A 60,948-nucleotide genomic window follows, 5' to 3' on the forward strand; every position below is an offset into this window, starting at 1 on the left:
TCAGGTTACAGACTCCGCTAACCCAGAAATAGTGCTTCAGGTTAAGAACTTTGCTTCAGGATGAGAATAGAAATCGTGCTCAGGTGGCGCGGCGGCAGCAGGAGGCCCCATTAGCTAAAGTGGTGCTTCAGGTTAAGAACAGTTTCAGGTTAAGAACGGACCTCCAGAACGAATTAAGTACTTAACCCGAGGTACCACTGTATTCTAGTCATATTTCATTTAATTTTACTATTTTATTAGATTAGATTAGATTTGAATACCGCCCTTCACCCAAAGATCTCAGGGCGGTTGACAACATAAAAATGCAAAAACCATGTTTTATCATACTCCAAAAAAAGCAGCCTTCAGTGCCTTAAAACGCAGAAAACATTTTTTTCAAAAAAATCCCTAACCTGAGGGTCACAATTTCTGCAAAAATCTGACGTTATCCAATTCACTCAAAAATGGTGCCAAACGGTTGCAAACGCTCCCCTGAAAGGTTTGTCGGTGGAAACAGAAGGCTTTTTATCACAGAAAAAGAAACCAGCCCTCGACTTCTTAACCTGTGGAAAAACATTTTTTTAAAAAAATCCTAAGCCGCGGGGTCACAAAAATCTGATGTTATCCAATTCACTCAAAAATGGTGCCAAAGGGATGCAAAAGCTCCCCTGAAAGGTTTGGCGGTGGACAGAAGGCTTATTACCATAGGAAAAGAAATCTGCCCTCGATGCCTTAAGCTGCGGAAAAAGATTTTTTTGAAAAAATCCCTAAGCCTCGGGGTCACAATTTCTGCAAAAATCTGACTTTATCCAATTCACTCAAAAATGATGCCAAAGGGTTGCAAACGCTCCCCTGAAAGGTTTGGTGGAAACAGAAGGCTTTTTGTCATAGGAAAAGAAATCAGCTCTCAGCGCTTTAACCTGTGCAATCACAATTTCACAAAAAATCTGACGTTATCCAATTCAGTCAAAAATGGTGCCAAAGAATTGCATTTTTGGACGTGTAGCATTATTGCTTCTGTAGTAGCATACATAAGTAGGATACAAAATAAATTTCTATACAATTTATGTAGTTCTCTCCCTATAATTCCCAAAAGATAAGCTTCTGGGCTTTTTTCTTACAAAGATTATTTTAAACATCCTTTTCAATTCATTATGTATCATTTCCCAGAAATGATAAAGCTGATCATTCTTGCTCCTCAAAAAATATTACCCCTCTCCACCGCGAGATCTGACTTTTTGCAATCAGGAAAAGGATGAGGAAATGCTCTCTACTCTCTGTGCAAACCAATTGGGAGAAAGTCTCAATTAAGAGGTTCAGAAGCACCTTGAGTTGTCTGCTGAGAGATAATTTGGAGCGCTTGCCATCCAGTAACACGGGGAAATATGCACATTTTCTGGAAGCCCCTGGAAAACACGCTACTCCTTGTTAGGACCATAGCTGTCAACCGTCCCTTATTTGGCGGGAAACTCCCTTATCCCAGCGCCGTTTCCCGCTGCTGTCCCTTATTGATTATGTCCCTTAAATTTCCCGGGTTTCAAAGGAAGCAGCTCCTCTCCCTCCCTCCCTGCCGGCTCCAACTGTGTTGCTTGGCTGCCCAGCCCGGCCCCCTCCGGCCTCCTCTCACCAGCCTCGGCCCCCGGAAGCCCCTCCCCGCCGGGACTGAGGAGTGAGGGCAACCATAGAGAAAGCAGTTCAGAGAGAGGAGGAGGAGGCAGAGGTGGAGGCATGGGCAGGTGTTCCGAGGGCTAACCATAGAGGAGGAAAGCGGAGGAAGGACTGCAAGGGCTTCTCCCATAGATTTGTAGTGGTAGACTAGCATAGATGGTCTGATCTGCAGGTTTACTTCGGGCGCTATTTCCCGCCCCCCCCCCCATGGAACTGAGAGCTGCAGATGGAGCATGAAAGAAAAGATACAGAACTGCAGCACCATCTTCGTAGCTTGGACTTCGTTTTGCGCGAAAAGTGGTTGCTGCTTGTAGTTATTTAATTGCAGTGTTTCACCAGCTGGGGTCTTGAGCAGCAACTTCTGGAAAAGAAGGTCTAAATTATCTGGTCCCTTTTAACTTCGCATTACAGCTGGTTGACTAAAATCCCTTATTTTGGCTGCTGATCCCTTATTTTCAAATCTGTAAGTTGACAGCTATGGTTAGGACTGATTCAGCCGAAGGCACAGTTTGGGCCATTTCATTCACAGAATGAAAAGTTCCCATTTATCGACCATGTATCTTATCGGCAAGCACCACAGCATATGTCTAGGAGCCAAGTATTTGAGCACATAGTAAAAATGCGCCTGGACATTTCAACTGGCAGATCTGACTGTTATCACAGCAAGGAACATAATGCATGGTCCAGAGTCTTCTGGGATGCATTCCCGGGCAAATCATGTGACCCATGCTTCACTCTTGCCCCCCCCCCCGAGTTTTTTTTTGGGGGGGAGAGAGCACAGCACCCCAAATGGTCACCATGATCTCACATGGGGAAAAAAGGGATGTCCCATTTTTTTCCAGGGCACTTGGCAGGTATGCATCTGTGGCTTCAGACACCTGCATGAGCACCTGAAATTAGGCCCGGAAACAAATTGGGCCACTGGAAAATGGAGGTGGAGCCACGCACAAATAGGAATGAGGAAGTTCTTCTGCAAGTGTAGATCAGGATGAAAATGATGCTCTGAGTCACAGTGGATTCAGTGGAGTCAAGGCAGTTTAAGAAGACGGTGTCAGTTACGTGATAAAGCATAGCATTATGTCACATTTTTTAAAAAAGATAGTTAAATTGCTGCTCTGTTTAAACTTTTATTTTAAGGGGAAAGCAATGCGCCTGCCAAAACGTTTCCTCAGTCTGCGATATTTTAAGAACTTGGTTGACGAGCGTAACTCAGTTTCAGAAAGGTCGTGAGAACCTTAGTTGGTATCAATTCCTTCTCCCCGAGGAAGCAATTCTGTTGGAACGCTGCCTTGTCTGGACTTAGGATGCATTAGAGTGCCTAAATGAATCAGGCAGAAATTCAGATCTAAGATAATGCTGAAATGGTGTACACATCGATTCTCTTTTTTAGCTTTTCTCTGAGATGCAGAATTGTCAATTCTATTATGATTGAGCCATCGCCGAGAGAGGGAGGGAGGGACGATATGGTGTCCTGGCTATTTTTATCGTAACGGTAAACAAAAATTAAGACGTGGCCTGCCAAACAGAGTGAAGTTTAATCCAAACAGAAGTCAATACTAAAATTTCCATTAACTGCAGAGCAGCCAAAATTTGGCTCAAAGCAGTTCAGTGCTTTAATGGTTTTTAATGTATATACTGCTATCTGCTGTCAATGACCACACTCTCATTTACCGCCAGTGTTACTTGCAACTTAGAAACCTGTTCCTGAGCCTCTTAGGAGTGGGGATCTGCAGTTCAGAGCTGTGGGTATGCCACAGCCATATCCTCCAAGTGTCCCAATTTTCCAAGGACAGTACCGGAATTATGAAGGCCATCCTGGCTTCTGATTTGATCCAGGAAAGTCCCTGTTCTGTACTGAAGTTCTCACCCTGGGCCAGCAGGGGGATACTGTAGATAGTTTTCCCTCGGGATCCCCCTGCTGGCCCAGGGTGAGAACTTCAGTACATAACAGTAGCCCTCCTGAAAATTATGAAATTCGCCGGCCTCTAAAAGCCACCAAATACCCCCACCTTTCAACAGGGGTAAATGCAGGGCATTTTTTTCAGCCGGAATTCACCAGAACTCAGTTTCAGCACCTCTCAGGTGGGTGCCATTGCCATTAAAAGAAAACAAGGGAGGTGTTCGTGGTGAGTTTTGGCACCTGTTTTCCTAGAAAAATAAAGGTAAAGGTAAAGGGACCCCTGACCATTAGGTCCAGTCGTGGCCGACTCTGGGGTTGCAGCGCTCATCTCGCTTTATTGGCCGAGGGAGCCGGCGTACAGCTTCTGGGTCATGTGGCCAGCATGACAAAGCCGCTTCTGGCGAACCAGAGCAGCGCACGGAAACGCCGTTTACCTTCCCGCTGGAGCGGTACCTATTTATCTACTTGCACTTTGACATGCTTTCGAACTGCTAGGTTGGCAGGAGCAGGGACCGAGCAACGGGAGCTCACCCCATCACGGGGATTCAAACCGCTGACCTTCTGATCAGCAAGTCCTAGGCTCTGTGGTTTAACCCACAGCGCCACCCGCGTCCCTTCCTAGAAGAATAGCACTGGGCAAATGGTCCTTTGTCTGGAGGGGTAGATACTCAGCCCACCTTTAATATCAACACATGGATATTTATTTTGCCCCCCTCCCACCCCAGCTTTTCCCCCTTTCTTTGTGTGTCTGTTGCTTCTAAGCATCCAACTTTTACAGCTGGCATGGAGACTCGCAGAGGCCCCTGGGAGCTTGCGAGGATATTTCTTAAGACGATTCCCTTCCTAAATATGGTATTATGTGAACAAGAGGTCGCGGTGCAGAGATGATCACAAAAACCTGCAGCGCATAGAACAAGATGTGAAAAAGAACAAACACAGACCGCCAGACTGCCTCTTTCTCTGGAATTGGGCCTCTCTAGAGAGATGGTTTGTTTCCATTGCAAAGCTTTAGAAAAAGGGAAACGTGGACATTTAGCAGACCCCATGCAATGAACACCACGATAAGGAAGGAAAAGGATTGCTTATTTATTTTCTCAGTTTACACTTTCCCCTTCCCCAATGTTTCGTTTCTCTGTGTGTGTTAAATTGTTATGCCATATCTCCAAGGTAGAGCCAGACCCTGGAAGCTAAAAACAATAATCATCCAGCAATCGTGTCTTCTCAGAACGCTGAGTAAAATAAACCAAACCAGCCAAACTTTTTTTTAAAGTGAAGGGCAATTTGGATGCGATGGCATCATTTTTGCTAGCAGTTTTTGAGATTACAGAGTGGCTTAGCAATTATGCATTTCACAACTACGCAGTATGGTAATTGGGGCTAAGTGAAAACGACTCAACCAAGGACATTCAATAAACTTCAGGAGGGAATATGGATTTAACCCAAAACCAGCACATTATTTATGTCAGCACACTGCCCTCAATAATGTTTACGGTAGAAATCCACCACGTGCAACTTCGCACAGACACTGTTTGGATGGGGTGGGGAGTAAGTAGGAAGATGAAATCTCCCTTCTTTACATGTTCATCTCAACAAAATTATGGAAATTGCCTTCCAAGAAACATTAGACCTCTCGAAATGGAGAGATGGTGTGATTTATAATAGATCAAGAAGAAAACATCAGCCTAGGTAGGACTTAAATTGGAAATTATGGTGTGTGGCTTAAATTGTCCAAAGCATGTGCAACTACTGTTCTTCGTAGCTATAATTTTGTGGATGGGTTGGGACTCTTCCAGACAGAATGCCAGAAAAATGGATATACTTTTTCCTGGAACAGGAGTAACTCGATCCACCAGCTAATTACAAATCATTCCTCTTTGGCTCTTAGATCTTCGTAATGTTAGGTGACTGAGTGTATGCTACACCAGCATTCTTGGCAAGTGTACCAAGGATCACATTCATATTTTTTATATCTCTCTCTCTCTCTCTCTTTCTCCCTCTTTGTCTTTCTTTCTTTCTCTCCTCTTCTTCGGTGTACAGGGCCCAGGCAGGCATTCTTTCCTACAAAGCCCATGCACAGTCCATCTCCCACTTAATTTGATTCTTCAGCTAGCGTATTTATTGTGTCAGCCTGGGAGAATAGCCGTTGGATCTCTTGTGATTTTGTTTCCTAAACTGTTATGAACTGAGTTGAATAGGATCCAAACTGCAGCAGTCTGATTGGTCCTAGAACAATAGGATCCAAAAGGCAGCAGTCTGATTGGTCCTAGAACAATAGGATTCAGAATGCAGCAGTCTGATTGGTCCTAGAACAATGCAGCAGTATGATTGGTTGGCAGGAACCACCCAATCATGCTCCAGATAGAAGTGAATCCACAACCTGATTGGCTTATAGTAGAATTCTGGAATTAGCCAATCATGTGCAGCCCATTGTGTAAATAATGTATATAAAGCAGATACCTTGAGGGGACTTTCATTCATTCCTCCTCACCACTATGAGCTGAATAAAGAGCATGAAATCACTTTGCGGCTCTGAGTATATTTCATAAACCATGCTCATTTATAGCCTTTTAAACGTTGCATATTTCAGATTTGGTGTGCTAGGGTGTTCTCCCAGCACCGACCATAAATACGGAAAGGAATAGACGCCGCTTGCGAACAAGCGACATAAAGCTTTCCGGCTGAGCCTGGTTTCCTTAGCATCCCCTCTAATTATACTTCTAATGCCTTGTGATTTAGAGGAACCACTATGTCTCAGCAGAGGTGACAGCCAAGACCCACCTGCTGAATCTGGAAAGTCAGCATCCTCTCCTTTAGAAGTGTGTCAGTGGCAATATTACCACAGGGACTGGCTACACAGATTAATCAGCGTCAGGCTTCCTGGAAATTCACCAGCAGGACATCCTTTTGCTGGCAGATGGTGGCAATTATATGGGATTAGTGGATGGCCCAATTTCTTTGCCCGTGCGGAAATGATGAAGTAGTCAATCGGCAAAGGAACAGCTACCTTGAAAGGCTTTTTTTTTTTAAGGTGTACGGAACATGCTACTCACAAGTATATTTTATACAATCCTCCTATTTCCTATGTTCTGGTCGAGAGTGCTATTACTGCTTTTGAGCACTGGCAAGACAATATGTTTGGCAGGCAGGAGAGGCAGGTCCTTTTCAGGGATGGCCCCAACTGCCACTTGTGGAATTCTCTTCAGACCGATTTACCCCAACACTACAGATGAGGCTTAAAAACACATCAGTTTCCAGTTGTGTTTTCTTACTGGTCTTTTGGTGTTGCCGATCTACATGGCCTTTAAGGCTTTTAATGTGGATGTCTCTGTAAAAGGATTCTGGCCTTTGTATGGGCTTTATGCTGCTGTTTTTAAAATGGTCTTGGATTGCTTTTCATACCATTGTCATATATTTTATGACTGTCTTACAAAAGCGGCCTTGTGAGGATTATAAACATACCTAAATATACATAAAAAGAAAGAAAGAAGAGAAATCAGGGAGAGGAGCTGAGGGAGGTCCTGGGGGGGGGGGAAATAATGTGTGTGATTATATGGTATGATTTGTTATATGGAAATTGAGTTATAAAAATATTTACAGAAAGGAAGGAAGGAAGGAAGGAAGGAAGGAAGGAAGGAAGGAAGGAAAGAAGAGTTTGGATTTGGTATCCCGCTTTATCACTACCCTAAGGATTCTCAAAGCAGCTAACAATCTCCTTTTCCCTTCCTCCCCCACAACAAACGGTCTTTGAGGTGAGTGAGGCTGAGAGACTTCAGAGAAGGGTGACTAGCCCAAGGTCACCCAGCAGCTGCATGTGGAGGAGCGGGGAAGCAAACCCGGTTCACCAGATTACGAGACTACCGCTCTTAACCACTACACAACACCGGCTAGATAGATAGATCAGTAGGCAATTAGGGGAATCTTAAGGTTTGCAGAGGTGGAAAAAATATTTAGGGGAGATTATAAGAGAGGGGTGTACCCCAAACGACCCATTGGAGACTGTGCACACTGGCTACAGAACTCTAAACTACAAGGTGTGACAGGAAAGTTCAGTGAAGAAGAAGAAGAAGAAGAAGAAGAAGAAGAAGAAGAAGAAGAAGAAGAAGAAGAAGAAGAAGAGTTTGGATTTGACATGGTCACAGAAATCGGACCGCGAATAGAATAGAATAGATTTATTGCGGCCATTGGCCCATATCGAAAACAATACATCAAAATTTATCCATAAACAATACAATTTAAACAGTTCCAAGTTAAAACACCCATATAAAACCAATTTTACTTCAGTTAAGTAAACACTATACACAATAAGCTCCCTCTATGTAAACCGCAATTCAAATCCATCAGATTTTGGGGGGTATGCGTCTTAGTTCTGGCACTTATTGGTGGTTCTTAAGTTTAGCTAAGCTGTCAGAGTCATACAGTGATCCATTTCTCCTCTTTTGAAATAAAACATTAATCAGGTATCTAGCGACTGCAAGGGATCTACTTGCATCTTCGTCGTTTAATAAGTATATTATTTGGGCTTCCTGAGGTCTGTCAGCAATTCTCGATAAATATGGGGCCAGAAACTTGGACCGTGAAGCCGAATATAATGGACAACAGAAGATTATATGATATAACGATTCTATAGATCCACTTTTACAGTCACAGAGGAGTGAGATCTGTCCGTTGGAGCGAGAAATACTCGAACATACATATCTTACAGGCCTTCAGAGTATGCCCCCTCTGATACAATGCACCATTGACAACGTTCATAGAACTGTTGGAAACTTCTGGAAAAGTCCTCTTTTTGTACTGCTTTCAGTTCCCTCATCACAGCAGCGTCGACGTGTGGAAAGTTGGAAAATCTGTGCCCTTTCAGTGCAGATTTCAGTTTGGGAAAAAGAAAGAAATCCAATGGGGCCTGATTGGGAGAATATGGAGGGTGGGACAACTCGGTAACCTCAGTAATGATTTCACGTGGAATACGCAATTCTTCCGCCATCATTCAGATGGACAAACGCCAATCCCGTATCAATAACTCATGATCTCTTGTCGACATTTGCTGCCGTTCTGCTTGTCGACGGTCTGCCAGACTGAGGGTGATTTTTGATGGTTTGCTGCCCTTCACGGAAACGCTTGAACTACTCATACACTGTCTTTTGAATTACAGCTTTATCTCCACACACAGTTGTGAGGATTTTGTGGGTTTCTGATGCCGATTGTACGTTCAAATATTTCTCACTGTCCGATTTCTGTGACCATTCACCGAACTTTCCAGTTACACCTTATACTATCTGTTAAGTTGTGGGTGAACGTATCAGATGACACAGCGTGTGATGGCCTGGGAATCTGATTCAGAATCTGAACCTGAGGAGTCCCAGCCTGCACAGGAGTCCCCGTCGCCAGGGCCGGCTGAGCCGGGGCAGGGGTTTGAATCTGAAGCGCCTGCACCTGTGCCGGATCCTCAGGAGCAGACACCAGATGTATCCACTCTGGCTCCGGAGGTGATTGAGGACCCATTGCCGGCAGGTGCGCTTCTCCCAGCCCTGTCAGGGGAAGCTGCCCCTGGGTCCAGTAACCCTCCAGCCTCTCCTGAGCTGCAGAGGCTCAGGGCAGAGAGGCGGAGGGAACTGGGTTCTCTCAGGAGGAGTGCTCGCCTTAAGGCCAGGAGAGGTGGGTCACTTGTGGGCCGGGACCGCCCCTGGCCTCAGAGGAGATAAAGGCCAGTCAGCCCAGTCCCAGGTTGCGGGAGCAATGACGTTGGAAACCTGTTTCAGCCAGCACCCAGACCTGTTTTTCCAGAGTTCCCGACCACGCCCGGCTTCTTGCTTTGGACCCTGCTTTGCCCTTGGTGGACAGTCTCCAGACCCTCGGCCCAGGACCGAACTCTGACCACGCCTCATGGTACCCCCCCCCCCGGGACCAGCACACAGCGATTCTTCAAACAGCTCTTGTTTATTCACAGGCCAGGACAGAACTGAACTGAAGGGCTCAGTCAGCCTGCTTATATAGAGCTCTAGTACAATGTAGCTGTAACAATTTTCTAAAACTATCCAATCACTGAACGTCACTTTCGATCCCTTATTTACATAACTATCTACAGTATCCCCCTGCTGGCCCAGGGTGAGAACTTCAGTACATAACACTATCTGAGGTGGGGTGGAGTTGGGTCAAAGAGTATGGCTGGCTGAAATCCTGAACAGCGGCAGTCCACACTGCAGGTCCTACTTGCTATATTATGTTATGGCTTTATTGAAACATTTCTTCCCTGTCTTTCAGTCCACAGAGAACATTCAGTGTGGCTCCCAGTACTCATAAATATAACTGTGCAAATGCATTAATAGGACCTGTGAGCCAAGAACCACATTAGCGTCACAATCAATAAAGCAGCAACCTCTTGAAAGAAAATCACACCAGCAGGGGAAAAATACCAACACCTGAAGCCAACAGCTTTCAGGCGCCACCAAAGTCAGCTCCTCGTAGAAACAAAAGCATATTCATCTGGTACCTAAAACCAAGTAGGTAAAAAAAGTTAAAGGACGCCTGGATGGTTAAGTCCAGTCAAAGGTGACTATGGGGTTACGGCGCTCAATTCGCTTTCAGGCTGAGGGAGCCGGCGTTTGTCCGCAAACAGCTTTCCGGGTCGTGTGGGCAGCATGACTAAACCGCTTCTGGCGCAACGGGACACCATGACGGAAGCCAGAGCAGCGCATGGAAACGCCATTTTCCTTCCCATCACAGTGGTACCTGTTTATCTACTTTGTCTGGTGTGCTTTCGAACTGCTAGGTTGGCAGGAGCTAGGACAGAGCTCACTCCGTCGCGGGGATTCAAACCGCCAACCTTCTGATCGGCAAGCCCAAGAGGTTCAGTGGTTTAGCCACCTGCATCCTGACTAAAATCAAGTAAGGGCATCCATGGATACAAAAACATATGGAATATGCAGAAATGGTGAAACTTGCCAGAAGAATAAGAAATCAAGATAATAAGCTTTTTATAAAAGAGTAGAAATGGTATATTGAATATTGTAAACATATAAAAACACTGGCAGTATTATGTGATAACCTGCAGTTACATAAGATTATATATTTAAAGAAGATAAATAAATGAGTAAATTAAGTGAATTTGGATATGCAGAAGATATTAAAAATAAATTTAAGGAACCGCAGAAAGAGGGGGAAGGAAGTCAAGTTTTAAAATGTCAAAGTGATTGATCAGAGACTGGGGCCACCACTGGAAAGGTTTGTTCACCTGAATTGATACCCACTGTACTTCAGACAGGAAGCCCTCACTTGGGACTTCAACAACATAAAAGTAGTTGGAGGAAGAGTCTGGCTTCAGATACCGCAGGTCTCCAATCAACCGACACTGGGCTGGACCCAGAAAAAAATCTGGGAGCCAGTGAAGATGGAGCAATGACAGGGTTATAGAAACAAGCTTCTGACAAGACTCTGGCTACTGCATTCTTGCACCAGCTGAAGTTTCTAGATGCATTTAAAGGCAGCCCCATGCAGAGGGTGTCGCAGTAATCTGATCTAATCCAAGATGGGCCTTTTTCTGGAGAAGGGTAAAGCTGAAATGTCAGTGGAAGTGGCTCGTTGGGTTGGGTGGAGCAGCTACACTATCCTCCAGGTACATGGGTTGTTGTTGCTTTCTGGGGAGGGTCAAGGGGTCAAGGGGGGGGTGATGGAGTGCAAATGCACTGGTGCCCCTTTGGCAATACAGTGGTACCTTGGTTCTCAAATTTAATCTGTTCCGGAAGCCCGTTCCAAAACCAAAGCGTTCCAAAACCAAGGCGCGCTTTCCCATAGAAAGTAATGCAAAACGAATTAATCCGTTCCAGGCTTTTAAAAACAACCCCTAAAACAGCAATTTAACATGAATTTTACTATCTAACGAGACCACTGATCCATAAAATGAAAGCAATAAGCAATGTACTGCAGGCACACAATCAATCAGTAGCTGAACTGGGTTCCACATAGGTGTCTGTCTAAATCGGCTAAAAGAGTGGATTGTATTAAAAGATGGTGATTTGTTAGATCTAGAAGGATTTAATAATTGTTAGGGTTGGCATGCGTATTTAGCTTATGAAAAAGGGAAAGTACACAGGGGATTTATGAATCATGTCATAAGGAAATAATTATATAAAACATGGACAAAATATAAGGATCTCCTAGAACCAAAAACACCATGGTGGGCATCACCTCTAGAAGCAATTACAATAAATTTTACTACCTAACATGAATTTTACTATCTAACGAGACCATTGATCCATAAAATGAAAGCAATAAACAACATACTCCAGTCACACAATCAATCAATCAATCAATCAATCAATCAGTAGCTGAACTGGGTTCCACACAGTCACAAAAACGAAAAAGAGCCGAAAAAACAAAAATGCAAAATAAAAAGCAATAGCAGACAAACCTCAGCGTAACACTCAAAATGGAAGTGTGGCACTCAAAACAGAAGTATAAGACTCAAAACGGAGAATGTTCGGCTTCCAAAAACAGTTCACAAATCGGAACTGGTTTGCAGTGTTTGGGTTCCAAGGCGTTTGAGAACCAAGTTACCACTGTAGATGACTCAAGGCTGAAACGCTGTCCCTTCTTTCTTTGGAGCTGTGTATACACTCCTGTTTGCTCTGTGATCCAGTGTGATCCGACTTCTAGACCGGGAAGTGGCATATGCACAATGTGGGCCATGTACTGGAAGAGAGGTCTCAGGAGACCCCCGTCCTTGGGCAGCTGAAGATGAGAGTTATATTTCCTGACAACTGGTAGCGGACGGGAGGAAAACCAGGGCTCCAACAAAATGACGTTTAAAGGGGCTCTTTGCCAAACTTTTCATCACTTGCTGGGAAAGGCAGCGTCCAGTTGTTTATCCCACTCCAGAGATCAAAGATTCTAGTCAAGATCCTTCATTGTTTACGGAGGGAGTAAAGGCAGCCTGGGCTCCCAGTCTCTCCCAGAGAAAAGAGGATGGCTTTGGTCTGATCCTAGATTTCCGGTAGCATGAAATCCAAGCTGTCTACACAGCTGGGAGATTTTGAAATTCCCGAGCCTGGGGGGCACATGCCCTCCAACATTTCTCTGATGAAAATTGGGATGTCCTATTCTATTATTATTATTGGGACATGGGTGGCGCTGTGATCTAAACCACTGAGCCTCTTGTTGTTTTCAAAAAAATTATTGATTTTCCAATATTATAACAAACACATCAACAAACAAGAAAAAACATTATAATATCAATTCCCAACACTATTTTCATATAAGATTTACTTGTTCAATTAACATCTTTCTTTCTTTTCATTTCATTTTAACTTCTACCATAATATTATACAATTTCACATAGTTAAATCCTAGGCCTATCTGTTACTCACAAATATTTCTATTTAAGTTATCTTAGCATATTTAGCTAAATAATCTTTAAATTTCTTCCATTCCTCTTGATACTCCTCTTCCTTCTGGTCGCGGACTCTTCCAGTCAGGTCGGCTAGCTCCCCAAAGTCCATCATCTTCATCTGCCATTCCTCCATCTTGTAATTTCCAATTTTTGGCCAACAAAATTCTAGCTGCAGTTGTGGCATACAAAAACAACCTGACATCTTTCTTGGGCAATTCCAAACCTATTATTCCAAGTAGAAAGGCTTCTGGTTTCTTAATAAATGTATATTTCAATATTTTTTTTAAGTGTTGGGCTTGCTGATCAGAAGGGCGGCAGTTCAAATCCCTGGGACGGGGATGCTCTGTCCCAGCTTCAGCCAACCTAGCAGTTTGAAAGCACACCAGTGCAATAGATAAATAGGTACCGCTGTGGCGGGAAGGTAAATGGCATTTCTGTGTGCTCTGGTTTCCGTCCCGTTGTGCCACATGACCCAGAAGCTGTCTGTGGAAAATGCCAGCTCCCTCGGCCTGAAAGCGAGATGAGCGCCATAACCCCATAGTCACCTTTGACTGGACTTAACCATCCAGGGGTCCTTTACCTTTACCTTTTACATTATTATTATTATTATTATTATTATTATTATTATTATACCTCATCCTGACTGGGTTGCCTCAGCCACTCTAGGCAGCTTCCAACATGTATAAAAACATAATAAAATATTAAACTTTTTTTTTAAAAATCCTACAATATACAGGGCTGTCTCCAGATGTCCTCTAAAGGTTGTATAGTTACTCCTTGGCTCGAGGGTCACATAACTCCATATGCTCCAACATTTCTCTAATGAAAATAAGGATGTCCTAGGGAAAAGCGGGACATTCCAGGAACAAATAAAACACCAGAATGGCTCCTGTAAATCCAGAACTGTCCCTGGAAATTAGGGACACTTGGAGGGTCTGACAGACCCCACTAAGCAAATTATGAAACTTGGTTAACAACATGTGAAAAGGGAAACCCGATGCTATGCTTCAGAGCTATGGGCCATCAATCCTATGAAGGCTGCCACTTATTTCTATCTAGAAAGGACCATAACAACCTCACAGCAGGCAAAAATTTAGCAGTTCCCCTTCTCCCCAGCTTGGAGATGGGATAAAATCAGAATGGCTTCACCTGTTGAATTTCTACTGGCCATGAATCAAGATCTAGCAAAAAAGAAGTGGCTGTCCAACTAGGCACACACATAGTGCCTTAGACCTTGGGTAGCAAACTAAGGCCCTGGGGCCAGATCCGGCCCAATTGCCTTCTAAACCAAGCCCGCAGATGGTCCAGGAATCAGTGTGTTTTTTCATGAGTAGAATGTGTCCTTTTACAGTGGTACCTTGGGTTTCATACGCTTCAGGTTACATACGCTTCAGGTTACAGACTCTGCTAACCCAGAAATATTACCTCAGGTTAAGAACTTTGCTTCAGGATGAGAACAGAAATCGTGCTCCGGCAGCGCGGCAGCAGCAGGAGGCTCCATTAGCTCAAGTGGTCTTCAGGTTAAGAACAGTTTCAGGTTAAGAACGGACCTCCGGAACTAATTAAGTACTTAACCCGAGGTATGACTGTATTTAAAATGCATCTCTGGGTTATTTGTGGGGCATAGGAAATTGTTCATCTTTCCCCCCCAAAAAAATATAGTCCGGCCCCCTACAAAGTCCGAGGGACAGTGCACCGGCCCCTTGCTGACCCCTGCCTTAGACACAACCTATAGAATCTAGTTGGGCAATATTGTTTGTAATCTGCGGGCACTAAAATTTGAGACACGTGAATCAGTACACTCCTTCTGTTCCTCTGTTTATTCCAAGTCCCACGCATCGCCATGCTATCTTAATCCGCTGGAGATTTCAACAGAGGGGGATGACAGGGCGAGGAAGTGAATGTGAACTTCTCTGTTGTTTTTTCCGGATGAACAGCTAGACAAATCGGAGACATTGTATGGGTTTCGATAGCAGCCTGTTTTCCCCTCTCCCACAAGCAAGAGGGCTTTGGGGGAATAAAGGCTGAAACCCTGGGATTGCCAACGAAAGAATGTCACAGTTTGACAGAAATCTATATAATTAGCTGGGAAGGCAGAGAGAGAGAGAGAGAGAGAGCGCTTTATAATGGGAGGCCCATCTGCTCACTAACCCTGCCAAAAACTCAATTGTGGTGATTTTATCAATTATCGTCATGAAATACATACAGGGTGTCATTATGTCTGAAATTCCCTCCTTCTGTCTTTCCCAAATAATCTCTTTCCCCTCACCACCACCATGGTTGCTTCCCCTTAACTTTTCCTTCCTTCCTTCCTTCCTTCCTTCCTTCCTTCCTTCCTTCCCTTTCTCTCTCTCTCTCTCTCTCTCTCTCTCTCTCTCCTTCCTTCCTTCGCTTTCTCTCTCTCCCCCTTTCTTTCTTTCTTTCTTTCTTTCTTCTCTTCTCTTCTCTTCTCTTCTCTTCTCTTCTCTTCTCTTCTCTTCTCTTCCATCCTTCCTTCCATCCCTCCCTTCTTTTATCATCGTCTTTTATCATCCCAGGTGAAATTCTCCCTGAACTGATCACAAGCTTCTGCAACGGAGGCACAAAGGAACTGATCACATGCTTCTCAGATGGAAGGTCACACATTTATTATTTCTTTTAATTTCTATTAATTTATTCTTTGCATCTTTTTGACTTCATCTCTATGCTCAGTTTGGGATTCCTGCTTATGCATAACTTACTCTAATATAAAACGTAAGGCAATGGGGATATAAATGATCACATAATAGGATGTTTCTGACCTTATTGAGTCTACGGCTACATCTGCAGGCTGGAGGAACTGTCATGAGTCCCACTATCCCTTACAAACAAGTGGACATCACAACCTCTTCTGATGGCTACGACTGGTTAGATTGGTTCCAGGCGGAATAGGAAGAGACCCTGAAAATGCCAGGGAAGGTCTCTCTGGGCACATGTGAGCTCCTGGGCACCACTTGGGCGACCCTTTACACTGCATGTAATAAGCAGGCATAGTTGTTTGGGCTGGGAGATCAGGTTATTTTATGCAGGTATGTTGCTGTTGTTTAAATTTGTTTACCACCACTAATAAACTGAAACTGACACGGGGACAAACAGAAGAAGACACCTTCACCCCGGTATGGCTCCCCTTTATCACATACACAGCCCAACAGGACAACGACAATAATCCCCCAACAGCATACAAATCAATATGGCTAACCTGATCCAAAACACCCACCCACCTCACTCACACACGAGAACAAAGATCACAAACAAACAATCACACCCTAGGCCAACCCCAACCTCTCTCACCACCAAAGGAACACAAGTGAACAACACAAGCACGCTGACACCAAACTCTACATACATTAAGCATAATAGAAACACCGCTACCCGACCCCACCCCCTTTCTTTTTTTCTTTCTTTTTTCTTCTCTCCCTAATGCCTCATCAAATGAAATGGATTTGTAAAAATGTTACATGGAAGAAAAAAAATACGAGGCATTACACTTACACTGTAAAACAAGAAAACCCTTAATAAAATATTTTTTAAAAAAATTGTTTACCACCCTATACCCGCAGGTCTCAGGGCGTATCACAACATAAAATCACAATATAAAATCACAATATAAAATCACAAAATGCTTATTTATTTATTTATTTATTTGTATTAATATTTTATTGGGGGGAAAAGTTGAATTATGAAGAAATAAAGCGATGAAAAGAAAAAAGAGAAGGAAAGAAAAATAAAAAGGCACAAAAATGTGTACAAAAAAAAAACACCTCAACAATATACAGTGGTACCTCAGTTTCCAAATGTAAGCCGTTCCGGAAGACTGTTCGATTTCTGAAACATTCGAAAACCAAAATCTCAGTATGGAAGCCTCAATACGGAAGGCTCAATATGGAAGCAGCGCTTCATGTTTGACTTCCGAGGCGCGTTTGAAAACCAAAGCATTTCTTTCCGGGTCTGCGGCGTTCGAAAACCGAAATGTTCATCAGTGGAAATGTTCGAAAAGTGAGGCACCACTGTATGAGTATATACAATATATGAAAAATACCCTAGCCCATACATTGTTTTATAAATTTGGTATTATTATCCTAACACACATGCAAATATTAATAACCTGCTACATTTTGTATAAACTCATTCCAAATATTGTCATATTTATCCAAAGGCTGGATAAGTGAGTAAGCAGTCTTCACAAGTTGCAAGTGTTGTTGTCGATCCATTTATTGAAGGGGGTAATTCCCCCCCCCCCCCTTCTAGTTAATCAATATCAATCCCTTGACTACCACAAGAGCATGTAGAATCCATTTTCGTTGTCCCACTGTTAATTTCCATACAATGGGTATATAGTTCAGAAGAATGTTCTCCGCTGAAATCTTTAGCTTTTTCTGGATGGTCACAACTTTTTTGTGTATATAGCTATGTGCAAAAGTACATAATTGGAATAGAAATAAAAACAAACAATAGAAGGTACATTTTTTCATATGTGGTGGGATTGCAAAATTGTTAATAATGAAATGAAGATGTTTAAAAGAACCTTTGCCAAAAACCCTGAAGCTTTCCTATTAGGTATTACAGGCATGGATTTACCAAGATCACAAAAGAACTTGTTTATGTACACAACCACGACTGCACGAACATTATTAGCACAACACTGGAAAGAAGAAAGTGTCCCAGCTAAAGAAGATTGGCAAGTTAAATTAACGGAATATGCTGAAATGGCAAAATTGACAATCAAATTAAGAGGAAGAGACGGCAATGAATTTAAGGAAGAATGGAAGGACTTTATTGCATATATACAGAAGCAATGTACACAGGTTAATACATCGGCAGGGTTTTAAGAATACTTGTAATTTTATTATGAACGGACAATAAGTAATTCATGTGGTTAAAACTTTATAATGGACATTGATATACAGTGGAACCAAGGAAGGGAATAGGGGGTTTTGTTGTTTTTGTTTTCATCGTTATCGTTATCTTTATTGTTGTTTGTTTTGTTGTTGTTATTGTTGGGAAATTAGTAAAATGTTATGAAAAAAAGAATAGAAATAAAAACAAGAATGACCCAATAACCGCCCCCCGAACCAAAAGCTCCAAAAGTCTGATAACACAAGTGGATCTGGCAACATTTTTAAAAATAATTTTTTAAATTTGATTTTCCAGATTAAAATTTGCTTTCACATAACAACATAATATATAAAAGCGAGATTCCAAAGAATCTCCTGGACTTCCTCCCACTCCTGTGTAGGTCTTATTGTTAATCCTTTCCTTCTGCATCTTTTATAATAATCCAAATTTCTATATCTCCGTTATGTCCAAAGTTCATTGTTAAACTACAAGTCTTATTCCAACCCCACTAACGATTTTCACTGTTTACAATGGTTTTTAAGATAAATTATAAATTTCCCCCATTCCTTATTAAAGTTTTGGTCTTCCTGATTTCTGAACCTTCCGGTCATTTTTGCCATTTTGGCACAATCCATCAACTTAATCTGCCATTCTTCTCTGGCAGGGACTTTATCTTCTTTCCATCTCTGGGCTAATAACATCCGTGCTGCTGTAGTCACATACATAAATAGTCCTTTCTGCTCCCTTGGGATTTTGGCACCTAAAATTCCTAAAAGAAAGGCTTCTGGGGTTTTTTTGAAAAAGTTATTTTAAACATTTTTTTCAGTTCATTATATATCATTTCCCAGAATGCTTTTACCACCTTGCATGTCCACCACATGTGATAAAAGGAGCCTCCTTTTTCGGGTCTGGCAACATTAAGACCCAATGGAGTTTTGCCGTCGCTGAGATTTCTTCCAAGGAAAAGCCATGTTTTCTCATGATAGGAAAGATTCTGCTTCAATATCAACCCTGTCCGAGGCCCTACCATGAGCAGCATGTGAGCCTCTGAAATTTGTAAGCTGGTACTGTAACCGTAAGGGACACGGGTGGCGCTGTGGGTTAAACCACAGAGCCTAGGACTTGCTGATCAGAAGGTCGGCGGTTCAAATCCCCACGACGGGGTGAGCTCCCGTTGCTCGGTCCCAGCTCCTGCCCACCTAGCAGTTCGAAAGCACGTCAAAGTGCAAGTAGATAAATAGGTACCGCTCCAGCGGGAAGGTAAACGGCGTTTCCGTGCGCTGCTCTGGTTCGCCAGAAGCGGCTTAGTCATGCTGGCCACATGACCCGGAAGCTGTACGCCGGCTCCCTCGGCCAATAAAGCGAGATGAGCACCGCAACCCCAGAGTCGGTCACGACTGGACCTAATGGTCAGGGGTCCCTTTACCTTTACTTTACTGTAACCGTAGTACCTAGGAAAGTGTATGTGTTTTGTGAAGCAGCACAAAAGCAGCTGCTAATTTTGTTTGGATTTCCATTCTGGATTTCTGTTTTCTACCAGACTTCTCCACTAATCATTTCCTTTCGGAGCACAGAGGAAATCAGAACGCACTGTCCGTTTGACAGTGCTTCCAGGCACGCTTTGTCTCCAGCACTCTGATAAAACAACAGCAACTCACCACTGTATATAATCCTGCTGACTCTAGTTCTTTTCGACACAAAGACCAGGCAAGTCCTTGTGAAAACTCACCAGCATTTTAGTGCGAGGCTCTTCTGATACACACAATTTTGTGTGCAACCTTGCTAACATACACACACTTGCACAGCAATCTCCTCTGATATGAAGTGTTTTGCATGCTGTTTTCACTGATGTAAACACACCCTTTATCCTAGTATTTTTTTGTACGCATTGTTTGAGCGGAGAACTATGCTGTAAAATCTGGAGAACTGCAGATTTCAAAAGAGGACGGCGTTTCAGTTCGTGTACTGCCCTGCACAACTTCTTAATCTCCCGCCGAAAAGCAGAATAAATTATTTGGTGCAAACAAAGACGTGCAAGGTCTGCTTAATTCTGATAATTTGTATAGGGGCCAGAAGTCAGCTTTGGCTACTGGAGTATATGATGTTGAATTCATTTTAAAATACAGAGCAAGTATAAACAGTGTTAAATATAAGAAGCCTACAATTTATAAGCAGTCCAGAAGTAATCTCTGTTGAATTTGACGGGTCTTGCTCTCAAGTAAGAGTGTATAGTAGTGAGGGTCATAAAAAACGTGTTTTTTTAAATGCCTTCTCCAAAAGTCTTATCTTACTATACTAGGGATTATATAGCTATATCTGAAATTTCATGCATATCAGTTAATATCTTGACCCTCCTCCATGAAAATAGCTGTTCACTTGGCCGTTTTCCTATGTCGTGAAGGCTGAAATTTCAATTCAGTGGAGCAACCATTATAACATGTAAAACAGAAAATTTAATGAAAATAATAGAAAAAAGAACAAGCATAAAAAAAGACAAGCATGGCTGAACACAGTGGGCCTAACTTCTGGGGGGGAAACCTGCTTAGACCTGCTCTGCAAGCACTCGGGGATTGCAGATCTTTGACTTTAATGGCAGAGGGCCTTCTCGGTAGTGGCGCCTGCCCTGTGGAACACCCTCCCACCAAAGGAAAAAACAACTACCAGACTTTTAGGAGACATCTGAAGACATCTGTTTAAGGAAGCTTTTAATATCTGAAGAACTATTGTATTTTAATACTTTGTTGGAAGCTGCCCAGAGTGGCTGGGGAAACCCAGCCAGATGGGCAGGGTATAGATGATATTATTATTATTATTATTATTATTATTATTATTATTATTATTATTATTATTATTTTAATGATCATCTTAATTATCCATCTCCCTATGCATTAGGACATTCCTCTTTTTTTATTGGAAATTTTATTTACAACATAACATAACCCCACCCCACCCCCCAATACAGAAATGCACCCTCATTAAACACGAACATAAACAATAAGCATAACATACAACATTACAAACAACCAAATAAAAGACTTCCTTTATCCTGTATCTGGCCTCATTATTTACTTCTTATAAGCTTAAATATCCACAAAGTCTCCTGCAGACATTAATCGAAACAAGTCCAAGTATGAATTTTAGGGCACTGTTTTGTGAAGTATTCTCTGCATTTTCCCCATGCTTTTTGAAATTCTTGTCTATTGTGATCTCTAATTGCCTCTGTTAATCTAGCCAGTTCAATATACTCTAACAGTTTGTCTTGCCATTCCTTTTTTGTTGGCACAATTTCTTTTTTCCTGTTTTTAGCAATTAGGATCCTTGCCTTTCCTGTGGCATAGAGGAATATTTTCTGATCTTCTCTTGCTATACCTGCATCCGTTATCCCTAGTAGAAAAGCTTCTGTATTTTTTATAAAGTTATACTTAAACATTTTTTTAAGCTTGTCATATACTATGTTCCATATACTATGGAACACAGTATTAGGACATTCCTGTCCAACGTAATGGTGGTGCACAAACCATAATGTTCCTTGTTTGTTTGTCTTACATTTAAAAATAATTTATTTGCCGCTGCATATATTCCAAACATCCTCATGATCTTAAAAACGATAAAACAACACATCATGCGCTCCAGTCTCAATAAAAGGAAGGGATACACTATATCTGCAACAATTTGAAATGTGTACGTTTTATACGCATGGGGGAGCAGGGTTTGGGGTGGGTAACATAGTTACTGCCTACTTTGCTTCGCTCTCTCGCTCGTGAAAAGAAAACGTCTTCAAAAGGGCCTTTCCTTCTCCCTTTTGGCAGCGAAAGTGAAGCTCATGGGGCAATTGACGTTGCCTGCAATTGCACCTGCAAGTTCAACATGGATCAAGTGAATCAAGTTGATGGACGGCTTCTTCCTCATGTCGACTGGAGAAGAATGGCCGGTGGAATAACTGGGGTGGCAAGTGTGCAGGAAGGAGCGGCTAATTGCAGGAAATTGCTAATTGAAGGCTTATTCATCTCAGGAAATTTACTGGCGGAAAATGAGTGCAGTGTTCCCTTCACATCCTGACGCCCCATGGCTTCTTTTTGCTATCACCCTATGCCTGCCTCCTCAGGGTTGACTCCAGGTTTGAGGGGGCCCCTGTCTTGGGGGCCCCAGTGGGTTTACCTGCAGTGGAGGATGGCCATGGGGAGACAGGGACAGTGCCCCACCAATCGCAGCCTGCCCTCCACCGCACCTCACCTGCCAGTCTTCTTCCTGACAAGGAACCAGTCCAGAGGGTGTAGGCCATGGGTAGGCAAACTAAGGCCCGGGGCCCGGATCTGGCCCAATCGCCTTCTAAATCCAGCCCGCGGACGGTCCAGGAATCAGCATGTTTTTACATGAGTAGAATGTGCCCTTTTAAAGCCCTAAACGGCCTCGATCCATTATATCTGAAGGAGCGCCTCCACCCCCATCGTTCTACCCGGACACTGAGGTCCAGCACCGAGGGCCTCACTGCGAGAAGCCAAGTTACAGGGAACCAGGCAGAGGGCCTTCTCGGTGGTGGCGCCCGCTCTGTGGAACGCCCTCCCACCATATGTCAAAGAGAACAACAACTACCAGACTTTTAGAAGACATCTGAAGGCAGCCCTGTTTAGGGAAGCTTTTAATGCTTGATGTATTACAGTATTTTAATATTTTTTGGGAAGCTGCCCAGAGTGGCTGGGGAAGCCCAGCCAGATGTGTGGGGTATAAATTATATTATTATTATTATTATTATTATTATTATTATTATTATTATTATATTATTATTATTATTATTATTATTATTATTATTATTATTATTATTATCATCATCATCATCATCATTATTATTTTATTTAAAATGCATCTGTGGGCTATTTGTGGGGCATAGGAATCCGTTCATCACCTCCCCCCAAAAAATATAGTCCGGCCCCCACAAAATCTGAGGGATCTGCTGAAAATGTTTGCTGACCCCTGGTGTAGGCCCTGTTTGACAGCTTGCCAGGCTTGGTTGCCCAGCGGTGAAGAGGGTGGGATTAAGATGCCCTTGCCCCATAGGTGCCCGCGTGAACACTTCAATCGGCGGAATCGGCACTTTTACAGCTGCCACAGGCTACCCGCCATACAGCTGTTAAAATAATAATAATTAAGAAATCAAATCATTTAGCATGGCGTCGCCGAGACTTTGGAACTCCCTGCCTCTTGATATTAAACAGGTGTCTTTGCTGTGTTCTTTCTGGCGTCTGCTGAAGGTGTTCCCACTTAGACAAGCCTACCTAGAAAGTTTGTAGAAAGAAAGTTTGTTTGTAGAAAGAGACAGTGCGGAGTGGTGGTTCGAGTATCTGGGAGGCTGGGGGGTTCAAATCCCCAATTATTGGGTGACTTTGGGCCAGTCTCTGCCTTTCAGCATAACCTACCTCACAAAGCTGTTATGGGGATTAAATGAGGAGGGGGCAAACCATGTATATCGCTATTATTATTATTATTATTATTATTATTATTATTATTATTATTATACCACCCTTCATCCAAAGATCACAGGGCAGTTTTCAGAATGAAAAAGGGCGGTTTAAGTTTATGTTCAGAAATGGCCGAATAACAGTGAAAAAATAATAGTATCAACAACTCACAAATGAGAAAACGTACTGGAATTAAGGCAAAACATCACACAGACTAGAGCTGTTAAACTGTTGCTTAAAGCATACTGGGCAGAAAGGTTCAAAAAATGAGAATAGCTTTCAGTTGCATGAGATTTAATTTGTTTTAGAATCATAGAATTGTAGAGTTGGGAGGGACCCACCAGGGTCATCTAGTCCAACCCCCTGCAATGCAGGAATCTCAATTGAAGCATCCATGGCAGATGGCTTTAGTCCTGTCTATTCTGGTTGTAAAAAAATTTTAGTGATCGTGTTATGGTTTTATCCTTTTCGTAAACAGCTTTGAGTTTCCCCACCGCAGTTAAGCGGTATATAAATTGTATGAAATGAATAAAATAAGACTAGGCTCAGTTGGCTCTGTCTGCCATTGGCTCTGGTTCCCCCGAGTGGTGGGCTCCCTGGATTCTCCCCTACCAGGCCCATACAGTGGTACCTCGGGTTACATACGCTTGAGGTTACATACACTTCAGGTTTCAGACTCCGCTAACCCAGAAATATTGCTTCAGGTTAAGAACTTTGCTTCAGGATGAGAACAGAAATCGTGCTCCGGCGGCGCGGCAGCAGCAGGAGGCCCCATTAGCTAAAGTGGTACTTCAGGTTAAGAACAGTTTCAGGTTAAGAATGGACCTCCGGAACGAATTAAGTACTTAACCTGAGGTACCACTGTACCAGCCGTTACTGGTAAACTGACAGTGTCAGCCATCGTCAGCGCTGCAATTCTTCTCCTTCTCACAAAACAACCCTTTTGCAGTGCCACAAATCCAACTCAGTGATGTAACAAAGGAAAATGTCAATCACTTCTCCTACCTGGGCAGTTATCTTTCCACAAGGGCTGACATCAATGCCGAAATCCAGCATCGCTTGAACTCCACGAGTGCAGCTTTCTCCCAGTTGAAGTGCAGAGTGTTTGAGAACTGGGACATTCGCAGGGAAACCAAAATGCTTGTTTACAAAACTATTGTACTACCAACTTTACTGTATGTGTTATGTACTAACTTTGGATCCTAGAACAATAGGCAAGTAGGATCCTAGAATGCAACAACTGATTGGCTTGCAGGAAAAGATCAATTAGGCTTCAGGAGGAAGCTAATCAGCCTATGAGGCTGGTAGGATCGTAGAATGCAACAACTGACTGGCCTACAGGAAAAGACCAGTCAGGCTCCAGGGAGGGAAGCAGAATCAGCCAATCAGACGGGACTCATTGTGTAAATAATGTATATAAAAGCCTGAGGTTGGGGGGCCAATTCCATCACTGTTTTAAAAGCTGCAATAAAGAGCATGAAATCACTACAGGATTCTGAGTAGATTTCAGTATGCTTGTGAAACCTGGACCACTTATAAACATCATTTCCAACTCCTCGAAAGATTCCATCAATGGTGTCTCTGAAAATTTTTACACATCACTTGGGAAGACAGGTGAACTAATGCCAGTGTACTGGAAGAAGCAAAGATAATCAGTGTCAAAGCAGTGATTCTTCAACATCAACTTTGTTGGACTGGTCATGTTCGGATGCCTGGTTATCGTCTTCCAAAGCAACTACTCTATTCCAAACTTTAAAATGGAAAGTGCAATGCCGGTGGTCAACAAAAGAGGTTTAAAGACTCTCACAAGGCAAATCTTTAAAAAAAAAAGTGGTATAAACACCAACAATTGGGAAACACTGGCCTGCGAGCGCTCCAATTGGAGAACAGCCTCTTTACCAAAGGTGTAATGGGTTTTGAAGACATTCGAACTCAGGACGCAAGAAACATGCTAAGAGGAAGGCACACTTGGGAAACCCTCACTGTGATCAACTCTATGTCCCCACTGCGGAAGGATGTGTGGATCCAAAATTGGCCTCTACAGTCACTTACGGACTCACTGTTAAAACCATGTTTATGGAAGACAATCTTACTTGGCTACGAGCGATTGCCAAAGAGAAGACATGAGGAGAAACATACTTGGCAGTTTTAAATAATGCTCTGCTGAATCTTTTGGAGATGAGTGAGCATGCGATCCTAGACACATTTACCTGGGAGCAAGCCTCAATGAACCCAGCAGCCCTTCTATCCCAGAACACATGCATCAAATTGTGCTCACTGTTAAGACCATGTTCGTGGAAGACAATCTTACTCTGCTACGAGTGATCGCCAAAAAAGAAGAAAGCTGGTGTCACCGCTGGAATAATCACTGGGCCGCCTGATACTGATAAAATTAAATTTATCAGCATGCTTCAGGGCATTCTGGGAAATTAAAAAATACCAGCTCTGAGCTGCTATGAGTAGGGAGTCCAGGACAGGTGTTGGCACAGTGGTGGGGCCTTGGGACCCCCACATTTGCCCAAGGATGCCGTGTGTTAACGCTAGGCCTCTTTGTGTCCATTATTCTCTTGGCAACGGACAACAACACGATCAGCCACCAGCGATGCCAGAGAAGTAGGCGACTTCGTTCAATCTGTGTTCTTGAATCCTGATGAATCTTCCTCCCACATCCTTGCACTGATAGTGAGCGGGAGGGAGTTCCTCTGTCGTTCCTTTCTCTCGTCCGCGTGGCAGCAGCTAGTAAAGTGGGAAGTGGAGAAACCACAAGCAAGCATTGCTTAGCAACCGTTCTGCCCTTCCTGGATCGCTTCTGGAAAATCCAGAAATAACAGGGAAGCCTGATGATGTGCCGCATTCATTTCACCCTTCGCATTTCCAGGGAAAGGTTTCTGATGGGAGAGGAAGAGTACAGAGAGAATCTGTTTTAGCTGGCCCTTTTGTTGCCTTTGTTAGTTTGGACAATATGGTTATACTCAATATTTTATCTATCAATCAATCATAGGAGCCAATAAAATATTTGAGGGGGCTGGCCATTGATCCAGCTCAACTCTTTTTTTGTGATGTTCTTATGTTGTTGTTGTTTAGTCATTTAGTCATGTCCGACTCTTCGTGATCCCATAGACCAGAGCACGCCAGGCACTCCTGTCTTCCACTGCCTCCCGCAGTTTGGTCAGACTCATGCTGGTATCTTCGAGAACACTGTCCAGCCATCTCGTCCTCTGTCGTCCCCTTCTCCTTGTGCCCTCCATCTTTCCCAACATCAGGGTCTTTTCCAGGGAGTCTTCTCTTCTCATGAGGTGGCCAAAGTATTGGAGCCTCAGCTTCAGGATCTGTCCTTCCAGTGAGCACTCAGGGCTGATTTCCTTCAGAATGGATCGGTTTGATCTTCTTGCAGTCCATGGGACTCTCAAGAGTCTCCTCCAGCACCATAATTCAAAAGCATCAATTCTTTGGCAATCAGCCTTCTTTATGGTCCAGCTCTCACTTCCATACATCACTACTGGGAAAACCATAGCTTTAATTATACAGACCTTTGTTGGCAAGGTGATGTCTCTGCTTTTAAAGATGCTTTTTCTTATGAGTGGATGTAAAAGTTGGTTGCTTGAAGCTACCAGCATGAGTTTGATCAAACTGTGGGAGGCAGTGGAGGACAGAAGTGCCTGGCGTGCTCTGGTCCATGGGGTCACGAAGAGTCGGACACGACTAAACGACTAAACAACAACAAAAAAGTTGGTTGACCAGCCAGTGATTCTCACTTGCTAGGATTTGGCATGCAGGACATTAGTAGTTGCCCACTGCAATATTGCACTAGAATGCCGTCAAATGCCACAAATTCCTTTTTTTTCTTTTTAAGCAGGTGCAGGATTGCAGCCTAAACTGACTCTGCATCCCACATCTTCTAGGCTTTGAGGTCCATGTATTCAAAGCAAGCAACCTCCTTGCACACTTGGATTCCAGAAGTGCCACATTTTCCACCCTCTAATCTTCCCTTCGTGCTTGGACTCCCTCGTACCCCTGGGTGCAGAAAATACCATGTGTGGACAGAGGCAAAGGCAGGAGGACATGTCTCACCAAGAGCCCAATCCTTGCCATATTTACCCAGTAAGGCCCACTGTGTGGAATGGGCCTTACAGAGGTGGCTCTTTTGGTAGACCATGAGACTCTTAATCTCAGGGCTGTGGGATCAAGTCCTACGCTGAGCAAAATATTCCTGCTTTACAAGTGGTTGGATGGGATGATTTTCATGGTCTCTTCCAACTCTACAATTCTATGATCTAGCAAAGTGTGAGTGTTTTGCCTGCACTGAGTGCCGAGCCGAGAGGGCTCGCCAGGGGGCGCTACAACGATGACTTAGAGCAGGGGTCAGCAAACTTTTTCAGCAGGGGGCCGGTCCACTGTCCCTCAGACCTTGTGGGGGGCCGGACTATATTTTGGGGGAAAATATGAACGAATTCCTATGCCCCACAAATAACCCAGAGATGCATTTTAAATAAAAGGGCATATTCTACTCATGTAAAAACACGCTGATTCCCAGACTGTCCACGGGCTGGATTGAGAAGGTGATTGGGCCAGATCCGGCCCCCAGGCCTTAGTTTGCCTACCTATGACTTAGGGTCATAGGAGCCAATTCCTGGAGGCTGAGGTCCCTTTGGGGCCCCCTGCAGCATTTGAGCAGGCTGCCCCCCAGTTGATGGGCATTGTCATTCAAATGGTTTGTGTGTGCCGTGTCTTCTTACTGATTACGCAGTAATAGCCCTTATTTTATTCAAGCTGGCACCCCAATGCCTGGGATAGCATTGCAGCCTTAACTTCTGCTAGCTCCCCATCCCTTATTCAGAGTGGGTCTGTGTGCAACAAGGTGATTTCCAGTCCTCCAAGCAAGAAGAAGAAGAAGAAGAAAAACCCGGCGACTCATTTCCTGAAAAGCTCAGAGGCCAGCAGAGGAGATGGACTTCTTTTCTCAGGGGCAGACCCAGACTGGGGGACGAAGACGACCCATCAGTATCATTATCATTATCATTATCATTATCATTATCATTATCATTATCATCATCTAATTTTTTTGTTTTGACAATAATAATAATAAATAAATAATATATAAATGTGCACCCCACCACCAAGATCATTCCATTATAACTATCCAACTTCCCGGAATTCCAGCACCTCTTGCAATGTTTTGACCTCTTTCCATTTTAACAGTACAAATTCTACCAATACCTTCCATGTCTCCTCAAAACCATTCCTCCCGCATGTTCCTCGTCTTACCTCAATAGGGCACCTCAATTTATCATTAATAGCTATAACCCATCCCTCCATTTCATGTTCCCCTTGTCCCTTCCACTTCCTAGCTATGATAACAAGTTGCACTGTGGGTTAAACCACAGAGCCTAGGACTTGCCGATCAGAAGGTCGGCGGTTCGAATCCCCGCGACGGGGTGAGCTCCCATTGCTTGGTTCCTGCTCCTGCCAACCCAGCAGTTCGGAAGCACATCAAAGTGCAAGTAGATAAATAGGTACCACTCCCGCGGGAAGGTAAACGGCGTTTCCGTGCGCTGTTCTGGTTCACCAGAAGCGGCTTAGTCATGCTGGCCACATGACCCGGAAGCTGTACGCCGGATCCCTCGGCCAGTAAAGCGAGATGAGCACTGCAACCCCAGAGTCGGCCACGACTGGGCCTAATGGTCAGGGGTCCCTTTACCTAAGAGAACCTGCACAAGTGACACTGACACAAAACCCCACACATGCACTCAGTAGAAGGATAGAAGCATTGCCACCCCACCCCACTCGCCATTCCCCCTCCCCCTCTTTTCCTCCTAACCTAACACTGTATGTAACACTAATGCCGCACAACAAATGAAACTGATCTGTAGAAAACGCAGCTTGAAAAAAAGAGACCATGCATGTATTTTTGTAAACGAAGAAATCTTTAATATATTTTTTTAAAAATCTCCCCAAAAAACCACAACACTATTTGGAAGCCTGCGGAAGGGGGTTGCAAAGAAGCGCTCGCCTGGCAGCGAGCGGGTGGCCTGGTGGCCGGCTGGTGCCCTTCCTCCCAGCTCTGCCTGCCCTCTTGCCATTCCTGGCGGAGAGGCGGAGCCCGCGGGAGCTTCCCGGAGCTTTCCTCCTCGGACGCCGCGGGAGGGAGGAAGAACCTGCCGGGCTGCAGCGGCGTCACCCTCCTCTGTCTCCTCCTCCATCTCCATCCATTCTGGCCCCATCAACGCCGCCGCCGTGGGGCATCGCTGCCCGGCTGACAGGGCGATGAGGCGTCCCGGTCCCCCGCCCAGGCGGCTGCTGTCCTACCCCCCGCGCGGGATATAAGGAAAAGGATCCACTCTGCTTTTCCCCATCTTGGCTGCTGCCGCAGTGGAAGGTAAAAGGCATCGGGGCGCAAGGGATCGTGCGCTCGCGCGTTTGGGTTTCCCTTCGGGTTAGAATGGCAAGGGTTCTTCTCCGCGCGTAATCGTTACGCAGCTGGAGAGAGGAGAGCGCAGCAACCCGGCTGCTTGCAAGGTTGCATCTCCCTTCCGATGGCTTGCAGGCGATTTGCAAGGAGCTGCACCCTGAGGATCGCGGGGTGGGTGGGTTGCTTTTTGACCTGTGGAGAGAAGATCTGGCTGGGGAGATTCTGCTGGGTGGGATGTGTTGGTGTGTCGGGAGGGGACGCCTGTGTTCCTGGCTGTGTGAACACAGAGGGTCCTGGAGTTTGGAGCTCCACAGCGGGCTGCCCCAACTCGGTGCCCCCCAGATGTTTGGAACCGATGGGGCCGGTGGTGGATGTTGGGGGTTCAAAGCTTCCGGGGTGGGGGTGAGGGCACCAGGCTGGCCGAGGCATGACCTAGGGAAAGCCTTCGTGTATGGATGATTTGAGTGCCGCTTTGCCCAAGGACATGCAGACAGAGGCTAGCAATCGACCGGACCACGCAGCGAATGCTCCTTAGGAAGGTGGAGCGTTGGCAATATTTTAAACGTGTGTTCGGAACTGAGATTGGTTTGGTGCTTTTCCCTGAATGCAAAGTCGCGGTCTTTGTTTTTTTCAGCTTGGACAGATGCTGCATCTTTCTTTGAATGATTTAGCAACGTCACTGCGTTTTACAAAGCATGGTGCTTGGAGATGGCAATGAGCAACAACTAGATATGTTTTTAAAAATAGAGATTTCCTTTCCTTTCCTTTGTGTGTGTGTGTGGGGGGGGTACTGAGCCATGTAGAGTGGTACCTCGGGTTAAGTACTTAATTCGTTCCGGAGGTCCGTTCTTAACATGAAATTGTGCTTAACCTGAAGCACCACTTTAGCTAATGGGGCCTCCTGCTGCCGCCGCACCGCCAGAGCACGATTTCTGTTCTCATCCTGAAGCAAAGTTCGTAACCTATAGCACTATTTCTGGGTTAGCAGAGTCTGTAACCTGAAGTGTATGTAACCTGAAGCGTATGTAACCCGAGGTACCACTGTATATGGAATCATGCAGGCCTTGCTTCCCAAAAGCTCTGATGCAGGCATAGGTAAACTCGGCCCTCCAGATGTTTTTGGGACTACAACTTCCATCATCCCTGACCACCGGTCCTGTTAGCTAGGGATGATGGGAGTTGTAGTCCCAAAACATCTGGAGGGCCCAATTTGCCTATGCCTGGTCTAATGCCTCATGGAAGATGCCTGTGCACTGTGGCTGCTGCCCGAGGCTACATTTAAGCAATTTCATGTCTATGGCTTTGGCTTTTGAGAGTGTGCACTTTCTCTTCCTCCCTCCCTCTCTCATGCACACACTCCTCCTATGTTCTCTCTCTCTCTCTCTCTCTCTCTCTCTCACACACACACACACACACACAGAGGCAGTCCCCACATCATGCACTTTCTCTCTTTCACATCCACAGAGATATTTCCGGCAAGCACGCTGCCTGTCCCATGCTCTTTCAGGCTCACGTCCTCTCATCTGAAAAGATTCCCATAATATGTGCAGTTGGAAAGCTTTGTCCTTCTCTATAATAAACACACACCAACTTACACACGCAGGAGCACACAAACAATCTCTATATTTTGTTGGAAGCCACCCAGAGTGGCTGGGGAAGCCCAGCCAGATGAGCGAGGTATAAATAATAAATTGTTATCATAATATTATTCTGCCTCATACAGGTGTGCAACTTCTGCTTGCTGGTATTTCCTTCCTTCCTTCCTTCCTTCCTTCCTTCCTTCCTTCCTTCCTTCTCTCTCTCTTTCACACAGCCAATTCAGTGCCCTCCAGAAGTTTGGAATCAGCCCCAGACCCCGGCCAACTGTCGGGGACGATGAACAACTATAGTTCAAAATGCCTCACCTTAGCTATCCCTTTCCTAAGCCCATTCCCGTAGGGCTACTGTTTTCCTACCTGCTTCCCTGCCTCTGTTAGAGAAATTAAGAAGTCCTTTTCTGTGTGAGGGAGCTGCTGCTTTTTGTGTGTACCTGAAATCCATACACTGTAGGGCATGCGCAGACCAGGCCCCTGTCATTTTCTGGCAGAGAATCCCACCTATTTTGATGTTGCCATGCTGTGATTTCGCCAACCCCTCAGATCAATAGCTGTCCCCCTTCTCCTCTGCCCCTGCAAAGCACTTTCTCACCGTCTCCATCTCTGGGAAGAAATAACTCCTTTTGCAGTCATGGGCCTGCAATAATTCCCCCCCCCCCAGCTCCTTGGCTTGTTTTTCATAAACCCAACCTCACGCTGAATATTCTGTTTCTCTTGCTGTGTAGCTTGAACAAAAAGAGATGTTTACTGCGCTGTCCCGACAATCCTGTGAACATACAGGTCAGTACTTGTGGCCGGTTGCCGTGGCAACATGCCAAGATGGGTTGGTTGCCATGTATATAATACTTTATAGCCATAGGTATGTTAGGAAATGTACGTTCATTTCCTAATGTACCTATAGCTATCATGTATGTTCAGGGCAGTGCTGCAGTTAAGGTGATTTTAGACTTTGGACTTAATTAATGGTCATGTGGGTTGAGGTGGGCTTTAGACAGCACAGCGTTATGACTTCGATTTTTGCAAAATGTCATGAAAACCAGCTCCTGCTGCATTGGGAGCCTATCTATCTGCGTGGAGCCCTCGACTGCTGTTCCAAAGTCCTCTCCTGGCCGGCTGCACACACATTCTGGTGTGATGGAGAGAGTTAGCTGCTGAGCAGACTTCATGTTTTCATCTTCAGTAAGTTATTGGAAACAAATAGTCCTGTGTGGTCTGTTAACTTGAATTAGGGTGTGGGAATTGAATGTATTTATTTTATCCCTTGCTCCAGAACGATACTGTTCTAAAAGCGAAACACAAAAGCTGTTTGGGATTTCTTTCTGGGTTTTTTTAAAATGTAGCTGTTGGCTTTTCCTGTAGCTTCTGTGAAATAAGACTGATGGCTGAAAACATTAGCGAGCTGGATTCTGCCACCTCCCCTACATCCCTCCGATCTGCTAGGGATACCCTCTTAATTCTTCCCCCTGTGTGAGGACAATGACAGAAATGTCTTCCTGTTTGCAGTTCCCATCCCCTAGGGACTCGCTTTAGTTTGTGCTAGAGCTGCCTTGAAATTAATTCCAAAAAGTTACCAGCTCACATTTTTTCCTTTTACTTGTTGGTTAGTTATTTGAGACAACTGACAGCCAAAAAGAACCAACTCCCTTCCAGTTTACAAATGTGTCCTTCCTGGTCCCCTAGGTAGCATAGCAAGAGGTTATGGACATGTCTACATGTATTGGGGAAGACTTTCTTGTTTGCAAGACATCCTTCTCTGGGCTCACGTTTGGTGACTAGGACTGTGGTGGTGTGTTGACGTAAGGCCATCTCAGTTTAAGACAGCTCCTTCTTTTTTTATTGTTTTACACCTAAGGGTCCTGTTGATGTTTCTTCCAAAATATTATCTTCCACCCTGCACTCTCAGGATAGATGGAGTTATTTGTGGGTGGCGCTGTGGTCTAAACCACTGCGCCTCTTGGGCTTGCCAATCGGAAGGCCAGCGGTTCGAATCCCCGCGACGGGGTGAGCTCCCATTGCTTGGTCCCAGCTCCTGCCAACCTAGCAGTTCGAAAGCACACCTGTGCAAGTAGATAAATAGGTACCGCTGCGGCAGGACAGTAAACGGTGTTTCCGTGCACTCTGGTTTCCATCTGTTGCGCCAGAAGCATTTTAGTCATGCTGGCCACATGACCCAGAAAGCTGTCTGTGGACAAACACCGGCTCCCTTGGCCTGAAAGCGAGGTGAGCAACCCCACAGTTGCCTTTGACTGGACTTAACTGTGCAGGGGTCCTTTACCTTTTACCTAGATGAAGTTATTCATCGAAATCGAGCAGAATTCTGCACACATCCCTACAACCATGCCTAAATATTGGACTGCATTCACTCCAGGCGTAACATCAACGACTTCTTGAAGCCGTCAAGCCTTTGCACGTCTGCCTGAGAGAAAGCCCCAATGAATTCAATGGGGCTTACTTGTGAGCACATGTTGTACACGATTAGGTAAAGCAGTGATGGGGAACCGGTAGCCTTTTCAGATGTTTTGGACCCCAATACCCTTCATTCCTCAGCAGTGGCCATCTTGCCTGGGGCTAATGGGAATCCAAAACATCTAGAGGACAACCAAAACCACAGTTTAGCCCACCTGGAGTTAAAGGTTGCTCTCTTTCCCTTTAGGCATTGGCAGACAATGGCCTTGTTTGGTTTAAATTGAGGCTTCAACACTGCCCTGTGTTTCACTCCTGCCTTACAAACCTCCTGACAGCCAATTACTATGCAATAAAACATTCAGCTGACACAAGGTCATGAGGTGTGTATCTGCCAGAAGATTTGCTGCCTGGGTCTGGTTTTCTGTAAAATACTGGTATGCAACTACTGGCAGATGCTGAATTCAATGACAGATGTTTCAAAGACAGTTCATTTACATGACAAACTCTCCCAGGGCTGCCTTAGGTTCCTGGATCCTTGCCCTCTCTTCTTCTCTGGTAGCACTGAGAACGTTTCGACATTGAGAGTCCATTCCTACTTTTCTTGTTGCTATATTTAGCATTTCCTAGACTAACCAACTAGTAGGGACGTGGGTGGCGCTGTGGGTTAAACCACAGAGCCTAGGACTTGCCGATCAGAAGGTCGGCGGTTCGAATCCCCACGACGGGATGAGCTCCCGTTGCTCGGTCCCTGCTCCTGCCAACCTAGCAGTTCAAAAGCACGTCAAAGTGCAAGTAGATAAATAGGTACCGCTCCGGCGGTAAGGTAAACTGTGTTTCCGTGCGCTGCTCTGGTTCGCCAGAAGCGGCTTAGTCATGCTGGCCACGTGACCCGGAAGCTGTATGCCGGCTCCCTCGGCCAATAAAGCGAGATGAGTGCCGCAACCCCAGAGTCGGTCACGACTGGACCTAATGGTCAGGGGTCCCTTTACCTTCACCTAGACTAACCAAAGCAGGGAGATCCAAAACCAGCTTAAGCAATAATTGTCAGTTCTAGGGAAGAAGATGCTTAAGAAGTGCACATTTGCCTGTTTACGTGCAATAGTTTTAAGAAAAAACACCCTTTAAAATGTACACCTTTTGAAGATAACTAGGCAACCCAAAAAAGAGGCATGATTAATCCTTCCTTTGCTAGCTAAAGGAACACTGCTAGCCGTGCACCTCCCATGCTTTAAGAGATCAATTTATGCAACAAGCCTTTAAGGTAAGGAAGTGTTGCTAATTCTGTTTCCACTGGGTTGTGATGAGATGATGAATCATCCCTAAGCAAAGAAGGGAATTGGAAATGGTAACGTCCTACATCTCGGTTATCAGTATCCTCCCCGTTCCTCCTCCCTGGTCTTTAAGCACAAAATCCTGTTGGGTTTCCTAATAAGTGTAAGTCCTGAATAAGTGTAGGAGTTAGGCAAACCGGTCTTGGCTACGCCTGCGCAATATTTCTGGTTTTCACAATAGAGAGTAGTTAAGAATAGGCTAGGAATTATTTCTAGTATGCCTCTGAATACCAGAGGCTGGAAACAAGGCTCTTTGTATGTTCCATAATGCCTATGAATCGGCTTCTACTGTACCTGTTGAATTTCTGTCTGTTACGCAGTTGTGAAAAGCACAAGAGCTCTGTTTGGAGGTGGGGGGTAGGAGGGTCATTCTACCAAGACCAGTCAATGAAAATACATCCAAAGTGGTACCTTGGTTCTCAAACGCCTCGGTTCCCAAACGCCCAAAACCCGGAAGTAAGTGTTCCGGTTTTTGAAAGTTTTTCGGAAGCTGAACGTCCAATGCAGTTGTCAGCTATTGTTTCCGGAGTGCCTGCACCAATCAGAAGCTGCGCCTTGGTTTTCAAACATTTCGGAAGTCAAACGGACTTCCAGAATGGTTTAAGTTTGGCACTTTTGTTTTTGCTATTTATTTTGCGTTTTTGTTTTTGAGGCTTTATCGGTTAATTTGTTTTTGTGACTGTGTGGGTGATAATTTTTATCATCTACAATACTATCTTATTTATTTTATAGTAGAGTACATTGATTATTGCTTTCATTTTATGAATCAATGGTCTGGTTAGAGAGTAAAATTCATGTTAAATTGATGTTTTAGGGGTTGTTTTTAAAAGTCTGGAACGGATTAATCTGTTTTGCATTACTTTCTATGGGAAAGTGTGCCTTGGTTTTGGGAACACTTTGGTTTTGGAATGGACTTAAGTTTGAGAATCAAGGTACCACTGTACTTTTCTAGCTCATTCCAAACATCAAAGGCTTCTAATGGGTTTTCATACGTTTATCCTATATATATATTCTGGGTTCACTCAGATGAACAGAGTTCCTCATTCCGAGCAAATGTAGAACCTGGAATTCTTAGGTTACAGTGCAGTGAAAAATAATAACGTTAACCCTGACAAATTCATGATGTCAGTTCCGCCCCCCCCTTCTTATTTTTTAGGTTCCCGAGTACTGTACAAAATGTCAACCATAGTCACTTTTGTCTTTCTGCTTTTAAGCATAGCAATTATTGTTACTATTACTCTGGTCCAAGTGAATCGGAAAGAGGTCCTTTTGCCAGGGCTGAAGGTACGTTGAATGAATATGCTGCAGTATCCATTGCTTAGTTTGGGTGCCGGGGCTCAGCTGCTGAACTGGTGATGTAATGGTAGTCAAGAGGGCTTCTGAGCATGTGGAAAGAGTTTTCCAGCAGCAGAAAGTAAGCACAGCTTGATTGCAAGCGGCTGCAATTAGAAAAGGGTCACCTCGCAGGTCTTCCTTCCTTCCTCTCTTTCTAGAAGCTAATCACTGTTAGCATAGAAAGCATTATCAAAGAAAGACCTCTTCGGGTAGAATCTGTATGATAATAAGTGAAATGAACTAAGATCCAGGACAAAGACATCTTGGAACATCAAACCTCAAGTTCCTTTGGACATGTGCATTCAAATAGGTGCTCCTCTGCTCCTCTGCTTTCCCCCGTCCAAATTTTGTTCCACAAAAGAGACATACACAGCCTCCAGACCTGGTGTTGTCTCCCTGCCCCCCTTGCTTCAGGTGGGCTATCTAAATGGGAGTTAGATGTGGCTTCAGAATGGACCCAAGAGCCGGCCAATCATGGCTTTGAATGAGGAAGTGGGAGAGACGGGATGAGGGTGGGGTGGAGATCCACTCAGGACTGGTTGGGAAAGAGGCTGGGTTCCTTTCTGTAAAGACTGAAACAAAAAAGGACTGTAAGAAACTTTTCCTAGTCTTTATACCAGGCATAGGCAAAATCGGCCCTCCAGATGTTTTGGAAGTACAATTCCCATCATCCCTGACCACTGGTCCTGTTAGCTAGGGATGATGGGAGTTGTAGTCCCAAAACATCTGGAGGGCTGAGTTTGCCTATGCCTGCTTTATACTTCCGTGGGCAACCAGCCGGGAGCTCCCCCAATTAAAGGAGAGTACTGCTCAACAAAAAGCTTGTGATTCCCTGTATTAAAACCCTGAGCATAACATGCCAACCAACAAGAGCTCCCTTCGCCAGCACAGCGGGATTTTAGGGCAGTAATTACATAAGAGGGTGAGATCCTTATTAAGAAGATCTCTGGACAGTTACATGCCCAAAGGCTGAAGGCTTCCCACTTGAAAGCTCCTCTTGAAGAAACATATCTTGGCTGCCTCTGTTTTCCTCGAGGCAGGATTGGGACCCGATGGGTGTAGCTGCCTGCTTGCCCTACCAGTTAGGACATGCCAACAGTATTATCCTTCCATCTCTCAACTGCGAGTGGGAAGGAACAGGTAGGAGAAGCAAGCTCAAGAGAATGGGAATGGGCAGGGAGAGGGGTTGGAGGCAGGAGCGACTGCTGCCGCCCCATGGCATCTGCCGCCTGAGGCGGCTCCATCACCCTGCCCAATGGTAGAGCCGGCCCATAGGGAAACAGCTGTTCAAATAAAAGAAGAAGCCAGAAATCAGAAAGAAAGAAAGAAAGAAAGAAAGAAAGAAAGAAAGAGAGAGAAAAGGAAGACAAAGGAAGGAAGGAAGGAAGGAAGGAGGAAAGAAATCACTCTAGCTTAATACAAAAAGTGTCTCTTAGGGACTTGGGCTACTTTTCTAACGCTTGTATTTTCTTTGATTGTTTCCAACAAGAAATCATGCTCGTCTTCTAATCTATAACTTTCTCTCCCCCGCTCCCACCACCAAGTATGGAATAGTGCTTGATGCAGGATCATCTCGGACGACTGTCTATGTATATGAATGGCCAGCAGAGAAAGAAAACAACACGGGAGTCGTGAGCCAGACCTTCAAGTGCAATGTGAAAGGTGAGGAGGAAATGTGGATTTTGGGGTGGCCCTGAAACAAATACCAAGCACGGAATGTATGAGTTGGGTGAAGGAGGGCAGCAGGAAGAGAAACGGCAGCTTCTGTGTTTGAAACCCCTAATACACTGTCCATTAAGAGCATCATCATTCCACTTTAAACAACCATGGCTTTCCCCAAAGAGTCCTGGAAACTGTAGTTGGTTAAGGTTGCCGACTGATGCTTGGAGACTCCTGTTCCCCTCACAGAGCTACAATTCCCAGAGCCCCCTGGGAAGAGAGATTTGTAGCTCGGTGAGGGGAATAGTAGCCCCCTAAGTACTGGGACGCGAGTGGCGCTGTGGGTTAAACCACAGAGCCTAGAACTTGCCGATCAGAAGATCAGCGGTTCGAATCCCCACGACGGGGTGAGCTCCCGTTGCTCGGTCCCAGCTCCTGGCAACCTAGCAGTTCGAAAGCACATCAAAGTGCAAGTAGATAAATAGGTACCGCTCCAGCGGGAAGGTAAACGGTGTTTCCGTGCGCTGCTCTGATTCACCAGAAGCGGCTTAGTCATGCTGGCCACATGACCCGGAAGCTGTACGCCGGCTCCCTCGGCTAATAAAGCGAGATGAGCGCCGCAATCCCAGAGTCGGCCACGACTGGACCTAATGGTCAGGGGTCCCTTTACCTTTACCTTTAAGTACTCATAGCACCCTTAGCAGGGATAGCCTAACTGCTGTTGTCTATGCTCTGGTAACTTCAAGGTTAGATTACTGCAATGCGTTATATGCAGGGCTGCCTCTGAAGACGGTTCGGAAACGTCAGCTAGTGCAGAATTCAGCAGCCAGGTTACTCACCGGAGCAATACGGATTGAGCATGTTACACCAATCCTGGTCTGACTGCACTGGCTACCAATGAATTTCGAGGCCCAATTCAAAGTGCTGGTTTTGACCTACAGTGGTACCTCCAGTTACAGACACTTCAGGTTACATACGCTTCAGGTTACAGACTCCGCTAACCCAGAAATATTACCTCGGGTTAAGAACTTTGCTTCAGGATAAGAACAGAAATGGTGCTCCTGCGGTGCCGCGGCAGCAGGAGGCCCCATTAGCTAAAGTGGTGCTTCAGGTTAAGAACAGTTTCAGGTTAAGAATGGACCTCTGGAACGAATTAAGTACTTAACCCGAGGTACCACTGTATAAAGCCTGAAACGGCTCAGGACCGCAAGACCTCAGAGACTGCCTCTTCCCATATGAACCTACCCGGACCCTGAGATCATCTTCTGAGGCCCTCCTTCATGTGCCTCCTCCTTGAGAGGTGCGGAGGGTGGCAACACAAGAACGGGGCCTTCTCTGCAGTGGCCCCCTGTCTGTGGAATGCTCTCCCCAGGGATGTTTGCCTGGTGCCTTCATTATACACCTTTAGGCGCCAGGCAAAAACGTTCCTTTCTAACTAGGCCTTTGGTTGATCTGTTTGACATCCTATACCCTTTTAAAATCCTATACCCCGTTTTCTGGGGGGATGTTATTGGGTTGTTGTTTTTATTCTGATTATATATGTTGTGATTTTGTCTGTGAACCGCTCTGAGACCTCCGGGTACAGGGCGGTATATAAACCCGATTAACAACAACAACAACACACAACAGTTCCCAGGATTCTTTGGGTGAAGCCATGACTGTTTAAAGGGGTATGATAGTGCTTTCAAAGTGTTATTTGTATTTTATTTTTTATTATTAATCACAGCGCTTTACACAATAAGTGAATGAAATGCAACAACAAACCCCCAAATTAAGCAACTAGTGGCTGAATTCGCCTGCCACGACTATATATCAATATACAATGGCAGGCAAAGCAACTGAAGCAGCCTTCTTGTATTGGGACGGGCTTCTCGGTGGGGAGGTATTGGCCGGGCGAATGACTCAGGGACAGGTTTTGCTGTTCCAAATGGGCGTGGGAAGCTAGTGCGTCATGCAGTAGGGTGGAAATCGTGCACGACTTGCCATTTGCGTGCCTGTGGCATTTCAAAATGTGACAGATTAGCAAGCAGGGATGGCAGTGGCAGCGGCAGATCGAAATCATCTGCATTCTCTGCTGCCCTGGTCTAACGGAAACTGCAGTGGCAGCTTGTTCCTGTGGGTGCGAATGCTTGTGTATAAGCACACCTAAGAAAATTAGGCTCCAAATAATAATAATAATAATAATAATAATAATAATAATAATAATAATAATAATAATTTATTTATACCCTGCCCATCTGGCTGAGTTTCCCCAGCCACTCTGGGCGGCTTCCAATCAAGTGTTAAAAACAATACAGCATTAAATATTAAAAACTTCCCTAAACAGGGCTGCCTTCAGATGTCTTTTAAAAAGAAGATAGCTGCTTATTTCCTTCACATCTGAAGGGAGGGCGTTCCACAGGGCGGGCGCCACTACCGAGAAGGCCCTCTGTCTGGTTCCCTGTAACCTCACTTCTCACAATGAGGGAACTGCCAGAAGGCCCTCAGAGCTGGAACTCAGTGTCCGAGCTGAATGATGGGGGGTGGAGACGTTCCTTCTGATACACAGGACCAAGGCCGTTTAGGGCTTTAAAGGTCAGCACCAACACTTTGAATTGTGCTCGGAAACGTACTGGGAGCCAATGCAGATCTCTCAGGACCGGGGTTATGTGGTCCCGGCGGCTGCCCCCAGTCACCAGTTTAGCCGCCACATTCTGGATTAGAACAACGATGTTAGAACAACAATGATGGTCACTGCATATGAAGGCATGTGGCTGGAAACCGCAGGAGGGGACAGTTCTCTCATGCTTGAATCCTTTTTTTGCAGGTTTTCCCCGGGTATCTGTTTGGCTTTTGCAATCAGAATCCTGGACTAGATGGGCTATTGGCCTGATCCCGCAGCCTCTTCTTATGTTCATTTTTTAATCCACTATAACTCCAAAGAGTGCCAGGGTTCTTCCCTTTCTTTGTTCCCTAATTCTCACAACGCCCCTGTGAGGTCGGTTAATCTGAGTAAGGTTGACTCTCGAGGTCGCCTGCTTCAACACGAACACTAACTTGCTGTATCTCATGACTAACCCTTTCATTGTTATTTCCTACAAGATAGTGCCTACCTAGGCTTTAAATTTTGCTTAAACCGTGGGATTTTCTCTGCATGGATCACGGTTTCCCTCTCCTTCTTCTCTTTTGAGGCACAGACTCTTTTAATCAAAGGTTAAAAGGTAAAGGTAAAGGGACCCCTGACCGTTAGGTCCAGTCGTGGCCGACTCTGGGGTTGCGGCGTGAGAACTTTATTGACCGAGGGAGCCGGCGTACAGCTTCCAGGTCAAGTGGCCAGCATGACTAAGCCGCTTCTGGCGAACCAGAGCAGCGCACGGAAACGCCGTTTACCTTCCCGCCAGAGCGGTACCTATTTATCTACTTGCACTTTGACGTGCTTTCGAACTGCTAGGTTGGCAGGAGCAGGGACCAAGCAATGGGAGCTCACCCCGTCACGGGGATTCGAACCGCCGACCTTCTGATCGGCAAGCCCTAGGCTCTGTGGTTTAACCCACAGTGCCACCCAGGTTGCTGTTCAGCAAAGTGAGATTTTCAATTGATGGGTACAAACTCCTGAGCAAATCCTTTCATGCATGCAATTAGGTCGTGTCATTTCAGAAAGAGCATTTGAAGTTCTTTCCAAGCTTCTTGTACTACAGGAATGGAAATATATATAGGAACCGAAGCCTGCAAATAGAATCCTGTCTGAAAATTACGGGCTTTGTGGGATTGGTTTGGTTTAAAAAAAAAACTAATTAAAGGCAGGATCATTTCGGCTCTGCTGTAATCTGAAGCAAAATTGTTTAGTTTTTCTAATTACAGTTTTACAATTACATATCCAATTTACAACATAGATCCCACAGAATCTCCTGGACTTCCCTCCTCCCCTTTGTGGGTCCTATTGTTAGTCATTTCCTCCTGCATCTTTTATAATAATCCAAATCTTTTACATCTCCATTATATCCAAAATTCACCATTAAACCACAGGTGCTATTCCAATCCTACTAACAATTTTAACTGTTTACAGTGGTTTTTAAGATAAATTATATATTTCCCCCATTCTTTATTAAAATTTTGGTCTTCCGGACTTCTGATTCTTCTGGTCATTTTTGCCATTTCGGCATAATCTATCTATTTAAATCTGAAGCAAAATTCTCACCCTGGTTGCTTATGTGCTTATGTGTTTTTAACTTTTAAGGGCCACCCATCTGGATTTATCCCAGGCCAAAATGGATATTAGGTTTCAGTTTCATCAGCCAGAGCTGTTATACTGCTGTAAATCACACATGCGGGTGGAGGAAAAGTAGCTACAGAAAGACACCCCCCCTTTTATTTTAGGTTCTTATTTTAGGAATGTAATGTGTTACTTGTAGGGTAAAAATAATAATACACCTCACTAAGTGGTTTACATAGGAATGAATTAAAGCAATTATAATTTGAAACAGAAATGATTAGATGCTGGTCTCCATTGAAAATGGCTTCTCCATGCAAACCAGGAAGTGAACTCTCCAGACAATGGAACAGGTTGCCTTTTCTTATCTCTCAGGCTGTGATCTCCTGGGTGACGCGGGTGCCATTAGGCAGCTGAATGTGCATGCGTACTCCCTCCATTCCCCTCCCTTCTGCCTCTGTGTGGCCCGGGCCACTGGCAACCCATGCTATGCCACTGGGAAGAACAGGGATAAGCTTTACAATCCACCAGTTGAAATCCCGTGGACTGGGGCACAGCATGGAGGAATGAAGCCTGCCTGAAACATGACACACGACACTTCTTGCATACTTCCAACATCTTATATGTTTGACCGTGCATTATTTGGGACTAGATGACCCTAGGCTTGATATTGGTCATCGACAGTAATAAAATGACTTGAGGTGACCCTATGGACCCCTTCCAACTCGACAATTCTATGGTTCCATCCTTAAAAATATTTATATTCTTAGCTGTTATCCATACTCCTAAATACTTAACTTTCTTCTCAATTGTCAGTTCTGTTACATGTTGTAGGTCTTTTTTATATTGCTCCGTCACATTTTTCACCAATACTTTTGTTTTACTTTTGTTTAATTTAAAAGCTGATACTTTTCCAAACTTAAGAATCTGTTCCAAGACCCTCGGTATACTAGTCAAAGGGTCTTCTACACAAGGTTGTCTGCAAATGCCTTTAGCTTATATGCTTTATAACTTACTGCTATCCCTTTTATTTCTTCATCTGATCTTATGCTTCTAGACAGAGTCTCTAAAACTAATAAACAATAATGGCGACAGGGGACATCCCTGTCTCGTCCCTTTCATTATTTTACATTTTCCTCTTATTACATTATTTACTATCTTTTCCTCTTATTACATTATTTACTATCAGCATTGCCTGTTGGTCAGAATAAATTGCATCAATTCCTGTAAGAAATGATTCTCCAAAGTTCATAATCTCAATAGTTTTTTTCATGAAAGTCCATTCAACGTTGTCAAAGGCCTTCTCTGCACCTAGAATTCTATGGTTCTATGGTCACTGTAATGTTCAAGTGTTCCTACACACTATTTGCTTACTAACTTTATTTATTTGCTTTCCAAATAAAGAAGCAAAAGTGCTCAGAATGACACTAGCTTAAAGATAGAGCGGTATAGTAAAAGTCTTGGTGAGTAACAAAACTGAATCCATTAACCCCCTTCTCCTAGGTCCTGGGATATCCAGCTATGCGAGCAACCCTCAAGAAATTGCTAAGCCCATTAATGATTGCATGAATAAAGTAAAGGAGAAAATTCCATTGCACTTACATACGACCACACCTGTCTACCTGGGAGCCACAGCCGGCATGAGACTTCTGAGGTATGGTTGGAAACCACAGCAGACGCTGATGTGTTGTGTGTATCGTTTTGTCCATTGTTAAGTGGATAAAGCCGGGGGAAATTATTCATGCCAAAGCCTTCTCATCCTCGCCTTAAAACCTATCAGTCTATGGGGATTAATAGATATGAGCATGTTAAGACAACGCCCATAAACTGAAGAGGGATTTGGATTTTCCCAGGGGGTATTGCTGGTGAGTAGAATCTTCCCTCAGATTCAACTTGTTGTGACTGTTAACTGCCTTGTAGAAGACAGTTGATCCCAGATCGGTGTGTTCCTGAATATTTTGTAATAAATGTGTAATCTTGGGGGGGGGGGCAAACAAGGACTTTGTGCCATGGGCCGCCACAACCAGGGAGGAGGGACAGAGTGGGGGCTTGGCCCATGTTGCATACCTGACAACAGCCTGCACTTGTTGTTGTGCATGTGCCAGTGGTTGTATAAAATCCTTTGTGCGTGCACAGATTTCTCTTTTAAGTGTTGACAAATAGTATAGATAACGGCCAATGTAAGTAAGTAAGTAAATTTTTATTTATAACCCGCCCTCCCCGGCCAAGACTGGGCTCAGGGTGGCTAACATCAAATACATTAAAACACAATCAAACAATTGATTAAAATACAGCTTAAAAATTAGAATCAGGATAAAATTAAATGATTGCCCACAAATTACAACATAGGGGTGAGGAACCTCAAGTATTCATCAGGACCAGCTATCCATGTTGGTCCCACATGAGCCGATTAAAGGGCCAAAGAGGTAACTTACAGGGTCCCATAGAAAGGGGTCAAACTGGGCCCAGACCAAAGCCCAGGCGGAACAACTCCGTCTTGCAGGCCCTGCAGAAAGATGTCAAGTCCCCCAGGGCCCTGGTCTCCTGCGGTAGAGTTTTCCACCAAGCTGGGGCCAAAGCCGAAAAGTCCTTGGCCCTGGTTCAGGCCAGTTTAACTTCCTTGAGGCCCGGGACCTCCAAGATATTATTATTTGTGGACCGCAAGGTCCTTCGTGGGGCATACCAGGAGAGGTGGTCCCATAAGTACGAGGGTCCTAGGCCGTATAGGGCTTTAAAGGTTAAAACCAGCACCTTAAACCTGACCCTGTACTCCACTGGGAGCCAGTGCAGTTGGTAAAGCACTGGATGAATGTGGTCCCGTGGCAAGGGCACATAGATTATACTAAAAACACACCCGTGATTAATCCGTATAAATAAGATGCACAGCATATTTTTTTTCCTGGTGTGGTTTTGCTTGGCACCCATTCCCTGAAGCATTTTGGCACAATTCAGGCTATGCTGATGTTCGTTACTTAGACCAGGGTTTCCCAAAGCTGTTTTCGGACTACAACTCCCATCATCCCTAGCTAGCAAGAGATGATGGGAACTGTAGTCCCAAAACAGCTGGGGGCCCGAGTTCAGGAGACCATGACTGAGACAAGCAGAATGGTAGAATCTGCAACCTGGAGATTGGGGTGGGGGGCGACCTCAGAGATGGAGGATCTGCCCCTCATGACACACAGTCCTCTCTGTGGTCTCGTTGGTGGGGTTAATAATAATAATAATAATAATAATAATAATAATAATAGAAAACAAACCATGATCCTTGGCTAGCATCACATATAAACCAGGATTCATAAACCAGGGCTTAGATGCTCCTAACAAACCCCAATCTATAGCCATGGTTAGTTTTTCGGCATACTGATTGTGGGACTTCTTTGGGGGGGGGAGGTCAAAACAACTGATGATGTGTTGTTCAGCTAAACCAGAGTTCATGGTTTGTTTTCTCTCTGTGTGAGTGGCAAGGAGACACACAGCCCAGATATGCACATTCATGGTAAGTCATTAACTACCGCTGTGGGTTAAACCATAGAGCCTAGGACTTGAGAGCCAGTGTGGTGTAGTGGTTAAGAGCAGTAGTCACATAATCTGGGGAACCGGGTTCGCGTCTCTGCTCCTCCACCTGCAGCTGCTGGGTGACCTTGGGCCAGTCACACTTCTCTGAAGTCTCTCAGCCCCACTCACCTCACAGAGTGTTTGTTGTGGGGGAGGAAGGGAAAGGAGAATGTTAGCCGCTTTGAGACTCCTGAAGGGGAGTGAAAGGCGGGATATCAAATCCAAACTCTTCTTCTTCTTCTTCTTGCCGATCAGAAGGTCGGCGGTTCGAATCCCCACGATGGGGTGAGCTCCCATTGCTTGGTCCCTGCTCCTGCCCACCTAGCAGTTCGAAAGCACGTCAAAGTGCAAGTAGATAAATAGGTACCGCTCCGGGGGGAAGGTAAACGGCGTTCCCGTGCACTGCTCTGGTTCGCCAGAAGCGGCTTAGTCATGCTGGCCACATGACCCGGAAGCTGCACGCCGGCTCCCTCGGCCAATAAAGCAAGATGAGCGCCGCAACCCCAGAGTCGGTCATGACTGGACCTAACGGTCAGGAGTCCCTTTACCTTTACTGTAATGTGCAAACCAGAGCATTGACTATTGATGTGTGGATCAGCCGGCACAAAGTGATCACTACAAGTAGAACATTCATATCCCCTGCTATCATTTTGGACCTGGTATTTTCCCATGAAAGCAGCCCACACATTTCCCTGGACCATCCAGTGTTGAATAATTAAGTGATGTACATGCATATATGAATCAACCCTTGACTCGCCAAGTCTAGTCGCTAGTTTTGGCAGACGACGAAGGGCAAACGTCTCCTTTCGGCCACTCAGCGTTTTGTATTCTTGTGACTTGCTTAGGTTGCAAAATGAATCAGCGGCCCATGAAGTCCTTCGGAGCATTCAAAAGTACTTTGCAGCCCTGCCCTTTGAATTTAGGGGCACTCAAATCATAACCGGGCAAGAGGAAGGGGTGTACGGATGGATAACAGCCAACTATTTAATGGGCAATTTCTTGGAGGTGCGTGGAAAAATCTGCATGTTTTATTGCATACTATTCTTTGATGAGTTGCTAGTGTTTGAACGGATGTACGCTGAGATTAGCATAACCCCCAGGCAAGGGAAGATTGTGGTACGATGTAGGCATATATAAATATACAACCACCTAAAACTGTGGTTGTAGTACTAAGATTATCTTTATAGCAAAGGTTCCTGCCTTGAATTAGTCTTCTGTTTTACCTAGCAAACTGGTGTCTCCTGTTAAAGGCATAAAACATCATATAAGGGGATGACATTGAGTCGTGTTCTTAAAACAACAACACCCATTTAAAGTTTAATAATAATAATAATAATAATAATAATAATAATAATAATAATTTTATTATTTGTACCTCGCCCATCTGACTCAGTTGCCCGAGCCACTCTGGGCAGCTTCCAACAAATATTGACAGAAGTATTGTTTTGGGGAAACAGGGGACGGGCAGGTGTGGGGGACTCCTTGGTCCTGAACGGGGTAACTGTGCCACGGAAGGACTACGTGCGCAGCCTGGGAGTCATTCTGGACTTACAGCTGTCCATGGAGGCACAGGTCAATTCTGTGTCCAGGGCAGCTGTCTATAAATTCCATCTGGTACGCCGGCTGAGACCCTACCTGCCTGCAGACTGTCAGGAAGTTTTAAACATTTGACATTTTATTATTTTGTATATTTTGCTGGAAGCTGCCCAGAGTGGCTGGGGAAACCCAGCCACATGGGCAGGGTATAAATAATAATAATAATAATAATAATAATAATAATAATAATAGCATAAGAAAACAAAAAAACACTAAAAACTTCCCTATACAGAGCTGCCTTCAGATGTCGGCGGAAAGTTGTGTAGTTGTTTATCTGTTTGACATCTGATGGGAGGATGTTCCACACGGAGGGTGCCACTGCCGAGAAGGCCCTCTACCTGGTTTCCTGTAACTTCGTTTCTCACAATAAGGCAACCACCAGAAGGCCCTTGGAGCTGGACCTCAGTGGGGGTAGAGACGTTCCTTCAGGTATACAGGGCCGAGACCGTTTAGGGCAGTGTTTACCTCACCTGGGCCGGTTCACTCCCATGGAGATCGCTCCGTGGGCCGGATCACATCTGCGCAGATGCAAATTTTGGTGTTTGTGTCTGCACAGACGTGATTTCTGGCACTGCGGAAGCAAGTCCCCGCTCTGTGCTGTGCCAGTTTAGTGAAGTGTGGGGACACGCCAAGTGGGCGGCTCGGTTCGGGAGCGGCTCATGGGCCATTTAAACGATTTGTGGCTCATGGGCCGCAGGTTGCTGACCCCTGGTTTAGGGCTTTAAAGGTCAGTGCCAACATCTTGAATTGTGCTTGGAAACAAACTGGGGGCCAGTGTAGGTCTTTCAGGACCAGTGCTATACGGTCCCTGCGGCCGCTCCCAGTCACCAGTCTAGCTGCCGCATTCTGGATTAGTTGCAATTTCTGAGTCACCTTCAAAGGTAGCTTGCCCAGGGCAAAGGAAACCCCTCTAAATTTCACAGTTTTAAATTGCAGGCAATCCTCGCTCCAGAATAAGCCAAGCACATTACAACAGTCGTCACCACCAATGATCACACTTGCAGATGCAACTTTGTGGTTTACATTCCACACTCAATGTCCTCCTAAGCCATGCCCTTCACAGGTTCCCCCAGTTCTTCCAGTGGAGCAATCTTCCTTTCATCCTTTGGTGCTAAAACACCAAACCGGGAACAGAGGAAACGATGGCACAGTAGCCCTGTCCCTATGTACGGCCAGCCCTTTGCTTTCACAGCTCTTTGACAAAATCCCACAGGGAACTCTTTCCCTGTGCACAGAATAAGGAGCTCTGTTGATAGGAGTGGTGATAGCAGCTGGCCAAGTTGCCAAGGTGCTAGTGCCCTGACAGAGGCCACTGATGATGTCTGCTGATTTGAGGCGTGGCATTATTTTTCTGGCCTGGCACTGAGCAGTGCCAGACACCCAGATCTAGCTAACTTTCCCACAATGCACCTGATGTAGTGTTGCTCTGGGCATTGTGGGAAATCAAAAGGACAGCTAGACCTAGCCACCCGGGGCTGGTCAGAGCGGTGCCACTAATGCCATGGAAGCCTGGGCAACTATTTTATCTTGAACAATTGCAAACGCAGTTAATGAAGAGTCCACTTGTGATATAGTAGTGGTTCAGTGCTCATAATCCAACGTTTTGTCGATAAAGAGCTTAGTCACCGAGCTTTGTAGTAAATAATACACAAGAGGAGACAGTATGCCCACGACTTAAAGCAGGGGTATACAGTGGTACCTCGCGTTAAGAACTTAATTAATTCCAGAGGTCCGTTCTTAACCTGAAGCTGTTCTTAACCTGAAGCACCACTTTAGCTAATGGGGCCTCCTGCTGCCGTTGCGCCGCTGGAGCACGATTTTTGTTCTCATCCTGAAGCAAAGTTCTTAACCCAAGGTATTATTTCTGGGTTAGCGGAGTCTGTAACCTGAAGTGTATGTAACCCGAGGTACCACTGTATTTGGCTCCATCTGCATGTTTCCATCAGGAGGAGCAGAGAAAGAAGACGATGTCAGAAGTAAAAAGGAAAAGGTAAAGGACCCCTGGACGGTTAAGTCCAGTCAAAGGTGACTATGGGGTTGCAGCGCTAATCTCACTTTCAGGCCGAGGAAGCTGGCGTTTGTCCGATCGGTGCAGCGACGGTCTGCCGGGGTGATGATCGATGTGGGGGTGGTCCCCCCAGAGGGGGCTGATTGTTGCTGCGGCAATCCACCGGGGGGTTATATCGGTGTGGCGGTGATCCGCCCTGGGAGGATTTTGTCACACCCCCCCCCCCCGGGATGACACCTGGGGCACACCACCCCCACCGGTCCCCTTCCTACGCCCTTGGCAACGGGAGCTTACCCCGTTGCGTGGATTCAAACCGCTGACCTTCTGATCGGCAAGTCCAAGAGACTCGGTGGTTTAGACCACAGTGCCACTCGCGTCCCAATGTCAGAGGATTCTTTAGCGATTAAATTTCTGATTACTGGAACGACATCCAAGCACTGAACCACTGGTGTATCACAAGTCGACTCTTTATTTACTGTGTTTCCAATTGCTCAAGATAAAACCTATTTTGGAAAGAGAAGAAATGAGCACTGAACCACTGATATATCATAAGTGAACTCATCATTTACTGCGTTTGCAATTGTTTAAGATAAAACCTATTTGGGAAAGAAACTGCTTTTGCCATTTCTATGGATGTTTATTGTTTGCTTTCATCACCAGTTTCCTTGGTGATATTATCTCCTGTTGATTGCAGTAGTCACTGTACCACCACCCTGTTCATTGTTTTATGGCCAGGTAAGCCTGCCAGGGCCCACAGACTGTGGGGAACACTTTGCCCAGTGCCCCCTCAAACCTGGAACTGGCCCGTCCTGTTGGCTTCAGCATTGTGCTGCTGACTGTGCACGGGCTGAACATCTTTGCCTACACATTTGGCTCGCGATACAGGCCTGGTTGGCATATTTTCCTAAGTGAAACTGGTGGCGCCCCAACCACCCTAATCAAATGTACGTAGGGTGAACTATACTATTCCACACTCTTGTTGTGACAGCATCTTGCTCCTTCTTTGGCTTCATTCTTTGGAAGAACATTCTGATTTATATGGCTCCCACAGGCGATCTGGGGAGCGCTTTCCGCATCGATCTCAGCACAGTTTCGTGACGCCCTGTAAGCTCAGAAGGGAAGTTTAGACAGGAGAGCAGAGCCCCATGGTGGCCCGGGATGTCAAATCTGTTAAGTGTGGGCGAACATATCAGACGACACAGCAATTCTTCCAAGCAGCTCTTTGTTTGTAAGCTGGAACAGAACTGAACTGAAGGCCTCAGTCAGCCTGCTTATATAGAGCTCCAGTACCTTGTTACTGTAACAACTTTCTAAAACTATCCAATCACTGAACGTCACTTTCGTTCCTTCATTTGCATACAAACTATCCAATCACTGAACGTCACTTTCGATCCTTCATTTGCATACAAACTATCCAATCACTGAACGTCACTTTCGATCCTTCATTTGCATAACTATCTACAGTATCCCCCTGCTGGCCCAGGGTGAGAACTTCAGTACATAACAAAATCTACCTTCTTCCTTTCCAGAGAAACCTTTGGAGGGCCTGGGTCCATCCCCACGGAGCAGAGACCACGGGTGCCCTCGATTTAGGAGGGGCCTCCACCCAAATATCGTTCATCCCCGATGAGACTGGCGACACGACCAACAGCACGCTGCCAGTGCAGCTGTACGGCTATGAATACAGCGTGTACACGCACAGCTTCCAGTGTTACGGGAGAGATGAAGCAGAGAAAAAACTGCTGGCATCGATACTACAGGTACGGCTGAGGGAATGCTCTTCTGCTAGGACGGTCTGCTTCTTGAATGCAGAGAAGGGTACAGAGTTCAGTGGTGGAACAAACAGTTTGTGTTAAGTTGTGGGTGAACATATCAGACGACACAGCGATTCTTCAAACAGCTCTTCTTTATTCAGAGGCCAGAACAGAACTGAACTGAAGGGCTCAGTCAGCCTGCTTATATAGAGCTCCAATACAACGTTACTGTAGCAACTTTCTAAAACTATCCAATCACTGAACGTCACTTTCGATCCTTCATTTGCATAACTATCTACAGTATCCCCCTGCTGGCCCAGGGTGAGAACTTCAGTACATAACAGTTTGCATGGCTTGTTTGCCATTTTCTCATAACAAAAAGCCTGGAGCAGTGGAGATTCAATCAGCAGTCTTCTTTCAAAAAGTAAAAAGCAGGACATGCCCAAAAGTCATTTTAGGAATGGTTGAACTTTTTTAAGACAACACAAAAAAAGAAAAAGAAAAAAAGGCGATTGACAATCTAAGTTATGTCAGTCCGAGTTACTGGCCACAGGGGAAGATGGAGAGACAAGAAAACAGAGGAAGTCCAAAGCTGATGTAACAAAAACCCAGTGGTTTTTATTAAGCCAAAGCAACTTCAGAAAGGTGGAATTCAGAGAAGCACTGGGGGAGGTTTTTCTACTGCAAAGCTGCCTCCTGTTATGGATGCATGTTGGTCAGGGAAAAATGCAAAACATACAGCCTATTTTAGTGACATTCCCTGTAACAATGACTCCTGTCGAAATTATTCCTCCTGTTTAAAACCTTCTCGTTTGTTTGTTGTTTGTCAACTGCCAGAATTCAGGTGATAAATCCAGGATCAATAATCCATGCTATCCTCGGAATTATAAAACTGTTTTAACCACGAAATACTTGTACGGCAGCCTCTGCACGGCATTTCTAAAGCCAGAGAACTACAACCCAGACCAGCTTGTAAATGTCACTGGAAGTGGAGATCCAGCTCTCTGCAGGGAAGCTGTATCCAAGTTATTTGATTTCGCAAGTTGCAGGGGGATGGAAGACTGTTCGTTTAATGGCGTCTATCAGCCAAAGGTTAAAGGGAACTTTGTGGTACGTTTTATTTGCCTGGTGCTTATTGTGTTGTTCGTCTGTGTATGTGTGCATGTATGTGTAGTTGTGTAGTCAGCATTTATTTACAACTGGAAACTATTCAAGAAATTACAGGATATCGCTTATCTGAATTCCCCCAAATAATCATGTTATGTATGATTAAGAGATAAGTTGAAAAAGAGATAAGTTGAAAAGTTGATTGCTATTATTGGATGAACAGGGGAGGGAACTTAGATAATAATGATTTCCCAGATAAGAGCGAAATAAGGAGTTTTCAAGAAAATAAATGTTCATGGGAAAAGGGGTCTTATTAAGAAATTTCTGGAATAACATGCAGGATAATAGCCCGATTTGTTGTTTCCCATGTTCTGCTCTAAAGGAAATTTGGTAAACTATTGTTTAGAATCATGTTTCTAGACATACACATGTTTGTGTGTTTACAGATTTTATCCCATTTCATTTTTGTCCTGCTTTTGTTTTTGTAAAATAGTAAATAAATAAGAAAAAAAAAAATTAAAACCACAGTTGAGGTCTAACTTTTACCTGCCTTAATCCATAGGCCTTTTCTGGATTTTACTACACAGTCAATGCTCTGAATTTAACTGGAGAATTTTCACTGGCTGATTTTAATTCAAGCATGTGGACATTATGTTCACAGAATTGGAATCAGGTCTGTATCAATCTTCTGAACTCGTAGAAGGGAACTGTTGACAAAAGTTTGCTATACCTGTGCAAAACTAAACACTCTCATTCATCGGAATGCTTAAGGGGGAAAAATGACAGGACAAAATTTATTTAGGCTGCATTCCAATGCACACTTTCCTGTGAATAATTTCCACTGTTTACCATGAGACTTACTTCCAAGTAAATATATCTTGCTTTTCATAAAATTTAGATTCAGACTCTGAAACTTGACAACAGAAGCATGTTCCTAATGCTGAGAATTATCTAGCCAAATTATCTAGATGCAAGTGTTTAAATGTTGCTGGATCATGCTTTTTATTTTTATTGTTAGAATGGTAAAACAAAAATCTAATATTCCTGCATTGGAGGGGGTTGGACTAGCGTCCCTCAGTGGCGTAGCGTGGGGGGTGCAGGGGGGGCCGGCCGCACCGGGCGCAACATCTGGGGGGTTAGGGTTAGGGGGCATTAATCCATGGGTTAGGGGGCGCAAATCCACGGGTTAGGGGGCGCAAATTACTTGCCTTGCCCCGGGTGCTGACAACCCACGCTACGCCACTGGCGTCCCTTCCAATTCTATGATTCTATTATTCTCATACTCAGTTCTATACAAATAACTAAAACCAAAATACTGTTCTCTAGCAGAAGTCTTAACAGGTATCCTCTAGAAATATAATATATATCACTTCAAAACAAGTTGGCACGATTGCATCCAGGCAGATCTCCACATTTATATTGCTTCCTTGCCATGTTTCTTTCCCTTGACAAACTCATATTCAGAGCTAATTACTGTACACCAAGAGTCTTACCTTGAATTTTCAGAGTACCATTTCTTTACCTGCCCTAATGACCTTGATCACAACGGAAGGCCAGAGTAGAAATTTCCCCAACGAAATAAATATTAATGTTGATTTGTTTCTGAGTAACTGTTTTTGTTTTTCAGCTTCCGTACATGATACCTAAATTTGATGAAATCTACGCAAAATCTTACTGCTTTTCAGCTAACTACATCTATTACCTGCTTATACATGGGTATAAGTTCAGTGCAGAGACTTGGCCACAGATTCGCTTTCAGAAGGAAGTAAGTTTAACTTCCATCCCTCAACCCCCCCTCAAAAGATAGTGGAAGTCTTGAAAGATTAAGACTTTGGAAGTCTTAGGGTGGGAGTCTTAAGGGTGGAAGTCTTGAAAGATGAAAACAAAGTTAGGGACTCAGAGCCATTGTCAATAGAAGTTTTGTTAAGTTGTGGGTGAACATATCAGACGACACAGCGATTCTTCAAACAGCTCTTGTTTATTCACAGGCCAGGACAGAACTGAACTGAAGGGTTCAGCCAGCCTGCTTATCTAGAGCTCCAGTACAATGTAACCATAACAATTTTCTAAAACTATCCAATCACTGAACATCACTTTTGATCCCTTATTTGCATAACTATCTACAGTATCCCCCTGCTGGCCCAGGGTGAGAACTTCAGTACATAACATGTTTCTTAACTGTTGCAAAAATTAAAAATAAATTTGGAAAACAGTTGACTTTACTGTGAACAGATTTGCTCCAGCCACTACTTCTTTGGCGATCACTTGTAGCCGAGTAAGATTGTCTTCCATGAGCACGGTCTTAACAGTGAGTCTGTAAGTGACTGTGGAGGCCTATTCTGGATCCACACGTCCTTCCACAGTGGGGACATAGGTTTCCGGGCAGGAGTTGAGGATTTGCCAAGCGTGCCTTCCTCTTAGCACGTTTCTCCCTTTCATCCTGAGTTTAAGCATCTTCAAAGTCCACAACAACTTTGGTAAAGTCCCAGTTGTCGGTGTCTATACTACGTTTTTAAAGATTTGCCTTGAGGGAGTCTTTGAACCTCTTTCGTTGTCTACTGGTATTTCGCTTTCCATTCTTAAGTTCAAAATAGAGTAGTTGCTTTGGAAGACGATCATCAGGCATCCGCACAACGTGACCAGTCCAACGAAGTTGTTGAAGAATCATTGCTTCGACACTGGTGATCTCTGCTTCTTCCAGGACGCTGACATTAGTTCGCCTGTCTTTCCAAGTGATGTGTAAAATTTTTCCAGCAACTAGGGACATCGGAAGCTGGCTTACAGAGTCCGAGCATCTGTCTGCTTAGTTTAGGATTTATTAGACTGACTCTCCAGGATATGAATCAGGGGTCTCTCCCAGCCCGATTCAAAGATGCTGGGGACCCTCTGCTCTACCACTGAGCTATGATGCTCCTCCAGGACTTTGTCAGATGGCAGATTGAGGTTTTTTGAAGTGGTGGCTAAGGTTTTTTTTCAAGTAGAGGGATGCCTTGACCCTTGGCCAACCCTCCATGGCTTGCACGTTGAAAGGTGCAGTGTGGCATCAGAGCAGGGGACCCTTGGGAGTGGTCAGTAAATATATAAAGGTAAAGGTAAAGGGACCCCTGACCATTAGGTCCAGTCGTGGCTGACTCTGGGGTTGCGGCGCTCATCTCGCTTTACTGGCCGAGGGAGCCGGCGTACAGCTTCCAGGTCATGTGGCCAGCATGACTAAGCCGCTTCTGGCAAACCAGAGCAGCGCACGGAAACGCCGTTTCTCTTCCCGACGCAGCGGTACCTATTTATCTACTTGCACTTTGACTTGCTTTCAAACTGCTAGGTTGGCAGGAGCAGGGACCGAGCAACGGGAGCTCACCCCGTCGCGGGGATTTGAACTGCCGACCTTCTGATCAGCAAGTCCTAGGCTCTGTGGTTCAACCCACAGCGCCACCCGCGTCCCTAGTAAATATATACCTGTGTGTATATTTATGTGTGTATATGAGTGTATACTAATGGACAAATGGGGGACACCAAAACTTTTGGCATCACCCCAGGGATCAGTACTTTTTTCTGGAGTTACTTCAGGGTACACAGTGCTGGCACCTTTTTCCAAATGTTAAAAGTGTTGTGCTTGCCGTTAAGGACTTCCTGGTGGGTGCTGGCACCCTTTTTCTATTAAAAAAACAAAAAACGAGGAAGAAAGCACTGGTAGGAATCATATGTGAGTAGTCAGCAAATTAAATTTTAATTTTAAACATTGTCTTTGTTTTTTAAATTGGGCAGAGGGAACAGTGGAGGAGGCTGCACAAAGCCCATGAACCTGTTGCAAAGGAAAACCATGATTTCGCAATACATTTGAAGTGGGCCAATCTGGACTAAAACGTCTATTCTGCTTTCTTTTGGAAAGCATCAAATACCTATGCTCCTGCTAGCCAAGTAATCCCTGCCTCTCTGCACAGAAGATACTGCTCATCCTGTTAAGTTGTGGGTGAACATATCAGACGACACAGCGATTCTTCAAACAGCTCTTGTTTATTCACAGGCCAGGACAGAACTGAACTGAAGGGTTCAGTCAGCCTGCTTATATAGAGCTCCACTACAATGTAACTGTAACAATTTTCTAAAACTATCCAATCCCTGAATGTCACTTTCGATCCCTTATTTGCATAACTATCTACAGTATCCCCCTGCTGGCCCAGGGTGAGAACTTCAGTACATAACACATCCCTCTTGCAGAAGTATCGCTACATGTGCGAATCTGACAAAAGAAGCAACACAGTACATAGGAAAAATTCAGCAAAAAATAATTTTACTCTGCATTTTGCAACAGATTACAGAAGCAAAATATTATGACCAGAAATTATTACAACATATCTTGGCATTGTTAAAAAAAGTGGCAAGGGGGGGGCTCGTGATGCTATATACTGGCAATCCTAGGAGCATCGTTGCTGTGTAAATATTCGTATTATTTTTGGCAGAGGACAGCATGTTTTGGAAATCCTTGCTTGACATTATTTTGTTTGTTTTAAACATTATTAAGCAGAGTATTTTTTTAGCTGGCATATTGACCTTTCAGACAGTTCAGCTAGTTCAGCGTCTGAGCGAGTAGGCTGAGCATGTAACATTATACAGCAATAAGATTCAGGTGCATGCACCCTCTCGTGTCACATATAAAATCTTCAGTTTGAATCAGAACCTCTTCACATGTTCATTGTTGGATGAAGAGGTGATAGTCCCACTTATGCCATCTGTCCACTCCTTTATTTCTTAGCAAGAGCATTGAGAACAGTGTCTGTCTGCAAATGCAGATGGAGTTAACATGAAAAGATGCAATGAATGGGAAGAGGTTGGATAATAATAATAATAATAATAATAATAATAATAATAAATTTTATTTATATCCCGCCCTCCCCAGCCGAAGCCGGGCTCAGGGCAGCTAACAACAATAAAATAATACAACATTCTAAAATCATTTCATTATAAAATTAATTCAAATCAAATTGATGGCAACCATTAGACTAGAGTTCTGTGAAGATTGCCAAAGGAGGGAGTCAGGCTGTGCCCTGGCCAAAGGCCTGGTGGAACAGCTCTGTCTTGCAGGCCCTGCGGAAAGATGTCAAGTCCCGCAGTGCCCTAGTCTCTTGTGACAGAGCGTTCTACCAGATTGGAGCCACAGCCGGAAAAGCCCTGGCTCTGTATACAGTGGTACCTCGGGTTACATACGCTTCAGGTTACATACGCTTCAGGTTACAGACTCCGTTAACCCAGAAATATTGCTTCAGGTTAAGAACTTTGCTTCAGGATGAGAACAGAAATCGTGCTCTGGCGGCACAGCGGCGGCAGGAGGCCCCATTAGCTAAAGTGGTGCTTCAGGTTAAGAACAGTTTTAGGTTAAGTACGGACCTCCGGAACGAATTAAGTACTTAACCCGAAGTACCACTGTATCTGCTGAAGATTTGCTTCCACATACAGATATCTGTGAACTGGCTTTTTACTACATGCACCCAACGTGCTTGTTTTGCTATTCACAAATGTATGAAAATATGCTATTAATTTCTTATAGCAGCTTTTTTGGTCATATTAAAAAACAACAGCCCATAGTACATCGGAAAAGCAGATCTTCTATCTTCTAGAATGGCCCTGAGGTTTATTATCTGAAGAGTCTAATTTGCTGTTCTTTTCCTGTGTTTCAGGTCGATAACAGCAGCATAGCCTGGTCGCTAGGCTACATGCTCAGTCTCACCAACATGATTCCGGCAGAGAGCAATATGATCTTGTCCCCCATGAGCCCTTCCCTGTTTGCTGGGCTGCTACTCTTTTTCACAGCCGTGGCGTTACTGTGCCTCATCTTCCTCGTGTATTCGTGTGTGGTGTCGCGCATGCGAAAGAACGCCTGTCATGTCGACCACGTGTTTCCTGTAGAATAAATACGCTCATAACAGAGAGAACAGAACGGTCTCTTATTTGAAAAAGCAGTGTTTTACGACATAAGGGAAACGGCGGGTGCTTTCGAATTGAGCCATTCTGGTGCAGTAACAAGACGAAATGAAGTACGGGCAGAAAAAAGCCATGATGCATCTGTTGGAGAAATTCAAAAAGAAGTTCCTAGACTGGAGGCATTTCCTCCCAGAAACCCCAAACAAAAGGGTGCAGGCTCCAAGTGAAAAGAAAGGCCCTTATTGAAATAAAAATACGCATAGGGACAGCCTCAAAAATAAGGGGGAGGCTGCCAAGAACCACATCCAAAGCCATGTTTTGAATACACTTCCAGATTACACATGTCATTGCATTTCACCAATGAAAGGATCACAGCAATCTTAATAGTTGCAACCCAATGACATCATCCTAAACCAATCAAATCACCGGGCTTTTCAGATCAGCCCTTATCATAATATCATGTGATTGCATAGAACCATTTTAAGTGTGTTTATTTATTAAGACTTTGGCCGATTTTCCTGTTCATTAGATGCCTTCCAATATCCCCTTTCATCTGTCCACAAAACAATTCAATATTAATCACAATTTTTTTTTTTAAAATATTTTTATTTTTCCATATAAACACAATACAACAAACATAAACATACAAAAACAAAAACAAAACAAAAGACATGTATCATTTCATATCCTAATTTCATATCCTATCTTCCCCGACTTCCTCATGCCTCCCCTTTCTGTATTCCAAATTCTTATCGATTGTTCAGCAAATCTTCCCTTATTTTAATTTAAATTTAGACTATTCTTCCTTATTTTCCTTGTCTTAACCATTGCTAATAGTAACCATTTACTTTCCAGTCCAACATCATTCTAACTTTCATTAACTTTGTGATATTTCTTTAAATAGTCCTTGAATTTTTTCCATTCTTCTTGCGCTGCTTCTCTTCCCTGGTTTCGGATTCTGCTCGTCATTTCTGCCAAGCCCATATAGTCTATCACCTTCATCTGCCATTCTTCCAGTGTGGGTAGTTCTTGCGTCTTCCAGTACTTCGCAATGAGTATTCTAGCTGCTGTTGTAGCATACATAAAGAAAGTTATATCCGTCTTTAACACCCCTTGGCCGACAATACCCAAGAGAAAGGCCTCTGGTTTCTTGGGGAAAGTATATTTAAATACCTTTTTAAGTTCATTATAGATCATTTCCCAGAATGCCTTAATCTTCGGGCAGGTCCACCAAAGATGAAAAAATGTACCTTCAGTTTCTTTACATTTCCAACATTTGTTGTCAGGCACATGGTAAATCTTTGCAAGCTTGACTGGGGTTATGTACCACCTATATATCATTTTCATAATGTTTTCTCTTAAGGCATTACATGCCGTAAATTTTATCCCGGTGGTCCACAACTTTTCCCAATCAGCAAACAAAATATTATGACCAATGTCCTGAGCCCATTTAATCATGACCGATTTAACCGTTTCATCTTGTGTATTCCATTTCAGCAGCAAATTGTACATTTTGGACAAATTCTTAGTACTGGGTTCTAACAGTTCTGTCTCCAATTTTGATTTTTCCACCTGGAAGCCAATTTTACTGTCCAGTTTAAACGCTTCATTTATTTGATGGTAGTGGAACCAGTCTCTCACCTTCCCTTTTAATTTCTCAAAACTCTGCAATCTCAATTTGTCCCCTTCCTTTTCCAAAATTTCCCAGTATCTTGGCCACTTGGACTCCATATTTAACTTTTTAACTGCCTTAGCTTCCATTGGCGACAGCCACCTTGGAGTTTTATTTTCCAGCAAGTCTTTATATCTGTCCCAGACATTTAGTAGTGCTTTTCTGACAATATGATTTTTAAAACTTTTATGTGCTTTAACCTTGTCATACCACAAATATGCATGCCACCCAAAAATGTTATTAAAACCTTCCAAATCCAAAATGTCTGTGTTTTCAAGAAGTAGCCATTCTTTCAGCCAGCAGAAAGCTGCCGCTTCGTAGTAAAGTTTAAAGTCTGGCAGGGCAAACCCCCCTCTTTCCTTTGAATCCGTTAGTATCTTAAATTTAATTCTGGGCTTTTTGCCCTGCCAGACAAATTTAGATATGTCTTTTTGCCACCTCTTGAAACAATCCATTTTATCAATTATTTGCAATGCTTGGAACAAAAACAACATTCTTGGCAATACATTCATCTTTATAGCTGCAATACGGCCTAACAAGGAAAGCTTCAAGTTGGACCAAATCTCCAAATCTTTTTTCACTTCTCTCCAAGTTTTTTCATAATTATCTTTAAACAAATTCACATTTTTAGCTGTCATATTTATACCCAAATATTTCACTTTTTTAACCACAGTCAACCCTGTCTCATTCTGGAACCTTTCCTTTTCTATCTGTGTCAAATTTTTCTCCAAAACCTTTGTCTTAGACTTATTCAATTTAAATCCTGCCATTTGACCAAACTCTTGAATTATTTCCAAAACTCTTTTCGTGCTAGCTTCTGGCTCTTGCAATGTAAGTACTAAGTCATCTGCAAATGCTCTCAGTTTATATTGTTTAGCTCCGACCTGAATCCCTTTAACCAACTGGTCCCTCCTAATCATATTAAGCAAAACCTCCAGGACCGATATAAAAAGTAATGGGGAGATAGGGCACCCCTGGCGTGTCCCTTTTTCAATCTTGAACTCTTCTGTAACCACATTATTTACAATTAGTTTGGCTTTCTGTTCAGAGTATATTGCACCTATACCATTTTCAAACCCTTGGCCTACCCCCATCCCCCGGAGGTTCTTCAACATAAAACTCCAAGAAATGTTGTCAAAGGCTTTCTCGGCATCCACAAATATCAAAACAGCTTTAG

General features: G+C 44.3%; 1 protein-coding gene and 1 long non-coding RNA gene across 2 annotated transcripts; both read left to right on the plus strand.

The window, feature by feature from the left end:
* Positions 1-29,850: 29,850 nt before the first annotated feature.
* On the plus strand, positions 29,851-58,115 carry LOC310745455 (ectonucleoside triphosphate diphosphohydrolase 3-like). Its single transcript, XM_083578068.1, is given in 12 exon segments — positions 29,851-30,180; positions 30,182-30,187; positions 31,969-32,023; positions 36,137-36,264; positions 37,860-37,977; positions 43,667-43,817; positions 46,564-46,723; positions 50,852-51,082; positions 51,914-52,186; positions 52,746-52,856; positions 53,811-53,948; positions 57,856-58,115. Coding segments are annotated over 12 exon segments (1,686 nt in total). The 5' UTR covers positions 29,851-30,099; the 3' UTR covers positions 58,090-58,115.
* On the plus strand, positions 56,775-57,759 carry LOC310745623. Its single transcript, XR_014540239.1, has 2 exons — positions 56,775-57,008; positions 57,597-57,759. It is a non-coding gene; the product is annotated as an uncharacterized lncRNA (long non-coding RNA).
* Positions 58,116-60,948: the final 2,833 nt, after the last annotated feature.

The sequence above is a fragment of the Podarcis filfolensis genome (genome assembly GCF_964270895.1).
Source record: "Podarcis filfolensis genome assembly, chromosome: 12".
Lineage (NCBI taxonomy): Eukaryota > Metazoa > Chordata > Lepidosauria > Squamata > Lacertidae > Podarcis > Podarcis filfolensis.